We start from the raw sequence: 72,089 nt of genomic DNA, 5'->3' as shown, positions 1-72,089 counted from the left end.
GTATTGTAGTGTATTATGTAGTGTAGTGTATTATTATATATTTTATTTTGATGAAAATGAATAAATTATATAAAATTCATAGAATTTTGGCTTTGAATTTCAATTTGAAGTGGGGATATCATTCATACAAATTTAGGTTGAAAAGTATTTGCAAAAATGTTAATTTTGAATTTGACTCGCATCGAAAATTGTTTGACAAATTATTGAACAGCGATGCATTTCAATTTGAGGATAGCACTTGAGATATTATTGCTAATGTGTTGAATTTCACTGTTGAGGGTAATGTCTGTTTTTTGTTGAGAACGCGATTTTCTCAACAATTTCTCAACTTGAATATTACCCTAATCGTTTGAAAAAATGTTTGAAAAATTGTTGATATTTAGCATTTTTCAAACGTTTGTGTTTATTGGGACGTAACAAATTTTTACCGGATCGAATGAAATTTACTCTTCTAAGAGCGTACGCAAAACAAACATGGTGGTCGGTTTATATAACAGTGGTCCGATATGGTCCATCTGACCTACATCAATAACAACTAATTTTGCTAAGTTTCAAGTCGATAGCTTGTTTTATTCGGAAGTTGGCGTGATTTGGACAGACGGACACCGCTAAATCGACTCAGAATTTTACCACGTGGCGTGCAGAAATGAGTACATAATTATTGTTATTTTTTTCATTTCTAAACGAATAAAATAAGCCGTAATAACGGAACTCAAAATAATATTCTTTTTCTTTTATTCCTTCTTCAATTCTAAATAAAACAATAAAAAACGCAAAACAAAAAGTCAAGAATTAAGAGAGATAAATAAACATAACAACAAATACTCGCATGTACTCATTTTTCACTTTTCTTTACCGGTGTCAGTTGGAACATTTTCTAGTACTTCGTCCATAACCCCTTATTATACCCTCCATCATAGGATGGGGCTATATTAACTTTGTCATTCCGTTTGTAACACATCGAAATATTGCTCTAAGACCCCATAAAGTATATATATTCTGGGTCGTGGTGAAATTCTGAGTCGATCTAAGCATGTCCGTCCGTCCGTCCGTCTGTTGAAATCACGCTAACTTCCGAACGAAACAAGCTATCGACTTGAAACTTCGCACAAGTAGTTGTTATCGATGTAGGTCGGATGGTATTGAAAATGGGCCATATCGGTCCACTTTTACGTACAGCCCCCATATAAAGGGACCCTCAGATTTGGCTTGTGGAGCCTCTAACAGAAGCATATTTCATCCGATCCGGCTGAAATTTGGTATATGGTGTTGGTATATGGTCTCTAACAACCATGCAAAAATTGGTCCACATCGGTCCATAATTATATATAGACCCCATATAAACCGATCCCCAGATTTGGCTTGCGGAGCCTAAAAGGGAAGCAAATTTCATCCGATCCGGCTGAAATTTGGTACATGGTGTTGCTATATGGTCTCTAACAACCGCGCAAAAATTGGTCCACATCGGTCCATAATTATATATAGACCCCATATAAACCGATCCCCAGATTTGGCTTGCGGAGCCTAAAAGGGAAGCAAATTTCATCCGATCCGGCTGAAATTTGGTACATGGTGTTGGTATATGGTCTCTAACAACCATGCAAAAATTGGTCCATATCGGTCCTTAATTATATATAGCCCCCATATAAACCGATCCCCAGATTTGGCTTGCGGAGCCTCAAAGAGAAGAAAATTTCATCCGATCCGGCTGAAATTTGGTACATGATGTTGGTATATGGTCTCTAACAACCATGCAAAAATTGGTCCATATCGGTCCTTAATTATATATAGCCCCCATATAAACCGATCCCCAGATTTGGCTTGTGGAGCCTCTAAGAGAAGCATATTTCATCCGATCCGGCTGAAATTTGGTACATGGTGTTGGTATATGGTCTCTAACAATCATGCAAAGATTGGTCCACATCGGTCCATAATTATATATAGCCCCCATATATACCGATCCCCAGATTTGGCTTGCGGAGCCTCAAAGAGAAGCAAATTTCATCCGATCCGGCTAAAATTTGGTACATGATGTTGGTATATGGTCTCTAACAACCATGCAAAAATTGGTCCACATTGGTCCATAATTATATATAGACACCATATAAACCGATCTCCAGATTTGGCTTGCGAAGCCTCAAAGAGAAGCAAATTGCATCCGATCCGGCTGAAATTTGGTACATGGTATTGGTATATGGTCTCTAACAACCGTGCAAAAATTGGTCGAAATCGGTCCATAATTATATATAGCGCCCATATAAACCGATCCCAAGATTTGGGTTACGGATTCTCAAAGAGAAGCAAATTTCATCCGATCCGCCTGAAATTTGGTACATGATATTGGTATATGGTTTCTAACAACCATGCAAAAATTGGTCCACATCGGTCCATAATTATATATAGCCCCCATATAAACCGATCCCCAGATTTGGCTTGCGGAGCCTCAAAGAGAAGAAAATTTCATCCGATCCGGCTGAAATTTGGTACATGATGTTGGTATATGGTCTCTAACAACCATGCAAAAATTGGTCCATATCGGTCCTTAATTATATATAGCCCCCATATAAACCGATCCCCAGATTTAGCTTGCGGAGCCTCAAAGAGAAGCAAATTTCATCCGATCCGGTTGTAATTTAGAACATGGCGTTAGTATATGATCTTTAACAACCGTGGCAGAATAGGTCCATATCGGTCCATAATTATATATAGCCCCCATATAAAACGTTCTCCAGATTTGACCTTCAGAGCGTCTTGGAGGAGCAAAATTCATCCGATCCGGTTCAAATTAGGAACGTGGTGTTAGTATATGGTCGCTAACAACCATACCAAAATTGGTAAAATTGGTACAAAAATTGGTCCATATCGGTTCATAATCATGGTTGCCACTAGAGCCAAAAATAATCTACCAAAATTTTATTTCTACACGGTTGAAAAAGACTGTTTTTCATATGTTTGGCTATAAACATTATATGTTTGGAACACAAATTTTTAAACACAATATTTTTGAGTGCAAGCATATAATGTTCATAAACTAGCATAACATGTTTGGGACATATATGTTAATATGTTAGAACATATTATGTTTGGGACATAAAATGTTTGTAAATATAATATGCTTGAATGCAAACATATATTAATTTAGAAATAGCCTATAAACATATATGTGTTTAGTAGCTTGGAGCGTTATTTAACAGGGAGCGATATTAAATTAAGTTGGTGGTTGTTGCTTGTTATTACAAAATTAACATTTTATTTTTCCTTGGGCAATTGATCAGCTACTTCTTTGATCCTTACAAACTGTGTGGTCCGCTGTTCGAATCCCCGTCCGGCAAAAGGTAAAATTAAAATAAAAAAAATCATAAAATTGAATAATTTCTTCTACAATGTTTGTATTACAGAAAAAGGTGCTAAGAACTAAAAAATCTCGTGGAAGTGAGAAAGATGTCGGGGAATATACAATTGGGCAGAAACAAAATTTTGAGCATTCAGGTCGAAAACCTATGTTGTTAGCACATATATTACCTGTTTATTTTCATAATTCATTATGATTGTAAATATATAAATAAATAAGTAAAATTTTGAGCACAATATTGTTTGGGAGAATTTTTTTAAGCATATAATATTTTTGGGTGCAAAATGCTTCCAAACATATTATATGTTCACATAATAACATATTGTTTTTTGGAAGACAACATTATTGAATTTGGATGCAAAAATACAAAATGTTTGGAACTTAGACTACCCAAACATATATTGTTTAGACTAATATGCTTTCAAACATATTATATATTGGAAGAGATCAAACATATAAATGTTTGGGCCATACCCAAAAATATATATGCTTGAAGCAAAATATGTTTGGGAGTATATGTTACAGAAGCGATTTTTTTTGTGAGCGTGTATAGAAAATTTTGTCAAAATTTTATTTCTAGAGAAAATTTTGTTAAAACTTTATTCGGTTCATAATAAAATTTTCATCATTGTCAAAATTTTATTTCTATAGAAAATTTTGTCAAAAGTTTATTTCTATAGAAAATTTTGTTAAAATTTTATTTCTGCAGAAATTTTTGTCAAAATTTTCTTTCTATAGAAAATTTTGTCAAAATTTTTATTTCTATAGACAATTTTGTGAAAATTTTATTTCTGTAGAAAATTTTGTCAAAATTTTATGTCTACTTTGTCAAACTGAATTATATACGTATTGGATCGATCTTTTTTGATTTAATATATACCACGTATGGACTTACATACAATTTAGAAGATGGTGTTAGGAGGTTTTAAGATACCTTGCCATCGGCAAGCGTTACCGCAACTTAAGTAATTCGATTCTGGATGGCAGCGTTTAGAAGAAGTTTCTACGCAATCCATGATGGAGGGTACATAAGCTTCGGCCTGGCCGAACTTACGGCCGTATGTACTTGTTTTTTAATACCATATTTAACGTTTGGGCATACTGTCAACCAATTCCTGTATAATTTCATCTGGTATATTCTGCCTCTCAAGCTGTACTCGTTCCCACAGGTCTTCTAATTTTGATGGAGCTGATTTGTGTAGTCCCAGCCTTCTTCCCACGATTGACCATAAATTCTCCATCGGTTTGGGCATACTGTCAACCAATTCCTGTATAATTTCATCTGGTATATTCTGCCTCTCAAGCTGTACTCGTTCCCACAGGTCTTCTAATTTTGATGGAGATGATTTGTATAATCCCAGCCTTCTTCCCACGATTGACCATAAATTCTCCATCGGGTTGAGCGGCTTTGCGCCGCCCAATTCATCACTTGAAATTTTTGCTCACTAAGCCATTTTTGCACTTTTTTTGCACTATGCTTCGGATCACCATCCTGTTGAAATACGACTTCATCTTCAGGATAGGCACTCTTGTCAACAAACTCGAGAAGACGAGTCTGCAAAATGGCGAGGTAGTCTGCCTTCTTCATTATACCATCAATTTTCTGCAATAGCCCAATGTGCCACCAAGTGAAGCAGCCCCCAACCATGATGCTTCCACCGCCATGCTTCACAGTTTGCTTAACATGGTGGCGTTGAATGGTATCACCAGGACGACGCCAGCAGTATTGTTTACCGACCGATTGGAAACAGTTAAATTTTTATTCATTTGACCAGATAACACGTTTCCAGTCATCTGTCGTCCAATTTGTATGCTCTCTTGCAAACTTCATTCGCGCTTTTTGATTATTTTCGGAATGCAGCTGAAACATAACCAATGTTGTGGAGCGCTCGTCTTGCTGACCATTCGCTAACTTGCTTATTTTTGGTCATCATAAGGCGAGCGTCCGCTTCAATCAACAGTTTTCGGCGGCCTCTGGTTTGCTCTTTTGGAGTAGTATTTCGTCTTTTTTGGACGCGAATAACCACAGACTGACTAATATTTAGTTCCTTGGCTATTTTCCGCGATGAAACTATATTGTCTTCCACATTGCGCGATAACTTTTTCATTTTAACTTTTACTTATTATTGCAGTACATTTCGAATAAAGCTTTAACTCTTACCATAGTCCAAGGAAGGTATAGACATCTTAAGTGAATTCACAGCGCTGTAGTTTGTCTGCACACCGTAGAGGGCTCTTTTTCGTCTGTAATTGAGTGATTTTTTAATTTGGCATTGATTTGTTTTCTTTCCTTTGTTCTCTTGATGAAATATTGTAAAAGCATATAAAATTCTATACATCCACACCTTTTTTGTAATGCAAATTGACTGATTTATACGGTAATTCTCGTTTTCCAAAAATAAATTGAGTCACTTGACTGCGCAATTGAGTGGAATGACCGCGCACTGCAAATAAACAAAATCATGATGAATTATCAAAGTATGTTTAATTGGTCTATGCTCTTACTAGCAAACACGTTTCACAAAGTTGTATTACTGATCATAAAGAAAGACAAAAAATACAAAACTAACGGTACATTTTGATTTTATGATGAGTACATCCAAAAGTGCAAAATTTAATAAATGCGAGTTTTTTTTGTTATCTTTATTTATCTCTCGGAATTCTTTATTTTTGATTTGTTGTTTTATTTAGAATTGAAGAAGGAATAAAGGAAAAATAAAATAATTTTGAGATTCTTTATTGCAGCTTTTTATCCGTCTAGAATTGCAAAAAAATAATTATGAACTCATTTCTGCACGCCAGAAATGGGACCTGAGACTGAATTTTTCGATGTGTAACACACGGAATTACAAAGTTAATACACACCCCATCCTATGGTGGTGGGTATAACAAACGGATAAGCTATGTGGGATATTTCACAAAATTACGAAAGATTTTTTTTTTGTTTTTGTAAAACAACTTTGGGTATCCTTGGGGGGTATGATGATAGATATTCGGCACATCTTTTTATGTATTGACAGATTTTAATTTCCAGGTGTCTAGACGCACAAGAGGTCAAATCGGGGATCGGGGATTCCTACCGCCATTGGTGCCTAGATACTCAAAACCCGAATTCGGGGTACAGTTTGTATGGGGGCTATATCAAAACATGGACCGTTATAGACCATTTTCAAACTTGACCTGCTTCCAGACAAAAAAAAAAAAGAATTTGTGCCAAATTTCGGAGAATTAAATTCATATCTAAAAAACATTTTTGGGTATACATTAAAAGTAATTACTTAGGAAGAAGAGTTTGTTTGCTGGGTAGCCTAGATCTCAATTCATTGGAGTTTAAGCTTATTGGACAAATAATATATGGCATATGAATCTCATAACTCTAAAGAAAAAATACTGACTTTATGGCAAGGAGAAAAACTTTGTATAACAGAAATGCGTCCTCTATGCTAAGTAATTCATAAGAAATCTTTGTACTCAAGACAATTTTTCACAGTGGATGAACAATATTGGGTACATTTCATCTATTGGCCACGCTGTCCTTTGCAAAGGAACTATTAATAGATGTTGTTTACTATAAACCAGTTGTAGTCATTTTCTTCTTAACATTTCCGAAAATCCCTCATTAAATATCACCGTATCCGATTGTCTGTAGAAATTGTCGCGCGCCAAGCTGTCTGCACGTGAAGAAAGGAAGAGTTAAATGGACAAAGAAAAGTGAGTATCATGATTTACCAATACACACTCAATTTCTATACAAACAAATGTGAATGTGACATCTGTGAATATTTTTCCTTTTGGTGGCTTTCAACTGATGTAGCTCTGTAGTTCTTTTCAATGGACACTCATATTGCATTGTTGTCATCAACCTCATCATCCTCGCCGTGTACTCTCCGCGAGTATAAATGATCTCTTTTTTGTTAATGTGTTATTTTGTAGTTATTCCTTTGTTTATTTTTGTCCTCGTTTCTTGTTTATTTTGGCAACAAAAGTTGATATTCATGAGACGCGGGTCTCTGTGGCATCCATCATCTCAAAAGTCCCGCTGTGGAAAAAGAAATCCCCACTTAAGAATGTTCATTAAATACCAAACGCTGTGTCGTGTAAGCAGAATTCAATGAGGAAAAGGATGAACATCTTTCACAGATGCTGGTAGAGATGTTGTTCGGGAAATTTCACAGTTTCAGGGGAATTCATAACTTCGAATTTTGAAAAAAGTGTAGTCTCGGTAGTCAATATTAGAGATTTAGAAGGCAAAGTGATTGAAAGTCAAAAAACCAAATCCAAATATATTTCGCTCTGCCAAAAGTATTCAACACTGATATAACCATACCATAATCAAATAATCAATTGCATATCCTTCCTTTAAGCGTAAAATGAACGAAGTAGGAGTGGTGGTTTACTCAATGCAATTATTTTCGTTCGACTCAACCGCAAACGGAGATATGCCGACAAATATTATGAATGGCAGCACACTCAGATAAAAAAATATGATCGCCTTCAAACTTTCTCATAATGTTTGGGTTCAAACTTTCATAATGTCTGGTTGCACAGAAACATGTAAACTATGTTATGGTTTCCCAAGTATATACAGCAGTTTCAATTTCAGGAGGGCTTGAGGACACTTCCCGAAGGTAAATTTAAAGATTTCACCTATGAGGACTATATCAGATTCTGGATTTATAAGAACCATTTTTGTTTGAGTTTTAGAGGAATCATTAACATCTCTTGTAAGTGTGCAAGAAAATTATAAAATAACGTCTTGATTTGAAATCTTAAATCTGTAGAAGTAAAATCTGAAAATTTTACATTGAGTTTCAAGCAATTTTCATGATCTGTGCGCCTTCTACACCCTCAAGAAGTGAAGTCGGTCTATATGGAGGCATTACCAAATGAACCGATAAAAACTTAATCCGATACACGTTTTTGAGAGCCTACGGTTTCTAGAAACCCAAGGAGTTAAATCGGGAGATCGTTCTTATGGGGGCTATACTAAAATATGGACCGATACTCACCGTTTTCGGCATACCTCTTTATGACCCGAAAATACCTCTAGATTTCCAATTTCAGGCAAATAGGATAAAAACTTCGGATTCTGTAAGCCCAAGAAGTAAAATCGGGAGATCGGTCTATATGGGGGCTACACCAAAATATGGACCGATGCTCACAATTTTTAGCACATGTATTTGTGGTCCTACAATACCTCTAGATTTCAAATTTCAGGTAAATTGAATAAAAACTGCGGTTTCTATAAGCCCAAGAAGTAAAATCGGGAGAACGGTCTATATGGGGGCTATACCAAAATATGGACCGATACTCACAATTTTTGGCACACGTATTTGTGGTCCTACAATACCTCTAGATTTTCAATTTCAGGCGAATTGGAGAGAAACTACCGATTCTAGAAGCCCTAGAAATATAATCGAAAGATCGGTCTATATGGGGGCTATACCAAAACATGGACCGATACTCACCATTTTTGACACACCTCTTTGTGGTCCTAAAATACCTCTAGATTTCCAATTTCAGGCAAATTAGATAGAAACTAAGGTTTTTATAAGCCCAAGACCCCACATCGGGAGGTCGGTTTATATGGGGACTATATCAAAACATGGACCGATATAGCCCATCTTCGAACTTGACCTGCCTGCAGACAAAAGACGAGTTTTTGCGAAATTTCAGCACGATTGCTTTATTATTGAAGACTGTAGCGTGATTACAACAGACAGCCAGACAGACGGACAGGGCTATATCGTCTTAGAATTTCTCCCTGATCGAGAATATATATACTTTATATAGTCGGAAATCGGTATTTCGATGTGTTACAAACGGAATGACAAACTTATTATACCCACGTCACCATTCTATGGTGGTGGGTATAAAAATTGAATGGTCATGTACATGATTTTCCCGACCATATAATGGTCTCAAATTCTATCATTTAAATAATAGAACATGTTTGCTGCATTTGTGAACCATTTAAATGCTTATTGCCAACATAACATATATTTTTCTCCGCTCGAAAATTATTTTTACAAAGACAAAATACATGGTTTTCCCGACGGTTACATGCTCTATATAAGCATTAAATGGGCAAATATGTTTTTTCTATGCGTGTACCGAAAACGGGTTTTCAAAAAATTTACAATTTCGGATAAACCGAATACAGTTTGTCAAAAAACGGTTATTTGGACTATGCTACTTATTGAAGACGTAGGAGTTAGGTTAGGTTAGGTTAGGTTAGGTGGCAGGATGTATCAGGCTCACTTAGACTATTCAGTCCATTGCGATACCACATTGGTGAACTTCTCTCTTATTACTGAGTGCTGCCCGATTCCATGTTAAGTTCAATGACAAGGGACCTCCTTTTTATAGCCGAGTCCGAACGGCGTTCCACATTTCAGTGAAACCACATGGAGAAGCTTTGAAACCCTCAGAAATGTCACCAGCATTACTGAGGTGGGATAATCCACCTTTTTTTTTTGGTGTTCGGTCGAAGCAGGAATCGAACCCACGACCTTGTGTATGCAAGGCGGGCATGCTAACCATTGCACCACGGTGGCTCCCAGACGTAGGAGTTCATTTATTTTGTACCGTCAAGCTAAATTGTGTTTGAAAAATTGCAACTGAATCTGGCATTCCTAATTTTAGTGACATTTTAATCAACGACAGATTTCACTGAAACTGTCGAGCAGAGATTTCGAAATGTCCACTGCCAACATATTATGGTTTATTTATTTACGTATTTTTTTTATAGGTATATTGTGTTTTTTGAAACTTCTAAAGTAGGCGCTGAGGCATGAGAAAAAATTTTTTGTTTGGATTTTAAAAACACTTCTTATGACATCAGACAACTTTTGTATAAACATCTGGTATGAGAAATTATTTCATACACACTAATGGGATATTCACCCCATTGATAATTTCCTTCAAGCACTGTGATTTCGAAAGAGTCCGAAAGAACTCCCACAACTTTGAAGTTCGCTGGACTATAGCATAAACATTGATATTAAAGTCCAAAGAACTTTGAATGTTTCAAAGGCACTTTGAATCACACCACACGATTTTTCAATAACGCTACTGTTGAAAATATGATAGTAAATTATTTTTGAAAGGCTAATTGGCATCCATGGCTCGCTTCACTTTGTCCACATTTGTACCACGTTATCTAGCCACGGTGGATAAGAAATTCCCTTCAATAAAGGCCGGTATTACACTGCTTATATTAATGTAATGTGTCGTTGATCAAACGAAACAAATTCGTTAATACAACGAAAATGTCATTATTGTGAAAATATTGATATTAGCAGTGAATGAAAATGTTCCGTAGAAAAAACAAATTGTTATATTAAATTGCGTCCTTTCTGTTAAGCAATGAAACACTGCGTTATATTATCGAAATTTTCATTGTATTAATTACAATTTCGTTATATCAATGACCAAGTATTATTGGCTCAATTTTAATGAAATTTTTTGTGTGAACGAAAAGCTAATACCAGATAGCCGCTGATGTAGGTTCTTGATATTGTAAATGGTATTTTTTAGTGCTTTTGAAACTAACTTTAAGAACTTGCGGAACAATATTTTCTCCTAATGATTTGAATTTATGCTATTCACATTTTAGTTGAATACTCTTCAAGGATCTAACCACAAGGTGGTGTTTCATTAATCAACCACCATCGATATGATTTAGCTCACAACGTGCCATGAGGTATGCCATCAATAGGGAGTGAAACAAGCATTGCCTTTATGCATGAGTGCCAAAAATATCCCGGAGGCCAAAAGATAACTCAATCGTAAATCATGAGTTTTCTTAGTCTTAAAAAAAATGCATTCAGGCATGGCAACATTGATACTCCTTCAGTGATATTTTTCTAACACCATTACCACATCATAACAAACAAAAACCCAAAACGCAACAACCCACAGGATCTATTCACTAAACCAAATACAAGGGATTGGAAAATACAACAAAGGGCCGAATCCTTTTGTTTCGTTTGCAGTTATCATGGCTAAATGGGATTTCAAGTGGATTTCTATGAATGAGAAAAAGTAATAGTCAAGCCAATCTATAGAGGCCAGAAAAACGAACTATGCTGTATTTATTTGGCTTACCCTATATTGAATTGATAGCTATGTTGGAATCGTTTGTTGTGCCCTGATTCTGGGGGGAGTTGAGACGCAATGTTGGCTCCAGTGCAAATAGGCCCAAACGCACAATATTCACTGAATATAAAAGAAAAATCTCTCCACAGCACCCCTTTGTCATTCATTGTAAATAGGGATATTTTTCCCGGCTTTGTTTTTGCAAATTACATTTGCCTATAGCCAATGAAAAATAAAGTGGACTGATTCCTTATTGGGATCATTTCATAAAGGTTTACGATGGCAGTTAGTATTTTTTTACAATGGGCAATTTGCAAATTTTATGACAAATATCTGCTGCAGACCCAATAACCGCAAATAAATGAGTAAATTTATGGACATTTAGATGGTTGATTGAATGCACAATAATTCGGTGATAATACCTACCTCCATAGCGGCATATACAGAATTTTATGATGGATTTATCAGGAATTCGTATTACGGTTTTTTTTTATTGCAGTCCTCATGACTGTCCTCCTTATCATTTGGTTTAGTTAATTTATTAGGATTCTTGAATATTTACTGGCGGCACAAATTCCAATGTGACTAAAAACCATTCTGTTAAGGTTAGTTAAGTTAAACAAGAATAATGCACAGAAAAAGAGTATGTTGTAAAAATCATGCTAAAATGAACTAATATTTATTGCAACAATTTTATTTTGGTTTATTTTATTTTTAAAATTTTGAAAGAAATTTTTCCCAGCCTAACGAGTTTTTCTTTATTCCAAGTATGTCTCAAAAATTTTATGAACTAAATGACAGTAAAATTTCAATGACTTATAAATTAGTTCAATTCTAACTAAAACAGAAGAAGTTTTTCGTACACTTCTCAAAAATAGTAGGAATGAACTACAGCGTTGTTAAAATGGGAATAATCTAGCGCTTAAGATTCTTTCTTTATTTTTAGTTCATTTTTTCTTTTCGAGAAAGATGCATTTCATAAATGGTAATTAAAAATCCAAAAAATGTTGGAAAATTTTCGTCAATTTAAAGAATTTCAAAATTTGGAATACAATTTAGTTCAAATTTCGCACGAGATAGTTAATTTTTCCCATAATGTAGTTTACTTTTTTCTGTGTGGCATGGGTTTGTTTTAGGAAAAAAAACATTTCTATTAAGAATCATTTTTTTTTTAATTTGAGCCATTTCGACACCTCCAAATTTCGGAAATATCTACTTTTCATCTTTGTTTATTTTGGCCTTTCCACTTGAAAACTCAAATTTGAGACTAAATAAGTAAGGAAAGTCTACACCGAAAAGTAAACTGTTTTATAGGAAGAATGAACTATCTCGCGCGAAAATTGAACTGAATTGTACTCCACATTTTGAGATTTCCACTAGGCGTAGTAAAAACCAGGAATATTGAATGCCCTGTTGCACTTTTTAACTGCACTTCACGAAATTACACCCTTTCATACCATAAAAAATGAACTAAAAGTAAAGAAGAAAATCATTGGCGCCAAATCATGACCATTTTAACCATACTGTAGTTCATTCCTACTATTTTTGGGAATCATACGAAAATGTTACTTTGCTTTAGTTCATATTGAACTTCCTTGTACAGTCATTGAACTTTATACCCAAATTTATTTCATAAAATGTTTGAGACATGCTTAAAAAAAGTAAGATTTCTTTTCTAAAATTTCGAAAAAAATAATAAAATTTAACTACTAGCAAATAATTTTTTCCAATAAAAATAAGTTAAATTTAGCGTTAGTTTTACTACGGAAATTTTTTTCTGTGTAAAGTCAGGCGGGGCCGATTGTATTATATTCTTCACCACTTTGTAAATCTAAATTTTCGATATCATCTCCAATCCTTCGAAATTGTTGGGTGCAAAGGTTTATACACCGAAAAAAGTAAACTGTTTTATAGCAAGAATGATCTACCTCGCGCGAAAAATGAACTAGTTTGTACTCCACGTTTTGAGATTTCCACGAAGTGTTGTTAAAACCATGACAATTTAGTACCATGTTGCACTTTTTAACTGTTGTTCTCGAAATTACTCCCACTCATTGAAGAAAAAAATTAACTAAAAGTAAATAAGAAAATCATTGGCGCCAAATCATGTCCATTTTAACCATACAGTAGTTCATTCTTACTATTTTTGGGAATCGTACGAAAATTTTCATTTGTTTTAGTTAAAAATGAACTTACGTGTACGGTCATTGAACTTTATACTCGCGTTTAGTTCATAAAATGTTTGAGACATACTTAAAAAAAACGAAAATTTCATTGGACTGTAGAAAATTTCGCAAAAAATAATAAAATTGAACTACAAACAAATAATTTGTTTGCAATAAAAATAAGCTAAATTTGGCGTTAGTGTATTCGCAAATTTTAATGTGGACCAAATTGGAAAAAAATTTTGACACTTCTACAAAATCTCTATACTTAAAATTTAAACCACTTAATGCCCTGAGACGGAGCATTAAGCAACATTGGAAAATATATAAATCCATTTTTATTCTATTTTGCAAAAATTCATTTATGATTTATCGGAAGATACATATGAGGGAAATTGGCTAGATCTCGCCAAAATAGGTGATGTATTTTTGGATTTTGGAAAATATTTGGCCAAATCGGACGATATTTATGAGAGTTGGAGCTTAACATACTTCAAAGCAACTAATACTTTTTTAATATCATAAAAATATTAAAGCAAAGACGCAATATCCTCAAAATAAATCTTAGCCTATATTTGAAGTTGTTTTTTTATGTTTAATCCAAAGATTCAATATATCAGTTAATTAAAAGATTATTTCTTTCTACTGTGACCAATTTACTGGAATTTGTTGGTCATGTCTTCGAATCATTCTCTCGGAGTCGTCAACTGGATGTGATCTATACGGATTTCAGCAAGGCGTTTGACATGGTGAATCATATGTTGCTACTTTACAAATTGGATGTTTTGGGATTTCCACCTATCCGTCTCCGCTGGATCGATTCCAACTTGCATGGTAGAACTCAGTGAGTTGCATTTAACGATTGCTTATCTAACATACGCTTTTGATTCACACTACCTAACCTCGCAAATTTGCTATAATGTTCCTGGTCGTTTAACAAGGAACTTTGTACTCTTAAAGACCGACTTTTGTAGACATAACTAAGAATTAATTAATCCGCTTAACGTTTTGTGTAGAAACTATAACTCGGTGTATACATTGCTCTCGTTATCTGAATCGATTCCTGCCATAAAGGAAACTATACTTAAGTTGGACAATAAGGTTGCTGAACCAAGGGTTGTTGCCTTCCAATTTTACAGGTAGATTGCTATACATTTGAGTCTGACTGCGGGAGTCCCTATTGTCTTGCGGTGGCCCCTACTGACCTAAAGGCTCAGGGGGCCAATTTTCAAACACACGATGCGCCCATACTCTGACATCTGGAATTTTTAGGCTTGTTTGGCTCAGCGGGGTAATGGGATCTTCTGACCCATCTGTGGATATATGTTGAACCTTTATTGAGTTCAGCGGAGCCCCTACTGGCTCAACGGGGTCCCTACTGACCCATCTCGAATAACTAACTTAGGAGTCCCTTCTGACTCGCTGTGGTCCTTACTATAGGGTCCCTTCTGGCCCACTTGGAATATTATATTTTGTAATGTCCCGGTTGTAAATAAAAAAAAAATAAATAAAAAATGTGTTTCATTGCATTGGAAAAACAGTGAACCCACCAGGAAGAAAACATTTAGTTAATTTTAGAAAATTTTAACTAAACAATATTACAAACGCTGACATCACGACGATATCACAAAAATAAGTAAATATTTTTCGACAAATTCAAGAAAATTTATTAGGCATAATTAATTTTTTTCACTTGTTAAAGAAACTTTTGTAGTTTGAAAGAAAAAATTGGAGTTCAAAATTGCAAGAATGTCTTTTGTGACATACGAAGTTCATGATGGACGAATTTGTAGTAAAGTTTACAAATTTAAAGAAATAATGAACTATTTTGTGAGAAGTACGAATTTAGTAAAACTTTTTACTTCATTTGTGTATAATTTTTTCCCGTTTTTTAGTTCATTTAACTAACGTACACAAAAAATTATTATAGTAAAGGAAACTTGCTCCATATACAATAATTCCATGAACTAAAATAAAGTTAAATTGGCTTTAGTGAAATAGAAAGTTCACTTTGTTTTTTGAGTATACTTTAAGGATAATTTGTTTTACTTCAAAAACATACGACTTTAATGGAGGGATGCAAATTTCAAATATTCGTGTTCAAAATTTAAAGGAAATAATTCTTATCTAAATTTAAAGGAAATAACTCAAATATTATGATAATTAAAATGTCTTTATTTTAAAGAAATGTGCATAATCTTTCAATATTTAGATCTATATTTTTTCAGTGTATGACTACAATATGGGTAAATAATCATTGAAATTGTGTGTAACATGTGGGTAATCTGGCTATATTTGCCCAAATCGGAAGAACTTATATATGCACTGAAAAAAATATTTACGTGATATTAAAGATTACGCAACCTACATTTTAGGATGCGAAATTTACATAATATTAAAGACAAATTTCTTTAAAATAATGACATTTTAATTAAAATAAAGTTTATAATCTTGGCTTCAAAAATTTTTTTCATTAAATTTAGGACATGAATTTTGTAAATTTGCGTTAAAGTCGCATGTCTTTGAACTAAGGCTAATTTTCCTTAAAGTAAAGAAACACATTTTTGATTTAAAGAAATTGTCATTGAAACTTAACTGAAATATTGAAACTTAAGATTTAAGATAAAAACGCTTCAAATATAGGCCAAGATTTATTTTGAGGATTTAGCATCTTTGGTTTAAAGTTTTTTTGGAATTAAGAAAATATTTTTTACTTTGAAGTATCCGTTATGATTTAAAAAATTTTTAAACTGGCATTTGTTTGTACGTGAGTACCTTTATTAATAAACCGCGAAAAGTGAATGGAAATTTGATAAATGAGATCTGTATCGTATTTTTAATTTTATTGGTCCTAGATTTAAAGCCAGATAGGTCGCTAAAAAATTTCTTTATTTTAAAGAAGCTGCATCTTTGGCTCGGAATACCAAAATCCTTAAGGGAAGGTCAAAATCTTTGGATCCAAGTAAACTTTTTTAAATTTGTGCTGATATTTCGTGCCGAGCCATATTTCTCCCCATCGAGCAAACATATATATGGGGGCTTTATTTAAATCTGAACCGATTTGACTAAATTTGTCACACATTACTAAAATGTTATTTTTATTCTCGGTACAAAATTTCAGAATTTTTGAAGTGGCACTTTGGGCACAGGAGCTATATCTAAATCTGAAAATATATATCAAATTCCTAACTAACTTGTGTGAGACACGAAGTTAGTATATCCTTTTGCTCAATTCGTGTAAATTTGTTTCCCCTTTTTTAGTTGATTTAAATTAAATTCAAGGAAAACTTTGTCAAAATATAATAATTCCACGAACTAAAAGAGAATTAAATTGCCTTTTGTGCCATATAGATCTTACTTTTTTTTTTGAGTGTGCGCAAAAATTTCCCGTAAATCGCGAGTATTCTGGCTATACATATAAGGGTGTAAATCGTATATGGGACTGTATCTAATTTTGAATCGATTTCTTCCAAAATAAAAAGGATTGGACTAACTTTGATTACAAAAATGATTACATTGACTGGGCAATATTGACAAAGACACCATGTGCCTATCTTGTCTCATTCTGGGTGTTGCAAATGTTATGTGTTAATACCCTGTTCCACAGTGTGGTTCAGCTTTTTCAATAGGCTTAATAAATTTGATTCTCAACCCCTACCCTCAAAAAACTGGAAGAAATTGAATTAAAAAGTGGTTATAAATTTGATGCAGAATCTAACCTTTTGAACATTCTTAAAAACTGATTTTAAAATTTTCAAAAATTAATCAAGATATTTTAATTTTAGTTTGGAAATATGACTGACTGAGTGATATCAATTTTTGTAATTTGTTGCATGGAGTAATGGAATGGCAATATTAATATACAAAAACAATTTCCTCTTGCAAAAAGCTATATATTGAAATATCCTAAGACTTCTTAATGTTGTTAGTAGCAATTCCATGGGGACAAAGGGGAATTCGCGAAACTCTTCCAGCTATTTCTCTATGAATGAAATGCCACAAAGTTAATACTAACAAGCCACATAGAAGAGAAGACACAAATATACATTCCTTTAGCCAGTCATGTATCCATCCAGTCTTGGATGGTTAAATGTGCATCATAAACAAAATTGCGCAAAAAATGTGGTAAATGAATATTTTTGGAATAACGTGAATATTGGCATAAAACGAGGCTTTAGGCCTCTACTACTGCCAGGCATTAGGACTTAGAATTGTTGCTTTGTCATGATGTTTTTTTAAGCCATAAGGAAAAGAAAAAAAAAACCAGCATCCAGCCACAAAATAACCGACAGACAATCATTGTCAACATCGGAAGAACACAAGGGAGAAAGTGGAGGAATATGATTGCGAGCTTTTTTACTAGGATATATAGTAGACAACGATTTATTGCCTTTGAAGTCGATGATACATGAGTATCGTCTGTGCGTGTGTGTGCGTCTGTGCTAACATAGAGAAGATACAAAACTCAAAATTTAATTTTGCCAAAAGAGGAAAAAATGTTGCCAAGAGTATATCTCCAGGTTTCTAATACACCACATAGGCGGCTCTTGCCATCCAATTCCATTATTTGAGAATGTTTGCCTCAAAATCTATTGAGGGATATGAATTTATGTGGTTTTTGGTGATATTTCTTTTTCTCCTCATCAGCCGTATGTGGTGGCATATCCTTGTAAAAATGTCAATTTCGATGTGCAAAACTTTTTCGAGGTTTTAATGAATGAACTCTGTCATCTATCAATGACTTAAAACTCAAACACAATTTCGAAGCTATGTTTCCATCAGAGTACAGTGGACATGCACACAATTTTTTAATTGAAATGTCTTCAATCACAGAAATGATAGTATCAATTAAAAAATTAATTGAAGGTCAATTAAAACATTAATTGGTCCAATTAAAAAATTAATTGATACTATTAATTTTTGTGATTGATTTTTGTTTAAATTAAAAAAACTGTTGATTCAATTAAATTTTTAATTGAATATTTTTTAAAACTCAATTTAAATTTTAATTGGAAAAATTTTCGTGAATTTTTTTTTCTGTGTGGGCATGCGACGGTTTTTGAAAATATATCAGTTTATTATAATTACAGGGTGGCTGATGTATAATGATATGAGAGCCTCGGAGGTGCAATGTCCGCATACAAATGGTTCAATCCCAGTTTCGACGAGGCAATAGCAAATTCTTAGCGGTAGATTAATGCTGGTGACATTTCTGACTGTTGTGAATATGAAACGCCGTTCGGACTCGGCTATGAAAGGGAGGTTCCTTGTCATTGAGCTGCTCATGTAATCTGGCAGCAATAACAAGAGAGAAGTTCATCACTTCTATTGAGTTCCGGAGATTTTGGTAGTTACTGTACGGTTTAAATGAAGCGAGTGACCTCCTTTTTAAGCCATTATTGATGGGTGCGTGCTGAGTCCTGTTGTCCATGGTCTGTGGCCGAAATGTTTGTGTTGCCAGGGCTTCAATACAGTTTTTATGACATTTTCAGGATTATGTTCGGCACTTATTTCGACCCCACGCTCTATGAAAGTAAGCGGGGAGCCACCGTCGGCTGTTACGATACAAATTTTAGGAGAAATTGCCTTTTTCGTACAAACGAAGCAACTCCTTGGGCCAAGCCCTTTTGTCAATATGTGTTGCATCCGTTCTCGCGAAATGTTCAGCCTATTTCCAAGTTTTCTTCCACTGTGGCGTGGAGTTCTCTCAAATCTGGCCTTCACTTTTCGAAACATATCTGGTGTTGTTACCGTTTTTGCCCACGTTTTGGACGCGATGCAACACTGCCATTATAACGGCAACGAGCAATAGTTCGAGAAACCAAAGATTTATTTATATTTAAATGCTGAAGGGCTCTAAGGATAATTACTTGTCAAAGCAATAAAGTAATTACACTACCACGCTTGAATGCCATCAGAAATAACTTTATTTTTGAGTGTAATAAATCAAAATGCCTTTGGAAGCTTCTAAAAAGTAAAATGAACTGTCACTAGAATAAACATGTCAACTATCAGACGAATGGATTAGTAATGATAGCAACCTGAAGTTGGTTGCAATACACATTAGCCACACTGTTTATAAATCATATGCTTCTCCATACAACGTATCTGAGAATGAAATCCATTCAATCATCTGCAGCAAAAGTAAGCTTGGCGTTTCAAAAAACCCAAAATATTTGCCCACTGTCTTACTTGAAAATTGAAAATCCTATCAGCACCCAAAACCAACCGCAAAACTAGAAGCGGAACGAAAACTTTCAATGTTACCACAACTTAAGTTGTTACTATTCCTCTAATCGTCATCGTCGTCTTCGTCATCGCCATTGACGTTAATTCCTCAAAACTTTACAAAACATTTGCTGTGTGATATTAGGTGATTCCTTCATGATTAATTCTATGTGATATCAACTGTTCTCAGTTCATATCCCGAATGCGAATGTAGGTGGAGAATGGTGATGATGGCTAAAGATTAGGTAGGTAGTGAAGATTTTCGAATGAAATTCTTCAAAAACTTAATCACTTTGATAAGAGGAGGACGAGGGGTCCGTTTAAGCTACCCAGCAAAGCAGTACTCCACCAATGGCAAGGGGAGATGGAAGGGGAACTTTTAAAAACAAATATTTAGACTCGTTTCATTTTTCGTTTGCTATTTTTGGTTTTGTTTACATAAGTTGGTTTACTCGGTTTGAGGTTCAGCAATGGTATGGAGGATGGTTGGATGGATGGATGGATGTTTGATTGTCGGTGGTCTTTGTCATCCGGGATTGACTGATACTGCCACCAAATCATTGAATGTTTCAGTAGAGATCTGATGAAGTGTCATGCCTTTTGGTAGAGGGAACGTATCATGGTATCGCTGTATTCATCTCAGTATTCCAATGAAACTTTGATGCTGTTCTCCCTTGTGCCTTACGTGCAGTTAGTTATTGGGTGACACTTAAATAAACACAAAATGCCAATAACCGTTCGTTGAGTCACTTTTCCCTGAAATGAAAAGTGGGGCGAAAAATGAAGAATTTTCATTATTTGGTTGATGTTGGTTTTAATGAAGATTTTTGTTGTTGAGTCTTTTCTTTGATTCTCTGTATGTGATTATTTGTTTCTCTATATATGGCTGAAATCTTTTCCAATAACATGGAAAACTTTTCGGTTTTCTTTGATATATTTTCTAGAAAATATAAACAATGCGAATGTTGTAGGTTGATTAGTATTTTGGTAAAATAGTAAAATAAGATAAATTCTGAGCTTCATGTTTAATATTTGTTTCTGTAAAATAGCTCTGTTATTGTAGTCATAAATACAGTGAAAACTGTCAAAGTCTCCGTGTTTGAGAGGTTTCACTGTGCGCTTGAGTGTATTAACATTCCATAGTAAAAATGACCGTACACATAAGTTCAATATGAAGTAAAGCAAAAATTAATTTTCGTATAATTCCCAAAAATAGTAAGAATGAGCTACAGTAGGGTTAAAATGGTAATGATTTGACGCCAATGATTTTGTTCTTTACTTTTAGTTAATTTTTTGTTCTATGTTCTATGTTTGTTCTCACTTCCACGAGGTATTTTAGTTCTTAGCACCTTTTTCTGTAATACAAACAAAGTAGAATAAATTATACGATTTTATAAATTTTTTAAATTTTACCTTTCGCCTGGACGGAGAATCGAACCGCAGACCATGCAATTTGTAAACCAATACACTATCCACTGAGCTATGCAGCTGTTATTGTCATCAATAGACAATTATAAGTTATATTTATAAAGCATGGCTTGCGGCGCCGACGAGCCGATTAAACAAAATTTATTTAACAGAAACCTACATTTAGTTGGGCACCGTGGAGCAGTGGTTGCTACGTCCGTATTGCATGCCAAGGGTCGTGGGTTCGATCTCTGCTTCGACCGAACACCAAACAGTTTTCTTTTTTTTTACATATATTCCATATATGTTCGGAAGATTCCCAAAAAAAAGTTCAACATTAACAGGTTGGCTGATAAGTCCCCGGTCTAACAAAGAAAAACACATATTTTTTTGTCAAAATTCGTTTTTATTATTCAACATAATTCCCTTCAAGAGCGATACAACGATTATAACGACCTTCCAATTTTTTGATACCATTTTAGTAGTACTCCTTCGGTTTTGCCTCAAAATAGGCCTCAGTTTCGGCGATCACCTCTTCATTGCAGCCAAATTTTTTCCCTGCGAGCATCCTTTTGAGGTCTGAGAACAGGAAAAAGTCGCTGGGGGCCAGATCTCGAGAATACGGTGGGCAATTCGAAGCCCACTTCATGAATTTTTGCCATCGTTGTCAATGACTTGTGGCACGGTGCGTTGTCTTGGTGGAACAACACTTTTTTTCTTCTTCATATGGGGCCGTTTTGCCGCGATTTCGACCTTCAAACGCTCCAATAAAGCCATGTAATAGTCACTGTTGATGGTTTTTCCCTTCTCAAGATAATCGATAAAAATTTTTACATGCACATCCAAAAAACAGAGGCCATTACTTTGTCAGCGGACTTTTGAGTCTTTCCACGCTTCGGAGACCGTTCACCGGTCGCTGTCCACTCAGTCGACTGTCGATTGGACTCAGGAGTGTAGTGATAGAGCCATGTTTCGTCCATTGTCACATATCGACGGAAAAACTCGAGTGTATTACGAGTTAACAGCTGCAAACATCAACACGTTGTTGTTTTTGGTCAAATGTGAGCTCGCGCGGCACCCATTTTGCATAGAGCTTCCGCATATCCAAATATTGATGAATGATATGACCAACACGTTCCTTTGATATCTTTAAGGACTCTGCTATCTCGATCAACTTCATTTTACGGTCATTCAAAATATTGATGTTTTCATCGGTAACCACTTCTTTGGGGCGTCCACTGCGTTCACCGTCCTCCGTGCTCATTTCACCACGCTTGAATTTTGCATACCAATCAATTATTGTTGATTGCTCTGGGGTAGAGTCCGGAAACTCATTATCAAGCCAAGTTTTTGCTTCCACCGTATTTTTCTCTTCAGAAAACAGTATTTTATCAAAACACGAAATTCCTTTTTTTCCATTTTTTTCACAATAACAAAAGTTGCTTCACAAAAGACGCTCTATCTCACAAACTAATTGACTTACAGACGTCAAATTTTGACACGAATCATTTGAAGGTTGGCACATATAAAAATAATATGCATTTAATACTAGCGATGCCATCTATGTGTCAGACCGGGGACTTATCAGCCATCCTGTTACATCCCAGCAAAAAAATTTGGAAGTTCATCCAAAGGCACAACTTTAAAAGCACTTCCAGAAGATGCACTCCCAATGATGTTCTTTATTTTAACTTCCCAGCAAGTTGTTTTAATAAAATTTTTTTATAACATGGTTTTTTCATACTTTAATTTTAACTTTTTTTGTTTGGTACAAATGGTACAAATCATTTAAATTTTGTCGACAAAAATGCTAAATCCAATCTGGAAAAATTGTGAATTTTTGAAAATATTTGAGATCAGACGTTTCCGACAAGCGTTAGAATCAATTAAAAATTATAAAAATTATTTATTTGACAAAATATCACAGAATTTTTTAATTTTCAACCAAAATATTGAATTCGGTTCACACCTAAAGAAGTGATGCAAATTCAGTGCACCGGATGTTGAAATGGAGCACTTCCGTTCGATGACAAGCCCATGTTAAATTCATCGCTTCTGCGTCAATTTTGCACCACTTCCGGATCCAAAAAGAAAATTTTCATAACTTTTTTGGCGACGCTTTTTTTTGCTGGGATACTACTTATTAAATTTTTACTTTGAACTGTAAAATGTGTCTTATTAAAGACTTAAAGGCAGAAAAGAACAGTGCTTTGATATAAACGAAATGGACTGTGTTGTTGGTTAAAAAATTTTTATTTTTTTTTTCAAAAAATAAAAATTTTTGTAACAAACGATTTTTTTTGGTGATAAAAGTTTAAAATTTCCGAAGGAATTCAAAAAACTCTAACAGCAGAAAAACATTTTCGGTACACGTTTTACAAACGTTTCTTTTCTTTGCGTGTATGTTATTGATGTAAGGCAAAATTCCCTTAAAGTAAAGCAAACTATTTTTGATTTTTGAAGAGATAATCTTTAAATTAACTAAAATAGTGAATCTTTGAATTAAAGATAAAAAGCTAATAATTATTTTAAGAATTTTCGACCTTTAGCTGAGTACTATGTTCAGTTTTCAAGCTGGAAACCAGCTTGTTAGTAACCGTGAACTTTTTTTAATGAATTAATTTTGAAATATAAAATTATGTGCAATCAATTCCTTGGATCTTTTCAATCCATTATTTGACAAGACTTGATCAAAATATAACCGTCTTCATAAATATATTTGTGTTTATACCCTTCACCACTACTGTGGTACAGGGTATAATAAGTTTGTGCATTTGTATGTAACGCCAAGAAATAGTGGTCATAGACCCATCTTTTAGTATACCGATCTGCTTAGAATTAAATTCTGAGTCGATTTAGCCATTTAGGGCCGTTTCTTGGGACAGAGACAACCGCTATTGGTTTTGGAAAAAATCGGTTCAGATTTAGATATAGCTGCCATATATATTTATCCCCGATGTGGTCATAGTTAGCGTGTTTATTAACAGATTTTCTTGAAATACCGTACATCCAAATATTTTATGAATCTCGAAAATCTTGCCAAATATCAGCCAAATCGGTTCAGATTTAGATATAGCTCCCATATATCTTTCGTCCGATTTAGACTCATATGACCACAGAGGCCAAAGTTTACTACCGATCTTCGTGAAATTTTGCACAGAGGGTAGAATTGCCATTCTACCAATGCTTGGTAAATTTGATTGAAATCGGTTCAAATTTAGATATAGCTCCCATATATATCTTTCGTCCGATTTACACTCATACGACCACAGATGCCAATTTTTAACTCCGATTTAGTTGAAATTTTGCACAGTGAGTAAGTAGAATTAGCATTGTAGCTATGTGTGCGAAATTTGGTTGAAATCGGTTCAGATTTAGATATAGCTCCCATATATAGCTTTTGCCCGATATACACTCATTTGACCACAGAGGCCAATTTTTAACTCCGATTTAGTTGAAATTTTGCACAGGGAGTAGAATTAGCATTGTAGCTATGCGCGCCAAATTTGGGTGAAATCGGTTCAGATTTAGATATAGCTTCCATATATATGTTTTTCTGATTTCGACAAAAATGGTCAAAATACCAACATTTTCCTTGTAAAATCGCCACTGCTTAGTCGAAAAGTTGTAAAAATGACTCTAATTTTCCTAAATTTCTAATACATATATATCGAGCGATAAATCATAAATAAACTTTTGCGAAGTTTCCTTAAAATTGCTTCCTTAAAATTGCTTCCTTAAAATTGCTTCATATTTATACCCTGCGCCACACTGTGGAACAGGGTAGTATAAGTTAGTGCATATGTTTGTAACACCCAGAAGGAGACGAGATAGACACATGGTGTCTTTGGCAATAATGCTCAGGGTGGGTCCCTGAGTCGATATAACCATAACCGTCTGTCCGTCCGTCTGTCTGTGAACACATTTTTGTGATCAAAGTCTAGGTCGCAATTTAAGTCCAATCGCCTTCAAATTTGGCACATGTTCCTAATTTGGGTCAGAATAGAACCCTATTGATTTTGGAAGAAATCGGTTCAGATTTAGATATAGCTCCCATATATATCTTTCGCCCGATATGGACTTATATGGTCCCAGAGACCAGATTTTTGGCCGAATTTGGTTGAAATTTTGCACTAGGAGTACAATTAGTAGTGTAGTCAAGTGTGCAAAATTTGATTGAAATCGGTTCAGATTTAGATATAGCTCCCATATATATCTTTCGCCCGATATGGACTAATATGGTCCTAAAATCCAGAGTTTTGGCCCAATGTGGTTGAAATTTTGCACAGGGAGTAGATTTGGCATTGTAGCTATGCGTGCCAAATTTAGTTGTAATCGATTCAGATTTAGATATAGCTGCAATATATATCTTTCGCCCGATATGGACTAATATGGTCCTAGAAGCCAGAGTTTTGGCCCAATTTGTTTGAAATTTTGCATTAAGAGTACAATTAATAGTGCAGTTAAGTGTGCAAAATTTGATTGAAATCGGTTCAGATTTAGATATAGCTCCCATATATAGCTTTCGCCCGATTTACACTCATATGACCACTGAGGCTAATTTTTTGCTCCGATTTAGTTGAAATTTTGCACAGGGAGTGGAATTAACATTGTAGCTATGCATGCCAAATTTGGTTGAAATCGGTTCAGATTTAAATATATCTCCCATATATAGCTTTCGCCCGATTTACACTCGTATGACCACAGAGGCCAATTTTTAACTCCACTTTAGTTAAAATTTTGCACAGGGAGTAGAATTAGCATTGTTGCTATGCGTGCCAAATTTGGTTGAAATCGGTTCAGATTTAGATATAGCTCCCATATATATGTTTTTCTGATTTCGACAAAAATGGCCAAAATACCAACATATTCCTTGTAAAATCGCCACTGCTTAGTCGAAAAGTTGTAAAAATGATTCTAATTTTCCTAAACTTCTAATACATATATATCGAGCGATAAATCATAAATAAACTTTTGCGAAGTTTCCATAAAATTGCTTCAGATTTAAATGTTTCCCATATTTTTTTTACTAGCATTGTGTTCCAACCTAGTGCATTAGCCGACTTAAATTTTGAGTCTATAGATTTTGTAGAAGTCTATCAAATTCTGTCCAGATCGAGTGATATTTAAATGTATGTATTTGGGACAAACCTTTATATATAGCACCCAACACATTTGACGGATGTGATATGGTATCGAAAATTTAGATCTACAAAGTGGTGCAGGGTATAATATAGTCGGCCCCGCCCGACTTTAGACTTTCCTTACTTGTTATTCAGAAATTTATGAAAAACACAAATGTTTTTATATTTTCCGACGCAAACGGCAGTACATTTGAGAGACACGTCGACGCAAACTTTATGATATTGTTGGCAGAGTCCTCTGGTGCTTCAATTTTGCTATGACAAGACTGCATCTTCTTCTCAATTATCATTCATATCGGCCCTTACAATTTAACCACCCTTTTGTTTCTAATATTTAGTTATTTTAGTCTGGTTTATTAAATACTTCGTTACAAAGGATGGTGGGACATTTAATAATTTAATTTGAATGCAATATTTAGTTTTCTCTATTATTGTAGTTTTCCATAGTTCCATGTTTAAATTTTTTCACATTATCTGAGGTATCACCTTTAAGTAAATAATTTAAAGCATTGAGAGCTTGGGCACGTACAATTGGCTCTATATCGTTCAAATAATGCTCAGTTATACAATTTAGGGTACATATGGCGAGCTTGCTGCCCTGACATACAGGTTCCCCAAACTCACCGAGAATAATATTGATAAATTGGCATAATCGAAATCGTATATCTGAACGTGGTGAAGTTGTCTGAAAGTCAATACAAACATATATATTTTCATAATTGATCAAATAAAACAAACTTACACCCATTATTCACCTCTACAAAAAAAAATATATAACTAATATGTTTTAATTTTAATTCAATAAAAAAAAAAATTAAAAATTAATTTATTCATTTAATTGAATGTTTACTTGGCGTTGGTGATTGATACTTTCATTTCTGCAAAAGAGCAATTTCAATTAAAAATTAATTGAATCAAATAATTTCGTAACTTAATCCATTTTTTTTCGGAACTTTCGTCTCCCTATAGTACAAATAGTCCGGTATGAAACTCTTGCGAAAAATAGGTTTTATGTCGATAATACAGTAATAATACATAATAAAGCAACCACGCTGATAATGCATTTATAATGGTTAGTTGTAAATGGATTATCAGGAAGAAAAATATAAATAATATCGCAAATATCACGCTATATATTTCGTATGGTTACCAAAAATTATTCTAGGGGTGAATTCTGGGCTTAAATTAAAAACAATGCATTTTAAGTATCATACCTGCAAGAGCCATTGGAATACTATGGGCTCCATAAAAGGGTTTACGTCCATTTGCTCGTAAGATGCTATAAATTTTGCCAAGAACAAAAGGACTGTTAAAGCATATTCGTTGTCTTTGGGAGCCTCCAAAGCTGACTTCAATGCACCAATTATAGCGTAAATGAAAACGCCATGATCCATCTGTAATGCAATGGCAAAAGATCTATAAAATAAATCTAGAAAAAAGTTTGTAACTTCATTACCTTTTTGTAAATTTTGTCCAGATCTTTGAGATATTTTCTATGATATTTTTGGTTCCGTTGGGCCTTGGAACAAATTGCGTATATTGCTTTAACTTGACAATTATCCATATTTCTTTGCTTTGAATTCCCAACGAGTTTAAAATTCCGAAACTGATGTCACTTTCTCATAACGACAAACAGAAAAAAAATCAAAGCTTGCTTTGTTAAAAAAGCAATTCGGCAAAGCATTCTGTAGCAGAAAACAAGTAAGGAAAGTCTAATGTCGGGCGGGGCCGACTATATTATACCCTGCACCTCTTTGTAGATCTAAATTTTCGATACCATATCATATCCGTCAAATGTGTTGGGGGCTATATATAAAGGTTTGTCCCAAATATATACATTTAAGTATCACTCGATTTGGACAGAATTTGATAGACTTTTACAAAATCTATAGACTCACAATTTAAGTCGGCTAATGCACTAGGGTGGAACACAATGTTAGTAACAAAATATGGGAAACATTTAAATCTGAAGCAATTTTCAGGAATCTTCGCAAAAGTTTATTTATGATTTATCGTTCGATATATATGTATTAGAAGTTTAGGAAAATTAGAGTCGTTTTTACAACTTTTCGACTAAGCAGTGGCGATTTTACAAGGAAAATTTTGGTATTTTGACCCTTTTGTCGAAATCAGAAAAACATATATATGGGAGCTCTATCTAAATCTGAACCGATTTTAACCAAATTTGGCACGCATAGCAACAATGCTAATTCTACTCCCTCTGCAAAATTTCAACTAAATCGGAGTTAAAAATTGGCCTCCGTGGTCATATGAGTATAAATCGGGCGAATGCTATATATGGGAGATATATCTAAATCTGAACCGATTTCAACCAAATTTGGCACGCATAGCTACAATGCTAATTCTACTCCCTGTGCAAAATTTCAACCAAATTGGGGTAAAACTCTGGCTTCTGGGACCGTATTAGTCCATATCGGGCGAAAGATATATATGGGATTAAATCGGAGCAAACAATTGGCCTCTGTGCACACAAAAAAATTTTTTCTGATTCAATCACCAAATTAATTGATTTTTTAATTGAAATGTCTTCAATCACGAAAATGATAGTATCAATCACAGTTTTAATTGGGCATAGAAAAAATTCTTGATTAAAGAATTAATTGATTTTTTCAGCAAATTTCAATTAATTTTTTAATTGATTCAATTAAAAATTTAATTGATGTTGATTGCAAAACTCAATTAATTTATTAATTAAAAAAGGTAACTATTTTTAATTACTTTCTGAATTGACTTAGAGTTTTTATTTGGATTAACAAATCATTGTTTGAAATACATTTTTAATTAAAAATTAAAAAAAATAAGCACTTTTTTTAACTGAATAAGTCTTCCGAATTTGATTAAAAAGTTAATTGTATCAATTAATTTTTTAATTAAAAATTTTAAAATTTTCAATCACTGGCTTAATTAACTTAATGTTTCTATCATGATTAAAAAGTTAATTGTATCAATTAATTTATTAATAGAAAACATTTTCAACTTCAATTAACTTTTTAATTGGAAATATTTTGGTGACATTTTTTTCTGTGTGGTCATATGAGTGTAAATCGGCAGAAAGCTATATATTGGAGCTATATCTAAATCTGAACCGATTTCAATAAAATTTGGCACACTTGACTATAGTAGTAATTGTTCTTCTTGTGCAAAATTTTAAGTAAATTAGGGTAAAACTATGGCTTCTGGGGCCATATAAGTCCATATCGGGCGAAATATATATATGGGAGCTATATCTAAATCTGAACCGATTTCCAAAATCAATAGGGATCTGTTCTGACCCAAAACATATACTTGTGCCAAATTTGAAGTCGATTGGATTAAAACTGCGACCTAGACTTTGATTACAAAAATGTGTTCACGGACAGACGGACATCGCTATATCGAGCACACCCTGAGCATTTTCGCCAAAGACACCATGTGTCTATCTCGTCTCCTTCTGGGTGTTGCAAACATATGCACTAACTTATAATACCCTGTTCCACAGTGTAGCGCAGGGTATAAAAATATTGTCTTGAGACTTCATGTCCTCCAAATACGAATACGAATTTTGCTTAGAATACACTCTGAAAAAAATCGCTTCTGTAACATATACCCCAAACACATGTTTCTTCAAGCATATATATTTTCAGGATTGGTCCAAACAAAATATTATTTGTATTATTCAAACATATTATGTTTCACCCTAGGGCATACACTGGTAGTAAAAAATTTTAATGAAATTTTTTTGTGTAGATATATTTTTAAGGCGCCAATTGGTTACTTCTATTATTTTACTTGCAGCATACTCTCTAGGTCTCTCTTTCTAAACACATATATGTTTATAGGCTATTTCCAAATTAATATATGTTTGCATCTAAGCATATTATATTTAAAAACATTATAGGTTATGTTAGGTTAGGTTAGGTGACAGCCCGATGTATCAGGCTCACTTAGACTATTCACATTGTGATACCACATTGGTGAACTTCTCTCTTATCACTGAGTGCTGCCCGATTCCATGTTAAGCTCAATGACAAGGAACCTCCTTTTTATAGCCGAGTCCGAACGGCGTTCCACATTGTAGTGAAACCACTTAGAGAAGTTTTGAGACCCTCAGAAATGTCACCAGCATTACTGAGGTGGGATAATCCACCGCTGAAAAACTTTTTGGTGTTCGGTCGAAGCAGGAATCGAACCCACGACTATGCAAGGCGGGCAAGCTAACCATTGCACCACGGTGGCTCCCTACAAACATTTTATGTCCCAAACATAATATGTTCTAACATATTAACATATATGTCCCCAACATGTTATGCTAGTTTATGGACATTATATGCTTGCACTTAAAAATACTGTGTAAAAAAAATTGAGTTCCAAACATTGAATTTTTACACTCAAACATATGAAAAACAGTCTTTTTCGTCCGTGTAGAACACGCATTTTTCTGATTCTTTTCCTTGTCCAAAAGTCGATAAAATTTTCATTGAAGGTGTAAAGTCGCTTTGTCTTTATAATTATGTAATTCGACTTAAACATGAAAGAAAGTATATTTGACCAAGGTAAATACGGTTTTAATAATTATGAAAAATACCTCAAATCAGTCAAAAAACGTTTAAAAATAGAAGATTTTTTTCAACCCTATATTTTATCGGCATAAACATTGAAATATATCATACTTTATACTTGTGGTCGATTTGGGAATTCAAGTTGTCGTTAATATGACTTTTAAGGTTTCTGATAGCACATGGAGATAATAGCTGAAAAAAAAAACGAATACATTAAACGTTGTTGCGTTGAATTAAGTACGCAAAACTCAAAATTTAAAAGGGAATTGTAGCATAAATTTGTCTTTACTCCACTTCTTTAGCTCGAAATCAATACCAAAATCATTAGTGTAAAGACGAAATTTTTAGAACCGAGCATAATTTTCGTTTTCAGTGAAAGAGACTTTATTATTAATTTAACTTAAAATTAGTCGCAATATTTTATAAAACAAGTATATACAGCAGTAAGTTCGGCCGGGCCGAATCTTAAATACCCAGAACCATGAACCAAATATTAGGTTTTCCTTTGAAATTTCAGGAGGGCTTGAGGACTTAAGGACACTTCCCGAAGATAAATTTAAAGATTTCACCTATGAGGACTATATCAAATTCTGGATTTATAAGAACTGTTTTTGTTTGAGTTTTAGAGGAATAATTAACATCTCTTGAACGATACGGACCATTTTCGGCACACCTTTTGATGATCCTCAAGTACCTCTAGATTTTCAAATTTCAGGCAAATTGGATAAAAACTACGGTTTCTATTAGCCCAGGACCCCAAATCGGGAGGTCGGTCTATATGGGGACCATACCAAAACATGGAGCGATGCTCACCATTTTTGGCACACCTCTTTACGGTTCTAAGGTACCTCTCGATTTCCAATTTCAGGTAAATTGGATAAAAACTGCGGTTTCTATAAGCCCAAGAAGTAAAATCGGAAGATGGGTCTATATGGGGCTATACCAAAACATGGACCGATACTCACCATTTTTGGCACACCTCTTTATGGTCATAAAATACCACTAGATTTCAAATTTCAGGCAAATTGGATAAAAACTACGATTTCTATAAGCCCAAGACCCCAAATCGGGAGGTCGGTTTATATGGGGACTATATCAAAACCTGGACCGATATAGCCCATCTTAGAACTTGACCTGCCTGCAGACAAAAGGCGAGTTTGTGCAACATTTCAACACGATTGCTTCATTATTGAAGACTGTAGCGGGATTACAACAGACCGACAGACGGACATCGTTATATCGTCTTAGAATTTCTCCCTGATCAAGAATATATATACTTTATATAGTTGGAAATCGATATTTCGATGTGTTACAAACGGAATGACAAACTTATTATACCCCCGTCACTATTCTATGGTGGTGCGTGTAGAAATAAGAAAGGTACTGGGAAGAGGGCCGATATCGGTTATTATATCATGTAAAAAATAGAAGGATATCTCGATGAGATTTAAATCCAGTTTTAATATGGAAATTTCAAAATTTTTTGAATATCACTCACTTTTTTAAAATTTTGTAAACTGTTTAAAAAATCTTTTGTAAGCATTTGCGGATACAGAGATACTTTAATGGTTTCCTAACAACAAACAGAAATTGTACAAATCTCTCGAACTATTAGATATTGACACTGGGATACTGGTGTCGACTGTGATGGTCTTCTGGTTACATTCCTCTCATTTTACATTAATGTTCATATAGCACACATAGTATAGCACCTAGGTATCCTTCGATTATATTCGGGCTTTCTCTTACATATTCTGACTATGTCTACTACAGCATTTAACTGCTGTTTTTATGTGCTGCTGCAGACAAATATTTGCTTTCCGACAATAGTCATAAATACCAAAAGTTACATGCTCAGCATACTCGGAACACTTATGGCCAGTTGCTTGGTTGAATTGCTGGTTGGTTTTTCGCCTGACTTGCTTTTTAGGAGGTATGGTTCCCTAGGCGACTATGGACCACAATGATTCGAATCCAAGGAGTCATAATATTGCAACAACAACAGCAACACCCATGGTCATAAGGGCAAAAATATACTGAAAAAAAAAAAAAAAAAAACAGAAAGAAAGATAGATAGAAAGAAAAGTACAAAGGATAAATTGAAAAGAAAATCCCCCCTGGTTCAGTGAAACTAGAAAAAATATTTGCCCGCAAAGAAGACAAACTATATATATATACAAATAAAGGACAATAAACAAAATTCCCTTTAGCGTGGTCGAAATATAGATGCCGTTTATTAAATGCAGTTTATCCAAGTAGCTAAAGTTTTCAATTCAAATGGACAAATAAAAGAACTTATAGTAGATATTTGATTTAGGTCATTCATGTCACTACTTCAATGAATTGATTTGCTTTAAATTTAAGGCCATTTATTTGGATGTTATCTCATCTGCGTTTTGCCAAAAAAATCCACTCCGGATTAGGGTGGGCTTAGAATATAGAAGCACAGTCTGCTCGACGTAATCATTGAGTACACTCTAAATGGTAACATCGTTTCGTTTCATAGAAGACGTCTGTATCCTGTGAATGCAAAGGTGATAGATATGTGTGCTCCGTCATTGTTTCTCCGGGTTGTCATGTTACACTTTTACATCTCGTTCTGATCTGCTCTGGATATTTCATAAACCAGCTCACATTCCTTTGACCGGTTCGCAATAGTGATCGTTTGTTTTGTTCTCGTGCCGAATCTTTTGATGTGGCTATGGTGTCTGGGTCTATCAATTTTACTTCCAAATCCCCCTAATCACCGTCTATCCTGTATACTAAACGTACACTGTTGCTGAATCTATTCCACAGTTAACCGCAATATCCTCATCCGATTATTTCGCCTTGTTATGATTCAGTTTGGACATGTATATCAGAGTCCGACTAGTATTACAATTTAGCCATGGTAATTTCGATATACTGAAAGAAAAATATCATTTTGTGAGAAAAACAATCAATCATCGAAGTTGAAATTGGCCCCATTATTTTGTGTTATTTTGTAGTTGATGTTGTTACCGAAATACCCACATATGTCACAATCGAGTGAACTAAACTTAAGGTGGAATTACGTACCATGCGCTTATGCGTGCGTACATTATATTCGAATGTGTTGACGAAAACGATCAATTGAGCTATACAACATGCGTGGGAACATTAATATATTTGCTGATTGCATTCCTCTCTTCTGCGCTTTATATTATGTTTTTTTTTATTCCACGCACTTTTTAAAGTATAGAACTATGAACTTATGTTTTCTGAACTTCCTCAATAAGTTCTTGTCCCTATTTAAGATTGTTTTTCGAAAGAAAAGTTTGGAATTTTTACCTAACGATGTCGGAAGTATGGTTCCAAAAGTAGAATTGTTGCAAGCTGAATGACATGGTTAGTATAAATTTTAGTATCCAAAAACTCTATGCATGTCTATACAAAACACATTCTCCGACAATCAGCCAGTCATCGAAAAGCAAAAACTCCGTCAGGATATACAAACATTAATATTTGAAGTATGTATGTATGTACTATGTACATATGCTTACATTTGGAACGGATATAGTATGGGGGGCAATGATAGTTTTTTTTTTCTGTTTTTGCCTTTGGTACCATTCGGAAGCTTCGAATAGGAGGAGTGCAAACTTTGCACAAAAAGGATGTTAGCATATGCAAGGAAAAACTCTTTGAAAATGTACACAATGTGGTGAAAAAAACTGTTGGCCATTGGTGACACTGTGAGAAATTCGAATATGGACATTGTAGCTAAGAAAGCCACATTACTCTTCCCAAACCCACTTTAACTGGATTTCAACTGTCATTTACCATATAAGAAGAAAAATGTGGAATTTGAGTTTAATGTGTAGAGCCTATTAAAAAATCATGTAAGAATATTCGATCGAACCACGCAGAGAATCCAATTTGTATGATGCCATAGGTCCATGCAACTGATTTCATGTATGATGGTGGAAAATTTGCTTTCGTATTCTCGCCTACTGTTCCAGACATTCTTTCAGTGGTATTGTGATGCTCTACGTTGTTATCTTCTGCCCCAATTAATTAGTGCTGCTTGGTTCTATAGCTGAGTCATATAACGTGTTGAATTACTTAGGGCGTTTTCGTTTCGAAAAAAAAAAACAAAATATTACCTACTTTGTCCCACATTGTATTTTCGCCCAAATGGTAGTGCCATTCCAAAGTTATTGTTAATTCACAATATTGTGAGGAATATTGAAGTCAAAAGCTATGACAGTGTCTTTCATATTTTGCATTCAGTTTCGGGTGCGTTGCATCTTTTCACCGAATTGAAATCGCCCTTACAGAAGTATTAAGTACTAAAAATGCCATCAGTATTAGTAAGAGGGGATAAACCACCACTGAAAACTTTTTCAATGGACGATCAAAACAACGATCGAACCCATTGTATCCGTTTCCTTGTATGTTCCTGTAGCCATACACCCACATTAGGTGAATCGCTTTTGCCGTCGTAAATGCTAATTTTCGAATTGAAGAAAACAGAGGATATGGTCGCGGGTAGGGTTGAGTTGTAAAAACTTAAAAATTGAGATTTTTGGTAGACTCGAAACCCGGTTTTTGAACATAGATTAATCGGTTTTCTCTATTACAATAAAATGTCCTTAGAAAGTAAGGGTAAAATCAAAAAATTTTATTCTCGGATACACCGACAACTGTTTAAAAACCCGGTTGCGTGAACACTCTGATTGCGGGTGGTTCACTATCTGAGTATACAACAATGCCAACAATTTGTAGAAAATTACATCTTAGTGAAAATATTAGCAAAAAATTTAATTTTATAATTTTTATCATATTTTCATTCACAACAATAATTAGTAGATCGTTGCACGATATTAAGAATCAAGGAATAAAATTTTTTTTTCTCTATGTGTAGAGTCTATATTCTTATGGCCAGGGCAATGATACCAAAGTGTTGAATAACGTAAAACATGACGATTTAGCAAAAATACAAAAGAAAAACAATGCAGTTTTTTTTCTTTAAAAATTTTCTGGAAACAAAAATCAAGGAAAAGGGACAAAGAAAGAAAAAAAATCAAAAACAAAATTCACATTTTAGAGGAAAAAATTGCTAAATATTCATCTCTCGCTTAGTTAGGAGAAATGGTCAAAATCATTGTTGGAAAGATTTTTGCTTTTTTTCCCCGGGTTTATTGTTAATGGTTCGACTGTGCAGTACTACCAGTGGTGGTCCTTTTGCAGCATGAAAAAGATTTCCGTTGTCAAAACCAAACAATAACAAAAGCATGCAAATGGGCATGAGAACTGGAAACGGAAATCACTAAAACAACTAACATTGTAATAAAAATGGCGCCTTAGCCATGAATACGGAATGCTAGCGAAACCAAAACCACTGCTCACAAAGTGAAATAAAAATAATAGAAAAAAACAAGTGACTGAAAATGGAAACCCAAACTAAAATGGAAGCAATAACAGAACATGGAATATATGAGAAAAAAAAACAAATTCTACCAATAGAGGTTTCTGGTGGGAATAGCCACAAAGTGGTACTACCATATAGCTGCGAATGTACTACAATCAAAGCCATATTTTTATCATCCCACAGATTACTCTTTGTCTTGTTGGCTGTCAATGCCATGGATATGAACCAAAGTTACCTACTCAAATGCGGGGAAGTAAAAAGTCTCTATGACAATAATTTATTTTTTATTTTCTATATGAAAATCGAGATGAATGTCATATAGTCCGAATACTCTTTGGATTCAACGTTAAAAACAAAACATTGAATACAAGTAGATTGTCTGTTTAAATTATTGTATATTGTTATGGGAACCGATAACAGCAAAATAATTTCGCACTACTTCATTTGGTTTAGGATTTGGGGACAAATGAAAGATGTAGAATTTTGAAGATCTTCGATTAAAGTTTAAACTTGGTAATACTTTGTGATAGCTACCCTATATGTGCATTTTTTTTTGGTACATTTTTTAATAAATTTACCCACATAGGGTTTACAATATTTCAATCCACATTTTTTGATTTCATTTATCTTTCAAGTTTGAAAGTCATTGTGTTACTTAAATATTCCAATGATTTTCAAACAATTATAAACACATCGTAACAAATTTTCTGTACGATCTGATAAGATCTTAAAAGAATAAAAAACCTTGAATATTCTCATGAGAAAATTTAACAAAACATTTAGGGTGGAAAATGCTTTGTTCTAATTAGCTTAGTTTGCTACCTAAACTGAGGCGAGTCTTATTTATCCTTAAGGGTTGGTTTCGGATGCTATTATAGATGGCGCTTTTAAAATCCTATGATATTATAGAGAATAGCGCTGGTAGCGCAAGAATTCTAATGAGACTGTTTCCACTGGCACTGCATTTAAAAACAACTGGAAAATCTACTATTAGTATCTCTGAAGTTCTTAGAAGAATTAGCCATTGGAAAAAAATGTTAATAGATATCCCATAAATATTTGGTGATTTGGGATAATTTGATGTTATAATAAAAATGAAGAGCATTCCAATCTAATACGCGATTTTTTTTTGTATTAAATTGACAACTTTAATATAAACAAAAAGAGGTAAAAAAATGATTTTTCCTCATTATTGGAAATGAGAGATATACAAACAATAAAACAATTTCCATGTTTTTGTTCCATCGTCCGTCCAATCCCTGCTTCGAGTTTTCCTTAAAGAAAAGAAAATTATTCTTGACTAAAATAAATTGCCCTTAAATGAAGTGATATATTGAGTCTTTATATTTAAGATAAAAAATATTAAAAAAGGCTAAGACTTATTTTAAGAATTTTCGATCTTTGGTTTATAGTTTTGCTTTTTTTTGGAATTAAGAAAACTTTTTTTGTCTTGATGTTTTTTTTATAATTTGGATTTTTAAACCGGCAAATATTTTTTTGAAATAATGAACTTTTAATTGAGATTGTTAATCTTTACCACAATTTTTTTTCTTATTAAATTTAGGACACGAAACTCTGAAAAAAAAAAAATAATTTACTTTGAAGTATCTTTTTTAATTTGGATTTTAAGCAGACATTTATTTTTACATGAAAATGTTTCTTAATAAAGGGTGGTTAAATTGTAAGGGCCGATGTTGAATGTGAAGCACACCTAAACGCCAAGTTTTTTTCCTAATTTTATTTGACATTTCTCTATTTCAGACTTACTCAATTTGAACCATGGAGAGATACACAATCCAACAACGTGTTAAATGGTTCCAAGAAATGGCAACAATGGATGATCAATTTTCGAAGAAAATCATCTTCAGTGATGAGGCACATTTTCACCTCAGTGGATTCGTCAATAAACAGAACTGCCTCATTTGGGCGAATGAGAATCCAAGAGTGATTGTCGAAAAACCAATGCACCCACAAAGAGTGACTGTTTGGTGCGGTTTATGGGCTGGCGGCATCATCAGGCCAAAATGAGGCCGGTCAGGTCAACGAACTTTTTATGGCCCGAATTGGAAGCAGCGGTGCCAACTCTGACGATTTTTCGTCATTTTGACGATTTTTGATGGTAAATTTTGCCTTTGACGATTTTTTAAAATGATCGACACAAGTGTTTCTTTTTAAAGTTTTTTATGACGATTTGACGATTTTTCAAAGTGATGTAGTTATAAGTTGACGAATTTCATAAGGTGTAATGTAAACAAGCTTTTTTATTCTCAAAATATGACAATTTATATGTAGCTTGCTTCCAACCGTCTCCAATGTAGAAAGAAATTTCAAAGCAATCAATATAAATAAACCTAAAATGCGGAATTCCTTTGAAACTTAAACATTGTAAGGTATTCTTTTGTCTTGGCTTAGTTAAATTCACTTTATTCATTACCGTAATAGAAATAATAAAAATTATACACGAGCCAGTAATAAGGATTTAAATTCGCTTGGAGACTAGGACATTTTTCTGTCAAGAAAATTTTGTTAAACAATGTAGTATATGCCCTGCCAGCATTTCAAAGTTCCATTTCATCCTCATCGCTACCACAGACTCGTAAATGTCACCACAACCATCGCGAACTGTGATGGGGAAAGCATATCAAAAAGTACAAAATGTACATGAAAGTATTTTGCCATCACTACTGTTAGAAGAGCCATTTTATTTTTTGTGAAACGCCAAGCGCAACCAGCTTGTTATATTTTATTTAAATAAAAACGAAAATAAAGTTCTGAAAACATAGATATTACGCTTAAAATTGTGAAAGGTATATGGTGAACAATTTTCGACTTTCCAAATAGAATAAAGTGATCGTTTTTCAAATATTTTTCCAGGCACGCTGTCTCCATCGAAAATAAACAAACTGGCTGATAGACGCTGCAATATGTAACTTGCTACTTATAACTCAACATCATTCTTTTATTAATGCAAAAAATTATGTTAAATGTGATGAGATAAACCCAAAAATGTTATATTTATAAGAAATTATAAATGTTTAATCAAATCAATAAACATCTACACAATCGTGTTTTACTTGACCACAATGATTCTTCTACAATTACCTTCAAATGCACTTTTTCTGATAGTTTGCAGGGGTTCTTATTGGCGTCCTTCGAAATTGATCTAAATAGGCACCTAATAATTGCACTGATGAGAAACTTTTTCGTAGTAACTTGGCGTGGTACAACTTCTCAATAGTGACGGCGCTTTTCCGACGAGTTTTTGATGTCGTATATGATTGTTTTCGACGTAGTGGGGATTCTCAGAAGCGCCCTCAAATTAAAAAAATGTTGGCAGGGTGTAGTTACAATCAGAAATATTACTTTTAATTAATTAAAAATTTAATTTAATTAATCTTCGTTTAAAAAACTGAAAACTAGATGACTTAATTAGAGGGTTAAACGAAATTATTAATGTTTTTTAATAAAACTTTTAATTTGTTCCTTTTTCAGCTATTTTATGGGTGACGATTTTTTGACGAATTTTTTGGGACAAATTGACGATTTTGACGAAAAATATTTTAAAAATTGACGATTTTCAGCCCAAAACAGTTGGCACCACTGATTGGAAGACATGGATGTGGACGATATGTGGTTTCAGCAGGACGGTGTCACTTGCCACACAGCTAACGAAACAATGGCTCTTTTGCGCAACAAATTCAATGGCCGTGTTGGCACACGTAATTGCAATGTCAATTTGCCGGCAAGATCATGTGATTTGACACCGTTGGACTTTTTTCTTTGGGGTTATTTGAAAGAAAAAGTGTACGTAGATAAGCCAGCAACAATTCAAGAGCTAAAGGATGAGATAATTCGGCACATTAACGGCATAGAACCTCCATTATGCCTCAGAGTCATCGAAAATTTGGACCATCGGATGAAGGTGTGCCACCAAGGTCGCGGCGCCCATTTGGCCGATATTTGGTTTCATACATAATTGAGTAATACCAATATATCATAATAAAATAAAATTACAATAATTTGCTAAATAGTTTGTGTTTTATTCAAAAAAAAAAAAAAAAGAGAGACATTTCGATAAATTAGCTCTGTATTCTAATTTTTATACAGCCTACACTGAAAAAAGTATTGTCGTGAGGTCAAAGATTTCATGTGTTTAAAATACGAATGCAAATTTTGCTTAGCATAGATGACGCATTTCTCTAATATAAAGTTTTTTTCCTTGTCCAAAAGTCGATAAACTTTTCAATGAGTGGTTTCATTTCAAAATGGGTATCTTAACATGAAAGAAAAAATGTTTGAGCTTTGATGTTGAGTCAACTTGACTTTAATAATTCAGAAAAAAATTTTAAATTTAATGAAATTGTCTTTAAATTTGTTGTCTTTTTGCATCTTGACTACAAAGTAAAAAATCGTTCAAATATAAGACATGTTTTTCAACACTTTATTTTCAAGGCGTTTTTTACTTAAAACGTATCATAATTTCTACTGGTAGTCGAGTCTTAATTTGAAAAATAAAGTTGTCGTTAACTCGTTTTTAAACGACTTTGATAGCATATGAAGAAAATACAAAAGCTGAAAAGGCGAAAAATTAAAATTTGCTTCCTAGAAGCAAGTACACAAAACCCAAATTTAAAAGAGAATTGTGTCTTAAAAGTATCCTTACTTGTATTCTCCGCTTCTTTGGCTCGGAATCAATACCAAAATTTTTAAAGTAAAGACAAAATCTTTGGAATCGGACATGCTTTTTTTTCAGTGTAGGTTTAAAGTTAGAGAGCTTCTTAAAGTAGTTTTTAAGAAGCGCATCCTTGGCACAGAATCCATTATCCATTCTTTAGGCCCTTAAAATGCAATGCATTTTCTTTTAATAAATTAGATTAAAACATGGTAAGATTTAAGACATTTTTATCTTCCTTAGCGATTTTATGTGATATTGGGTACTCATGTATCCAAAAGAGTTTGTCACTGGACAGAAATATTTATTATCATTAATTTATGAATGCTAGTTTTCCTACCTTATAAGGAAATTTATTACTGAAAAAATTATGCAATTCAATTGTGGTATTATTTACTTCTATTTTATTTTAAATAAGTGATGTTTACAAAAAAATATAAAAAAATTTGTACTGGCTCCCAGGACCAAACAGGTCCTTATGCGACTCAGCTCATAAAAACTCTTATATTTCATTTATTAATGTATATCCTCAACTAAAGGACAAAATCCTTGGATCCATGTCCTCAAAAAGTATAGAAGTCACACTATATGACTTTATGAAAATCTCCGTTCAAGTGAAACAAACTACAAATTCACACAATTCGAAATAGCTGGGAAGCCCTGGTTGCAACTATGGCAACATGTTTCATTTAAATGTGTGCACATATCTCATCTCATCATCTATCTCAAATCAAATACTAAAGAAGTGTGTCATTGTGACTGTAAGTCAAAGTTCTTGAAAAAAAAACTAAATTTAGCTTTTGATGAAACTGATGCCAATCAGCCAACAACAAGTAAACAAGGACAAAAACAAGAGCTTATCCTTGTGAAAATCTAAATTTCACAGCCAATGAAATGGAAAACGCCCTTGAGTCCAATTTCAGCACTTTAAAATTTTTATGTGACCATTTTATAGGGTATTACACCTTTTTTGGGAAACAGTACTAAGCCACTTCAGTGCACAATAAAGCTCTCACAAAAATGGATCAATGTTCGTTCACGTGCCGCTAGGAGATAAGACGAAGCGTCCCTTAAGTGAGCTAAGCAATCGAAATGAAATCAAACAATCACCCAGCTAAACGGGTTCATGGTTCAAATGAAATCATTACGTCAACAGTGTAAGGACGACATCAAAGGACCTGCTCACAGAACAACAACAAAAACACAGTCTTAACTTTGATTGGGTAAGCGAGCGAACAACTCAACAAAGTTCGCCAACAATTTCTATAAGCTATTGTTGCTGTTGTTTTTGTTTGTTGCCTTTTGCTTGTTTACAAACAACGCTCACACACACGCACGCGACCACTTAGCATTAAACAATTGCCAATCGACAATACCTTCACTAAAGATATCCTTGTTTTTTTTTTGTGTTTGTATATGGGGTGGCACACTAAGGTCCTGCCTTGTTACCATTTATGCTATAGTGGCCTTTTTTTATTGCCTTTGTTTGGCCCTTCAACGGCGTCATCATCATCAGTTTTTTTGCGATTCTAATCTCTGCACTACAAAATGTTACAAAAGTATTTAACAATTAAGTTGTGACACACTCCAGTTTGTCGTTCACATGGTGTCTCCGGTCCAGGGTCTTTATCTTAGTGGCCCACGGTGATTTGTATCTTCATTTTTCTCATATGTGTTTAATGTTGTTATTAAACACATCATTCATGGATGGGGGGTTTACCTTATACCTTCTCATTTAGAGTTTTGATGGGCTGTTAGTCATCAGCGATTTAATCGTGTAGTTTATCATTTTCATATTTGAATGTAAAAGACCAGAGTAGTATAGTGAATGTGCCAGAGGCAGGTGATGTTGTATACACAGTAAAAATATTGCCAAATTGATTGAAGTTGAAAACGTAGTGAATTAAAAAAATTAACTGACACAAATATTTTTTTTATCAATTTAAAAAATGAAGACAGTTATAACAAGTAAGGAAAGTCTAAAGTCGGGCGGGACCGACTATATTATACCCTGCACCATCCTGCCAACATTTTGTGAATTTGACGGCACTTCTTAGAATCCCCACCACGTCGAAAACAATCGTATACGACGTCCAAAACTCTTCGGAAAAGCGCTGCCAATATTGAGAAGTTGTACCACGCCAAGTTACTACAAAAAAGTTTCGCATGAGTGCAATTATTAGGTGCATTTTTAGATAAATTTAGAACGACGCCCATAATAGCTCTTTTAAACAATCAGAAAAAGTGAACTTTAAGATAGTTGTAAAAGATTTATTGTGGTCAAGTAAACAACGATTGTTTAGATGTTTATTTTTTTTTATTAAACATTTATAAATTCTCATAAATATAACATTTATACGGCTATCACTTCACATTTAACATATATACAATAATAAAAGAATGATGTTGAGTTACAAGTAGCAAGTTACATTTTGGAGCGTCTATCAGCCAGTGCTTTTATTCCCAATGGAGGCAGCGTGTCTGGAAAAATATTTGAAAAACTATCACTTTATTCCATTTGGAAAGTCAAAAATTGTTCACCAATATACCTTTCACAATTTTAAGCGAAATAACTATGTTTTCAGAACGTCATTATCGTTTTATTTAAATAAATTATAAGAAGCTAGTTGTGCTTGGTGTTTCACAAAATATAAAATGGCTCTTGTAACAATAGTGATGGCAAAATACTATCACAGTTGGCGATTGTTGCAGTGTCACTTACGAGTCTGTGGTAGCGATGAGGATGAAATGGAACTTTGAAATGCTGGCAGGGTAAAGATACTAAAAATTGTACTCCTCGTTTTCAAGGAAATCAGGGTAAAACTCTGGCTTCTGGGGCCATATAAGTCCATATCGGGCGAGAGTTATGTAAGGGAGCTATATCTAAATTTGAACCGATTTCTTCTAAAATAATGTAATAATCAATAGGGTTCTATTCTGACACAAAACAGAAACTTTTGCCAAATTTAAAGTCGATTGGACGGAAACTAAGACCTGGACTTTGATTACAAAAATGTGTTAACAGACAGACGGACATGGCTACATCGACTCAGGGACCGATCCTGTGCAATATTGCCAAAGACATCGTGTGTCTATCTTGTCTCCTTCTGGGTGTTGCAAACATATGCACTTAACTTAACTATAAAACCCTGTTTCACAGTGTGGCGCAGGGTATAAAAATGATTGAACAATTTTATGTTTTCAATTAAAATATTAGTTATTCCAATTATGGTAATTAAATAAAAAATCCAATTAACGACAATGATAGAAGCAATTACTTAATTAATAGTATTGCAAATGGACCATATCGAACCACTTTTAGGTATAGCCCTTATATCCACCAATCTATATACTTGGTTTGCGGAGCCTCTTGCAGGAACAAAACTTCATTCGATCCGTATGAAATTTGGTATGTGGTGTATTTATGTGCTCTCTAACAACCCTGCAAATATTGGCCCATATCGGTGCTTTACTATATGAAGCCCCCATATAAACCCATCCCCAGATTTCATATCTGGATCTTCCTGGAGTGCATATATCATCCGATCCGGTTGAAACTTGGTACTACGTCATGTCAATATAGCACTTCTACTAATCATGCACAAATTGGCCCATATCCGTTTAGAAATATGTACAGCCCCATACAAACCGACCTCTAAATTTGACTTCTGAAGTCTCATGGAGGAACAAATTCCAAGCAATTAGTTGGCTTATATAGGTATTTAATCTGACTTTTTTGTCTAACATAGACTTCATATACACTAACTTACAATTTAGAAAACAATGTGAAGAAGTTTTAAGATACCTTGTTCGCAATCCATGGTGGAGGGTACATAAATGTTTTAAATTAATTCCCTGATTGGGCAATTTCAACAACTAATTGGATCAATCATGATTGAATGAGAATTTGTTTTCTGTATAATACCTGTTTTCAGTACTGGACTTAAGACCTATGGAGATTCAGATCAAAAGTGTGGCCGTCATGGTGGACGAACCATCGAATGATAATAGAGGAGATAAGACAAAGACTGGAGAACTACTCAAGGAGAATAGGACGACAGTCAGGGGAATCTTGGGAATAATGACCGGCCACCTAGAATTGAGAGCACATCTGTGCCGAATAGGAACAGTACAGGATGGTGCATGTAGGGCGTTTTGAGACCTTGGAACACTACTTTTGTAGCTGCCCTGCCTTTAGTAGGTGAAGAGGTAACATTATATTTTAGAGACATTCTTGCTGGAAATATAGCATAATTTTTACATATAGTCAAGTTGAATTTGGAAATGTAAGTTTTCGTTAACACGTTTTTAATGCACTTTGATAGCACATGAAAAAAAACTACAATTTATTTCCTAGAATCAAGTACACAAAGCTCAAATTTAAAAGAGAATCGTGTCTTAAATGTGCCTTTACTTCGATTGTCCGCTTTTTTGTTTTCAGTGTAGCTTATCACCGCTTCTGCTACAGTATTCTCATGAATCCTGTTCAAACCTGTCTGGTACGCTGCCTGATATAGAGACTCTCTTTTGTAACGCTAGATCTTGCGCACTAAGAGGTGAAGATCAACCCTTACAATCATGCAAGGTTTGACTCCATTTCGTCTGTCTGTTGTAATCGCGCTACAACCTTCAAGAACAAAGATACATCTTTTTTTGTCTGCAAGCAGATGAAGTTCAAAGTTGAGCTATATCGGTCCCTATTTGGTTATAGCTGCTTTATAAATCGACCCCTCATTTTGTTTTCTTGAGCATCTAGAATCCTCAATTTTGTCCGATTGGTTTGAAATTAAAAGTCTCGAGTCCACAAAACGTGAATTTGGCATGTATAGGTCCCAGAGGATAAAAACGCCGACTCGTGATGCCGCAGATTATTTTGTAGCAATCGACGCCTCCGCCGATTGTGTCGGTTCATCTCGACTCAAATGTAGTTGCCACATAATCACAATATACTTTTGTGAAATTTTTAGTCGTACACTAAAACCCATTCAATACTGTGTTACTATAATAATTGATCTTTTTTTCATTTTCTCTGTTTTCAAAACAATGACATATTTCGGTTCTTTTTACAAAGATAATTCTTTCAGTGTGGACTGCCATGTAATCTTTTATTTTTTTTTTTAATTTTCAGATTCATTTCTGGATAGATTATTCGTTCTGAAATTCGAAAGTTAATAAAAGTTTTCAGTATTCTCTCAAACAAACAATCTGTTCCGATCCACTGAAATTGTATTTAGGGTTAATCATTCAATTGGAAAACGAGTTCCACTTCCACAAAAACAGTCTTCAAAACAATTTACCAAAGCTATGTAAGGATCAAATGGCCTACTAGGCATTGCAACAAATTTGGTATTGAGAAAAGTTTTTGGCCTTTGAAGTCCTTGGATTTATTTGCGTTGTTGTTTGGTTTTCTACTACATTCAAGCATATTATCGATATATAAATTACAGTAAAGCTAACTTTTCAAGCTACACAGGACAAACAGTAATCAAAATTTTAAACATTATTCTTTATTGCTTTAAATTGTGGTTTCCGGTGCATGCCATCATCAAGGATAACCACCCATGTACCACAGCAATGCCCTGTCCCTCTGAGAGACATGACAAGGAGGAGTTAACATCAAACAAGTAAATAATTTTCATCCTTAAGCAGTACTACAGCCATACTCTTCATCAAACAACCCGAATGGGAAACCACAAAAAAGTATATGGAAGATGGAAAGCCAACCTCAGATCGTCTCTATCACTCAGTCCACAAAAAGTGAAATTCACATGTAATTCTCGATGGTGCCTCTTTGCCAATGCCTTACTGGGAAGATAACACCAAGAACACCGAACTTAAGAACTAAAAGCCAAAGACGAAGACAGAAAGTCTTTATTTAACTTTTGCAGCCACTTGAAAAGTTGTTTCCATTTTTATTTTTATTTGTTTTTGTGTTGCTGTTGCTGCGACTTAAAAAAAAAATTAAAACAAAAGCCATTGAGTCTTCTTCTCCGGCGTCCCTTCTCCTATCTGGCTGCTCCGATATCTGTGTGGTGAATGAATCAACGAATGATTCCCTTGGCCTGGGATTATGTAAAGTTATGTTTGTCTTGATGTTCTTGGGCTCTCCCCGGCCCTCTTGACAAGGCCTGTTGTGGTATTCCAAACAGTGGGGTATATCAAAATGCTCATCGTGTATGTTGATGATGATGATGATTGGAAGCCCTTAACAAAGTTCATGTGTGTGGTTTTTAAGAGTTTTGTTTCACACTTCCGTTTCCGTTTTACTGCCAATGCACCACAAAACGGAGAAGAAAAAAATGAGCAAAATCAAATACAACAGCAGGAGAAAAACTAAACAAGAAAGTTTTCCCCAAACTTATACACACAGTGCAAATTTTTCTTTTCCTCTACATTGATGTAGCTGACAGGAAGGAGGGTGAAGAAATTTGCATTGCTTTTGGCTTTTGCCATTTGAGGTAGGCCAAGGGTATTGAAATGTTACCCCTACCATTGATATTTCAGTTGAACATGAAACGGAAATTCTTAACAAATTTTTCTGTTTATGTCAAAAGTTTGTTTCTTGTAGTTGGGTAAATAGGCAAAATTTTATAGAGATAATGGTGCAAAGCAATATGAGATTTTCAATGATTTTAATTTTTCAAGAGCATTCGCAATTGATTATGAATTTCTTTTAATTTTTTTTTGTCAAGTTTTATGATCAAATCATCCCTAACTATGTAACGTTACAATGAACATGTCTCCAAAAGTAACTCATTTAGAGTGAATCCCAATTATGTTGGGTTAGATAATCACTTACTCTATTCTAATCATTGAAGAAATGTTTTCTTGTAATTGAATGCTGACCGGAATACCATACTTGCAGCTCAGGAACTCACCGTGTGTCCGCCTGAAATTCTTAGCAAATCGGTAAAGATATGTATGTTGAAAATTAAAAAAAAAAAAAACAAGAACTACAAATAATTTCCTTGAATATCTCAATATTTAGTTTTTTATTTATAGCTTTATTTTCGATACTAAATGCGCTATAGCTACTGGATGGCATCCTCCCTGTACAACTAAGTCAAACTTATTTCTGACATAACAAAAAAGTATATAAATAAAAAGTGTAAGTTCGCCGGTCCATTAAATAGCCACCACACTGAAAAAAGCATGCTAGGTTCCAAAGATTTTGTTTTTACACTAATGATTTTGATATTGATGCCAAGCCAAAGAAGAACAAATTTAAGGCTTAATTATCTTTTAAATTTGAGTTTTGCGTATTTGATTATAGGAAACAAATTTTAATTCATTCGTTTCTTCAGCTTTCCCTTCATGTGCTGCCAAATTGCTTTAAAAACTTATTAACGACAACTTAAATTTGCAGATTCAGACTCGACTTCAAGTACACGAGAAAAAATTCTTTCCTCCCAAACGAAATTTTAGACAAACAAAGTTCGTTTCTCATTTGCTTTTCGCTGTAAGGAAGTGTATTTTGAAGAAAAGTATATAATTTTTGTGACAAACGTTTATTCTTTTCCAGGATGTAAAAACAATTTCATAAAGACTAGCTCAAAAAAAAAAAAAAACATTATTTTCTTGCTAATTGCATTGTTCCTCACATCTTTCTCACATCCACGAGGTTTTTTAGTTCTTAACACCTTTTCCTGTAATAGCAAGAAATTATACGATTTCATCAATTTTTAAAATTTGTTTACCTTTCGCCTGGACGGAGAATGGAACCGCGGACCATGCACTTTGTAAGCCAACATACTAACCATTGAGCTATGTACCTGTTATGGTCATCAATAGATAAATATTCATATAAGTTATATTTATATAGCATAGCTTGCGGCGCCCACGAACCGAATAAACAAAGTTTATTTAACAGAAACAAACATTTAGTTTGGGACCGTGGAGCAGTGGTTGCTATGTCCGACTTGCATGCCTGCTTCGACCAAAGTTTTTTTTTTTTTGTTTTTTTTTACATTTATTCCAGATATGTTCGGAAGATTCCGAAAAAATGTTCAACATTACGTTGTAGTATACATATTAAATTTTGAACTGTAAAATATGTCTTATTAAAGACCTAAAGTCAGAAAAGAACAGTGTTTGATATAAACGAAATGGACTGTGTTGTTGTTTCAAAACTAAATTTTTTTATTGAAAAAAATAAAAATTTTGTAACAAACGAATTTTTTTGGTGATAAAAGTTTAAAATTTTCGAAGCAATTCAAAAAACTCTAACAAAAGAAAAACGTTTTCGGTACACGTTTTCCAAACGTTTTTTTTCTTCGCGTGTAGAAATTATGCTGTGTTTCAAGTAAGAATGACTTTAAAATAAAGTATCATACAATATATCAATATATCGTATCCTGTGCTTTCTAGCCAAGATACAAAAAGTCAACAAACATAAAGACGATTTCAGTAATTTAAAGAATTTTGAATTCAAGTTGACCCAAACCTTTCGTTCATGTTAGGATGCCCAATTTTAAGTGAAATCACTTAACTATAATGACAAAACGACTTCATTGAAAAGCTTATCGACTTTTGAACAAGGAAAAAACTTTATATCAAAGAAATGCGTCTTCTATGCCAAGCAAACTTTGAATTCGTATTTTAAGGACATGAAATCTTGGCCTCACGACAATATTTTTTTCAGTGCACCATGGATCAAATATAAAGTCACATTTGAGTATGCCTCGTGGCGCTACACCTGGTAATAGATCGGTTCAGATTCTGGATTTAAAAGAACTCTTTTTGTTCGAGAAAATTTGCATAATTGGTCTTCTACCCCTCTAGACGTTAAATCGAGAGGATGGGGCATATGATAATATATAATCGTATTTCAAACCAAAACATGGGGATTGACTTATATGGGGGCTATACGAAAACCGATAACAAAACGAGTCTGATTGAAATTACAGGTCGAAAGTTTACCCAAGGCTATAGCGTGAAAACAACGGAAGACAGACGGACTTCCTTAGGTTAAGTATAATAGCAGTCTGTTATTAGTTTTAGGCTCATTTCTATATTAGCTCAATGACAGACTCGCCTCATTTTCATAGGCGAGTCTGAATGGCGATTCTTATTGCTTGGTGTTCGGTTCGGTTTTGGTCTAAGTCGAATCTTTGGCTCGGAACTACCCCTTTCACTACCGAAATAACCTTAATATTAAAAACTTTACTTTTACTTCTCTTTGTAGTTGTACTAATACGATGTAGAACAAAAATTGTAATTTGGAGGACCTACAATAATTACATCAAGATCTATATGAGTTTGTTCTGAAAACTAGATTCTTGAATTGAGACCAAATGGCTATTTGGTCTATAATATCTTTCGAAGTGTGAGAAAAAATACAAAAAAGAACCCGCAAAAGTATCAGCTATAGTTTTTGTATGAATGTCCATTTACTAGAGACATACAGTAGAGAAATGTTCTCAAAATTTCATATTTTTCGTTTATTGTTAAAGGAGTTTAAAAAAAATGCATTTTAGTGAGCACCAATATAGAGAATATATAGCTTATTTCGATCACAGCCTCTACTTTAAAATATCATCGAGCAATAAATCGAAACCAACTGGGGAAATAGAGTTTGGTGTCGTTTTCAAATGCCCTCGTAAGTGGACATCGGTAGTCAAAGGGTTAATAACAGGCACAAATGTTCTCCTAAGTGGACATCGATGGCCAAAGGGTTAATATCGAAATCTTTAAATGGACGCAAACATTTTCACAACTATTCCAACTTTTTCATGATTGGAGATGAGTAATTGAATATTCCATCGTTATCTTGTTGATGATACTTTCAATGTGAAGGTTATTTAATACACTTTCAGCTATATGACCCTTGCGCCGAGAGTATTCCAGTTCATGCTAATAAAATCAATCCAATATCGCCAGCTTTCATATGTAACCTTGTATGATTTGTCTCTTCTTACCACAAATGTTTCATCAAACATGCTACGAGCATAACCAAGCATAGGAGTTACCTTAAATCTTTCCCATGCTCTTTGTCCTGCCCTTTAGAGGTGAAATTGTTGACACTAATAGACACCTTAGAAATTAATTACCATCAATGAACCGCAAAAAGTACAACAACCACTAAAGACTGTGATGAAAGAAGGACACCGACTCTAGCCTAAATGACTCTATTGTGGGTGGGTTGATACCCAATGGCAACGGCCTTCTTTTAAATACCGACCAACGTCCAATAACCTGAGCCAAAGAGTGAAACTATTAACAGGCACAACGAGGACACAACGAAGCATATGTCCCGCAACAAGGAGTTCGGTTGAATGCTTGGCTTACTGGTGGGTTATAAAAAGGAGTCACGTGTCAAATAAAATGTCAACCAAACAATTGAGTTATTTATTGAAACTATAAAGCGTGAACATTGGCAACCAACAGTAAAACGGTACGGCGGTCGGCCGGTTGTACGGTGGCAACAGGATCATATACAACAACAACAACAAAATAGCAGAACATTCATTCACTCATTTGCTGGCTCGCATATTCACATCAACACCAAGACAGTATGAATGTATTCATTGACTCACTCCCTGATACCAAGAAAAAGTACCCAGTTATGTGTAGGGAAATTAAGGAAGGAAGAACAAATGGCTCTGACAAAGCAGGCGGGTGGTTAGCTTCTTGATCGTCTCTTCCTATTTAAGTTAAGCCCTGATGGTTTATCTGCCTATGATGGAACACATTAATAAACGTGAATACTGACACTATCCCTTTTGTGTGTTTTTTGGGGGGTTCCAAGGAAGCTGTGTCATACCGAAAATACCGAAATTGGGGAGACTAGAATAGCAGCCCATAGAGATTTCAACAAGTAATATTCAACCCATTTGGCTTCATAGATAAATCCATACAATGAGGTGTTATATTCAAAAGAGTACAGTGGTTTCAATGCAAGCAAATGCGTACACCCAAAGAAAAAATACTTTCCTAAGGAACGAAATTTTAGACAAACGAAATTTTCCTTTGACATAAAGTATTTTGATTGAAAGCAAATAAACCCGAATTCATGACAAACGTTGTAACCATGCTCTCTAATGTGTTTTATTTGCTTCTAAAGAAAATTTTTTAGCGTCAAAAGAAATCTTCGTTTGTCTAAAAGTTCGTTCCTCAGAAAAGAAAACTCTTCTTTCAGTGTACTAATTCACAATATTTGTCATATGAATTTTATTTCATTAAACGACACGAGTCCTTGGAATTAAACTCCCTCCATTAAAATTGTCGAAGGTGGGCAAATCTATCTTAAAGTAAAGAGAAACATTTTTGGTTTAAAGAAATATACTTTAAATTATGTGTCATACTGAATTTTCGGATTGATGATAAAGAACTTAAGTACTTATTTTGAAGGTGTTGCGTATGTGGTTTGAGATTTTCTTTGTAGTTTAAGAAAACATTTTGTACTTTAAAGTATCCGGATTTTTAAACTGACATTTGTTTGTACGTAAATAGTTTTATTATTATACTGCGAAAAAGGGAAGGAAAATTCTATACATGAGATCTGTATCCTAGATTTAATTTTTATTAATCCTAGATTAATGAAGCCGCATCTTTGGCTCGGAATCAATACCAAACTCCTTAAGGGAAGTTCAAAATCTTTGGATCCAGGTAATTTTTTTGCGATGTCCTACAAGAGAAAACTACTGTATTTCAAGAAAGCTCTTTTTCTAGTTTGAAGTAGATGATATAATTTTCATTTCTAAACTGATTTTTTTTGTATCTGAATATCATTTTAATTTCATAGAGCCTAGGTTAAAAGCTAGATATCTTCCTAGATGACGTTTTTATTTTGAAGAATCCGCTTCTTTAGCTCAGAATAAGTAGCAAAATTCATAAGGGTAGGTCCACATTTTTGGATCCAAGAATTTTTTTGGCGAACTTGAAGCCGGATAACTTCCTAAAAATGAATTTCTTTTAAAGAGGACGTTTATCTGGCTCAGAATCAATACCAAAATATTCAAGGGACGATCAAAATCGTTCACAGTAATCTTTTGTGACTATATACTAAAAAAAGGAATGTCTCGATTTACTATTAAATGCTCCACATTTTGGAATAATTGACGTTTTTGAGTTTAGAAACAAAAGGAAGACGAACGGGCAAAATCAGAAAAATATGGTCTAGGTTGCAGCAGCTTGCAACTTAATTCGACCATTTTAGCGAGCGGTGAAGTATCAGCCGATATCATGGTGAATGGTTTTTGTTTGATTGTTCCTTGGACTTCGGTGCCTACATCGGGACCTCATGCTGCGTCGATTGCCTCAAAACGACGCAGAACCTCCCTGTTATTGGGCTGAAAGACCATTCGTTGTCTGGAGTATGCAAATACCGCACTGCTAGTTTTCTCATGACTAAAATATCGTTCAGTATGTGAGCCAAGTGATCTTTTTCATAAGCCTACACCCAAAGAAAAATATTTTAGTCTTCTTTTAAAGTATAAACCCGAGTTTATAATAAGTAATTAGAATCTTTAATCATTTTTGGTTGCTGTTAAAGAAAATTTTTTAGTGAAGAAGACTTTGCTTGTCTAAAATTTCGTTTCTCAGAAAAGAAAACTGTTCTTTCAGTGTGTACAGCTAAAAGTTCAGGGATTTTGTTCCGAGCTCTTATGTTAGTTGTTTTGTTTTGAGAAATATTCCTTCTTTTTTCCGCATTCAAATTATGTTGGAAGCAGAGAGTTTCAAACTGTAGACGAAAAGTTTTATAGTCTTTGCAATGATGTCGATGTTAGATAAAAAGGTGGACAAGTTAGCTACATACTTAAGCCACTTTACTTCTTGAGCGTTTTATACAGATGAGTCTACATAAAAATAGGAACCGATCTGAAACTGTTGCGTACCAAATTTCAACCGGATTGGAAGAAATAACAGGTTGGCTGATAAGTCCCCGGTCTAATAAAGTAAAACACATTTTTTTGTTAAAATTCGTTTTTATTATTCAACATAGTTCTCTTCAAGAGCGATACAACGATTATAACGACCTTCCAATTTTTTGATACCATTTTGGTAGTACTCCTTCCGTTTTGCCTCAAAATAGGCCTCAGTTTCGGCGATCACCTCTTCATTGCAGCCAAATTTTTTCCCTGCGAGCATCCTTTTGAGATCTGAGAACATGAAAAAGTTGCTGGGTGCCCGATCTGGAGAATACGGTGGGTGGGGAAGTAATTCGAAGCCCAATTCATGAATTTTTGCCATCGTTCTCAGTGATTTGTGGCACGGTGCGTTGTCTTGGTGGAACAACACTTTTTTCTTCTTCATATGGGGCCGTTTTGCCGCGATTTCGAACTTCAAACGCTCCAATAACGCCATATAATAGTCACTGTTGATGGTTTTTCCCTTCACAAGATAATCGATAAAAATTATTCCATGCGCATCCCAAAAAACAGAGGCCATTACTTTGCCAGCGGACTTTTGAGTCTTTCCACGTTTCGGAGACGGTTCACCGGTCGCTGTCCACTCAGCCGACTGTCGATTGGACTCAGGAGTGTAGTGATGGAGCCATGTTTCATCCATTGTCACATATCGATGGAAAAACTCGGCTGTATTACGAGTTAACAGCTGCAAACACCGCTCAGAATCATCAACACGTTATTGTTTTTGGTCAAATGTGAGCTCGCGCGGCACCCATTTTGCACAGAGCTTCCGCATATCCAAATATTGATGAATGATATGACCAACACGTTCCTTTGATATCTTTAAGGCCTCTGCTATCTCGATCAATTTCATTTTACGGTCAATCAAAATCATTTTGTGGAGTTTTTTGATGTTTTCGTCGGTAACCAACTCTTTCAGGCGTCCACTGCGTTCACCGTCCTCCGTGCTCACTTCACCACGCTTGAATTTTGCATACCAATCAATTATTGTTGATTTCCCTGGGGCAGAGTCCGGAAACTCATTATCAAGCCAAGTTTTTGCTTCCACCGTATTTTTTCCCTTCAGAAAACAGTATTTTATCAAAACACGAAATTCCTTTTTTCCAATTTTTTTTTCACAATAACAAAAGTTGCTTCATAAAAGACGCTCTATCTCAAAAACTAATTGACTTACAGACGTCAAATTTTGACACGAATCATTTTAAGGTTGGTACTATATAAAAATAATATGTATTTAGTACTAGCGACGCCATCTATGTGTCAGACCGGGTACTTATCAGCCAACCTGTTACGCTCCTCCAGAAGTCTTCAAAAGTCAAATCTGGGGCTATATCTTAAAGTGGTCCGACAATTTGCAATACTATCCGACCAACATTACCAATAACTACTTCTACCAATAGATTGTTTCGTTCGGATTTCAACACCGGGCTGAATCGCGTCCAGTATTTCGACACGTTAAAACTGCATCTTATGGTGAAGGTTATAAAAAATTATAACAGCGTATTACTCTAAGGAACACCTGATCAGAAGAGTCATAGTACTCTGTATCCAAACATTCTATAGTTTTACTCCATAAACTCCAACCAATATTGGTTTTTTATCTTTCAAAAATAGGTATACAGTCTGGCTAAAATTTGGATTATAACCGCTTTCAAGAATTTTCTGCGGGGAGGCTATGTACTTATCGCATCATCCTTGTATGTATTTATGACCATTAAACACAAAATTTCACAGGACATAGTGTGCTTATTACCCGTTTCATACTGAGGGCAAACAGTTTTAAAGTCTCTGCTACAAGTTTCCAACGTTCTGCTGATATTTTCTTTCTGGTAAATAGAAGATGGGAAATGAGCAAATATCTTTCAACTGTTGATCCAGGAAAATGCAAATTGAGAAATTAACAGCAGTGATTTTCAAACCACTCATTAACCCTCTAATGCCCAATCCCGCCTTTAGGCGGTCTACTATAAAACAGGACGCTTATAGTGAACACACAATTAAAGACAACAAAAATGCGTAAAATAAGAGCAAAACTTAGTCAAAACTCTACAAGAGACTTTGCAGAATACACTGAATTTTACCGTATAGAATTTGCTTGTTTCGTTCTCTGGCTTTTGTGTCGTAAACCTAGATTATTTTATCAGATAGCAGAAAAATGGTACATTAGAGGGTTAACATGAGAATAAAAAAAAATAGTTCTCATACATAAATATTTATTCTGAGTGTTTCAAAACAGAATAAATATTGCATAGTATGTGATAGGTTTGTAAATATAGGTTCGTGTGTTTTATGAAATATTTCCATATAATATTGATTTCTGAGTAATTAATGATGAAAGAAACGAACGTTTATTCCGTTCAGTAATATCTTCTTATTCGTATTTTAATTAACCAAATAAACAGTACACAGAAAAGATATCAACAATAATAATCCATTAATTTTTTAATCAACACAAAATTCACAAAAATTAGTAAAATATTTTAAATTTTTAATTGGATTAATTAATTCTTTAATTGGCGTCGGTGATTGATATTATCAATTCCATGATTGAAGCAGTTTCAATTAAGAATTAATATCTTAACACGATTTCAAGCCAAAAATATTTTAGTTTCCACTGTACTTGGAAGCGATGTATGATGCTTCCTTTTTACAGATTTCACGCAGTTATTTCCTTCCTTTTCATATTTTGTCGTTTGGGTTAAAATAAACAAAGGAGCACGTGCTCCTTAGCATACATACCCACACTAACTTATTTGCCCACATACACACACACAGAGCCATTCACTTTCAATCCTTGCCCAGGCTACAGGCACAATTCATTCTGTGGCAAAAGGTGGTATTATTGTCGACCAAGGTGGTCCAAGTGTGGCATGGCATTGTTTGCAGCCACTGCTGTCAATGGTCGTTGGTGGGGTTGTTACAAAACATTCCATTTCTATCTCTAAGGCAAGGATGCGTCAAGGGATTAATGTTACTTTACTTGTATTTTGTAACAAACACACACACACACACGACCACGACAACAACGAATTGAAATGTAAGCTAGAATGCCTAAGGAAGGAGCTGGGCAAAAAAAAGCAAAAATCATTTAGTATTTGCCCCCTGGATTAGCTTGAAATGACATGCGTCCGCAAATATAAACAAGCCCACACAATGAATCCATAATACTCTCCTGTGCTTTGGCAACATCCTCATCTCCGCTTTATACGCGGTTAAGACCAATGAAATGTATTTCAAAGTGATATTGAATAGACTTTTGATGGCATATCCCTGCTCCTCCCCCTCCTCTTGCTGGTGGTGGTGATGGTCACAGAGAAATATGTTTGCTTAGACCGTGGCCTAAAGATACTTGCCTAAGCCAAGAGTAAATATTTCCACAAAATAGAGTCTTTAGTTTGATCCCACAAAAAAAAATACAATAATGACGTTTGCCATGATACCATCCTTTCATAAAGCGTGAGAATCTTTTTTTCCTGCCCACCAGCAAATGACATAGGTATTGATAATATTCGGAATACTCATATGAATAGGCCTGCCTAAGCTCCTGTGTTATTTAAGTACCCGGGGGATATTGAATCTTAACGAAATTCGAGTTCTAAACACTTGGTCATGCAACATGCGCCACAGAAAATTTGCACAACAAATGAAAATGAATTTTTTGGGATTTTGCGATTTGGTTTTTTGCGTGGTATTTTTTTGTTGTCACAAATGACCCTATGAGCTTTTGACACAGATGATTGAAGTGGTTGTCGCATATCCATATAAGCAAGCATAAATGAATAAAATTTGAAGAGGACCGTTCAAATGGGTAGAGAGTGTCAGTAACACAAAAGATGAGAATGCCATTTTTACAAGTACCACTGCAGCATAGATTACACGAGCCTTAATATACAGGAAATACTCCCATAAACTCATTCATATTTATGAGGACTCGGTTTTTATTTATTTTATATGAGTGTTATTGGAATTGATTAGAAATTCATTTTATAAAATACAAGTGGATTTTGTTGTAATGCGATATTTCTAATAAACTTTTAATAAAATTGAGAGCGTTTGCAATTTCAAATAACCAAATGCATATTTCGATACAGTGGTGTTGGTTGGAAGTCATTTAAAGGTGTTGTCAACCTTTTTTAATTTGGTTGATTTCGTTTAAACATATAATATAGACTGAAAAAACAGTGAAGCCGCCAGGAAGAAAAATTTTGGTTAATTTTAGAAAATTGTAAATATTTTTAGAAAAATTTTACTAAAAAGTATTACAAACGTTGACATCACGCTGATATCACAAAAATACGTAAATATTTTTCGACAAATTCAAGAAAATGTATTAGATATAATTAATTTTTTTTTATTTGTTAAATAAAATTTTGTAGTTTTAAAGAAAAAAAAAATGAGTTTAAAATTGCAAGAATGTCTTTAGTGCCATACGAAGTTCACGATGGACGCATTTGTAGTAAAATGTACAAATTTAAAGAAATAATGAACCATTTTGTGAGAAGTACTAATTTAGTAAATATTTATGCTTCATTTACGTACAATTTTTATACCCTGCGCCACACTGTGGAACAAGGTATTGTATGTTAGTGCATATGTTTGGAACACCCAGAAGGTGTCTTTGGCAAAGATGCTCAGGGTGGGCTCCTGAGTCGATATAGCCATGTCCGTCTGTCCGTGAACACATTTTTGTAATCAAAGTCTAGGTCGAAGTTTTAGTCCAATCGACTTCAAATTTGGCACAAGTATGTGTTTTGGCTCAGTATAGAACCCTATTGATTTTGAAATCGGTTCAGATTTAGATATAGCTCCCATATATATATTTCGCTCGATATGTACTAATACGGTCCCAGAAGCCAGAGTTTTAACCTAATTTGCTTAAAATTTTGCACAATCAGAACAATTAGTACTATAGACAAGTGTGCCAAATTTTATTGAAATCGGTTCGGATTTAGTTATAGCTCCCATATATATCTTTCGCCCGATATGGACTAATACGGTCTCAGAAGCCAGTTTTTTTACCACAATTCGGTTGAAATTTTGCGCTAGAAGTACAATTAGTAGCGTAGTCAAGTGTGCCAAATTTTATTGAAATCTTTTAGTCCGATTCAATTGAAATTTTGCACAGGGAGTAGAATTAGCATTGTAGCTATGCGTGCCAAATTTAGTTGAAATTGGTTCAGATTTAGATATATCTCCCATATATTGCTTTCGCCCGATTGGCCACAGAGGCCAATTTTTTACTCTGATTTAGTTGAACATTTGCACAGGGAGTAGAATTAGCAATGTAGCTATCTGTGCCAAATTTGGTTGAAATCGGTTCAGATTTAGATATAGCTCCCATATATATGTTTTTCTGATTTCAACAAAAATGGTCAAAATACCAAGACTCTACTTTTCCTAAACTTCTAATACATGTATATCGAGCCATAAATCATAAATAAACTTTTGCGAAGTTTCCTTAAAATTGCTTCAGATTTAAATGTTTCCCATAATTTTTTACTAACGTTGTGTTCCATCCTAGTGCATTAGCCGACTTAAATTTTGAGTCTATAGATTTTGTAGAAGTCGATCAAATTCTGTCCAGATCGAGTGATATTTAAATGTATGTATTTGGGACAAACCTTTATATATAGCCCCCAACACATTTGACGGATGTGATATGGTATCGAAAATTTAGATATACAAAATGGTGCAGGGTATAATATAGTCGGCCCGCCCGACTTTAGACTTTCCTTACTTGTTTTCTCTTCATTTTTTGTCTAAAAGTGTATGTTGGGACTAAAATCAAAAAGCTTCCAGTCGCTATCTGACAGTTTCCAACCGCAAATGCTCAATGTGCAATAAAGATCAAGACGAATACCTTTTGATGGCTTTATGCCCTGTATTAAGAGAATTCCAACTCAGATACTTAGACCAAACCTAACTAGGCCTGACTTAATACAAATTCTGAATGGAGACATGCATATAATTTCTTAAATTCAAAATTTTTAAAACAATATTTTTGTAATTTTTAAATTAATAATGACGACAATATGCCATTGTCATAAATACTTTTAATTTATTATTAATTGATATTGTAATATTTGTATGAATGAATTTATAAAATAATTAAATTACTACTAATTACTAAAAAAGCTGAGTAGGCAATGCAAATATTGTAAAAGACATCAACATAACACACAAACACAAAAAATCTTTATTAAATTAGTACATTTGAAATGTCTTAAATTACGAAAATTATACTATCTTATTGATAGTTTTAATTGTGTTTAAAAAAATATTTGATTTGAAAATTTCGATTAAATTTTTAATTGATTCAATTATTATGTTATTAATCAAATGCGATAGGGAAGTGTTTGCTGGTTTGACTGTGACAACGAATTCTATTTTATTCCTGTCTAACATTTGCCTAGTGCAAACAAAAAAAGAAAATTGGTGAAATTTAAAATGTACTGGAAGATGTGCCATTTTAATCCAATTTATCAACATTTTTAAATCTTGTTCTTCTTACACCTGAAACTATTGTGAAGGACTAATATTGATCAATATGTTGCTATACATCAAGAAAAAGCCCTGCCCAGTTCCACAGATTTTGTCTTTACTTTAATGAATTCGGTATTGAGTTGAAGCCAAAAGCGATGAAGTACACTGAGAATACATTCATGGCGCAACTGATTTTTAAGTTCAAGTTTTGCCTACTTGATACTGGAAACTATATAAAGCACTTTCACAAATGTCCTTCCAAAGTTGTTCTTTATTTTAACTGCACAGGAAGTTCATTTCAGTCACTTTTTATAATTAGCTTTTTTCGTTTTTTTTTAATGGGTATTTTAAATTTATTGTTTCAAGTAGGTCAAAAACACATTAAGAATTAATAAAATAGTGCTAATTATTTAAATTTTGCCTAAACAAATGCTATCCTTTCTAGAAAAATTGCGAATTTTTTAAAATATTTAATGTCAAACGTTCAAGACAAGCGTTATAATGCATTAAAAATAATAAAAAATATAAACATTATTTATTTGACAAAATATTACAGAATTTTTTAATTTACAACCAAAACATTGAATTCGGATCACACCTAAAGAAGTGATGAAAATTCAGTGCATCGGCTGTTGAAATGGTGGACATCCGTCGTATGACAAGCCCATGTTATAGCTTCTGCTTCAATTTTGCACCACTTCCGGGTCCAAAGAGAACATTTGCACTACTTTTTTGGCGACGCTGTTTTGCGATATTTTGTCAAATAAATAGTTTTTATAATTTTTTTTTATAATTTTTAATGAATTCTAACGCTTGTCGAAAACGTTTGACCTCAAATATTTTGACACAATATTTTCAGACTGGTTTTAGCAGTTTTTTCGACAAAATTTAAATGATTTGTACCATTTTATGAATTCTTACTCTGTTTTTAACCTATTTGAAACAAAAAAGTTAAAACCACCCATTAAAAGTATGAAAAAAACATGTTATAAAATATTGAATTAAAAGAACTTCCTGGGTAGTTAAAATAAATATCATCATTGGGGGTGCATCTTCTGGAAGTGTTTTTAAAGTTGTGCTTTCGGAAGAACTTCCGAAATTTTTTGCTGGGTAGTTTAGAGTTCATTAGCACTTGAAGCGCAGTGCGACAGCAATAACATCAGTAATAAAGCAAAACCAATTTCAGAATATGTGAGCAATTTTAAAACAAACGCCTATTTCACAAAATTCTTTCGAGTCTTTTGCCATTTAGAAAACCCCATTTTAATGAAAATATTTTCGCTAGGCAAGAGATTAGTATCCTTCCTGTCAGTGGTTACCACCGCAAAAGGCACCTTACAAATTGAGCCAATTAACACCTCCCATAATGAGTTGAGAGATACTGATGGCGAAGAAATTCTTCAAAATTGTTTCGTTACAAATAAAAGCAGACAAATATTTTAAATATTTGTATTAAAAAGGGATTAGTAAGCCTTTTTATGAACAAAAAGCAAAACAATAGAGTTTTAAAAATAAATATTTTACCATGTTAACAAAAAAAGGAAACCGTGCCAATGAGTCCACAAATAAATACTGAGTTATGTGTGACCTTTTGCAATGGCAAAATTCAACTCAAATTACACCGTCGTTAGTACAAATGAAAGACTTTTTTTGGTTTTCGCTACATTCGTCTTTTTTTTTGTTTGGGTTTAAAATGTAAAGTGCGTTAAACCGCACTCAATTAAGCCTTGATGTACTCGTAGGTTTGTGTTTTTTTCTATTCACTTAACAAATGAAAAATACCATGCCATGCAAATGCCGTACATGAATTCCATGAACGAAATAAGTGACCAGTATTATTAACAAACATATATGGCCGAAGGTTCGGCCAAGTCGAATCCTATGTATGCTCCACCATGGATTACGTACAAAATTTTACTAAAGACTGACAATCGAATTACTGGAGTTCTAGTAACAATTTACGATGACAAGGTATCTAAGGACTTCTAAATGGTAAATTAGTCCATTGTAATTAGACAGCATATACTGATATCGTACACCGAATTTTAATCCAAGCTGAAGAAGTAGTCAGGTTGAAGAATCGGTTTGTATGGGCGGTTACATATAACTATCGACCGATATGGACCAATTTCTGCATGGTTGTTACAAGGCATATAATGACTCTAGATATAAAATCCGGATATCGGTTTAAATATATGTGGATGATGGAGTGAAATTGCTGATTCCTCTTCTTGGCACCTTTATAGGATTGAGTTAATAGTTTTGAATTATCATTTCACGTTTCCAATAGGAAATGAAGCTTGAAAAATCTCACCACACAAAAACAAGTGAAGAGTTTTATGGGAAGCATGAAATACTTCAAACGAATATTTAACTAAATTTTATTGCATTTAAATTGATAAAAATTTACTGAAAATTTTGGAATTTTAAGCGAAATTCATTCTTCTCGTAAAAGCTAAAATTAACGAAAAAATCCATGGCCCCAAATCATTACCATTTTAACCACGCTGTAGATAATTCTTACTATTTTTGAGACGTGTACGAAAAATGTCTGCTTTATTTAGCATTGAACTATACAAATAGGTCACTGAAATTTGCACCCAAGTTTAGTTCATAAAATTTTTGGGACATACTTGGAATAAAGAAAATTTCGTTGGGATGGTGGGCTTAAAAAAAAATAAAATAAACTCATATAAAAACTATATTTTCTTTATTGATTCAAAATAAACAATTAAATAGAAAAACATCTGGACCTGATATGGACCATTTCCAATACCATCCAACGTACATCAATAACAACTACTGGTGCCAAGCGGCCGAACTAAGTCTGCCCAAGACGGACAGACAACGCTAGATCGAATCAGAATTACCAAAGTAAGTATACTTCCCGTTCTACGGTGAAGGTTAAAAAACCAATTTAGGTTAGGTTAAGTATAGTGAGATCCCGATGTTTCAATTCGACTATTCAGTGCATTGTGATACCACAGTGGGTCTGCCCGATTCCATGTTTAGCTCAATGACAAGGAACCTACTTTCATAGCCGAGTCAGCAGAGCATTTCACATTTCAATGATACCACACAGAGAAGATTTGAACCATCCACACAGAAATGTTGCCACCACTACTGAGAAGGGATAATCCACCGCTGAAAAATTTTTGGTGTTCGGTCGAAGCCGGGTTTGAACTGACGAACCTTTCTATGCAAGGCGGGTATGCTGACCATTACACCACAGTGGATTCTTATTGAAATAAAGATACCACTACTACTACTACAGTGGATTCTTATTGAAATCCAATTAGAATCCAATAAGCTCTGATCGTTTATTCATTCATTTATATAAAAAAAAAACATTTTTCGTTCGATATAGAAATATCTTGCTGGAAAACTTTATTGAGCATTTGATTGGATGGTGTGGCGAATCTCCCCCTTAGATAGTTAGCATCAAAAACTGTTTGAAAGAATTTCAGTTTCTCTTATGCACACATATAAGTGAGTCATTCAATAGTCTGCTTGCAATTTTATGGCGTACAAAAATGTCAGTTTTTCTGTGAAGAACAATCGTAACCGTAACACTTTTCTGAAGCAGTACTCGACGCTGCATCGTTTTGTGAGAGTGGCTGACATATGGATCCACTTCTATACACGATAGGTCAAGGTCAAGTGTTCGTCCGTAAAGGTGATACTGTTCGATAATTTCGTCCACTTAAACTCTTTTGTCGATCAGTGATATATTTTGCTCAGTTAGATCAGTAATTCAATTAAGATCAGTGGCCTGTTCCATATCCTTCCATCCATTCCATCATTCAGATTTGCTTTGTTTTGCATATTCATCGCGTTCATTTCAGTGACCCGTTGAATTGAACTACTCAGTTCAAAAAGGACTACACTTTTTGAATGCTTTCACATGAATTACGCCGAACTTTTGGATCGATCGGCCGCTAAATTGTAAGTTGTCAAATTTGTCAATGATATCCAGTGTGATTTCAATCAAATGATGACGCTATCGCCACCATGGAGACCCATTTGACAGGCATCGAAAAACTCATATTTCTGATGAGAGAAAACGTACAAAGCAACGGAATAAAAATCGAGAGCTATTTCATTCATACCGATCCTTCAGATCAATGCGTTTGATTTGTTTTTATTGTTACTACCGGAAGTGAGAATGCGTTAGGACAAATACAACTTTGTGCTTCTGTAGATATTTAGAAAAAATCATGTTTATGCAAAAGATGAGAAGACTCTAATAAAATTAGGTATCTTTTGAGAATTGATCAAATATTTCGTATGAACCCATGCTCCATAATTTAAATGTTCGGAATCAATATAGGAATGTACATCCGATTCGTTACACTGAAAGAACAGTTTTCTTTTGTGAGGAACGAAATTTTAGACAAGCAAACTTTTCTTTTAACACTAAAGAATTTTCTTTTTAAGGCAACTAAAAAGAATTAGAGACAGCTGTTGAATCGCATATCATAAATTTGAGATTGTTTGGCCAAAAAGCAAATACGTTATAAGAAAGTGGAATTTCGTTTGTCTAAAATTACGTTCATGAGGATAGTATTTTTCTTTGGGTTTAGGAATATGGATCATTGATTCGTTAAAAATATGGAGCTTTCTCAATATGCTCCTTATGCTCGTTGAGTTACAAACGTAAAGACAAAACTTATGTACCACCCATAATTTCCTAAAAGTTATATATCTCGGCATATGTTCATGGATACATGGCAATGCATAGGCTCAGACCCCAATAATGTCATGAATCCTTTTCGTTTAAAAATTTTAACTTACATAACGGATCACCTAACATAGCCCCGAGCTACCATTCCTCATATTATTTATACTATATACACACATTCATACGATATGTATGTACATACACACAAGCTTATATCCAAAAAATTGCCTCTCTAATGGCGGTTGTTTCTCTATGCAATTCTCTTGCTTAAGTACACTCATACCTTTCATAGGAATTTTTCGTTATTAATACCCGAAAAGGTCATAGGACCATACGAACAAACGATTGTCGTTTCCTTTTCGTTTCATTTCATAAGCCTAAAGTATCCATTTGCCAACAAATTGTCCTTGTTTGCCATTTTTGTTGCTGTTACTTTTTTTTGGTATTTTTCCTTAACCCGTCAAACCATTGTGGACCTTAATTAGAAGTCATTTTCATTGGAATGAACGGACCAAACTAATCTCATTGTACCTTGGTGAGGTTTTGGCATTGCCTCATTGACCAAAATGGGGTCTTATTTTGGGAGTCATGTATGTTGAGGCAGCAGTTTTTCTCGATGTCTCAGCCGGTGATATTTGTTACATTTGTCATGGTCAGTTATTTTATTACCAACCTAACTAATAATACTTCCGTTCATGCCCAGCTTTGCTGTTTTATGTTTTATATTGTGGTTAGAAAGGGTCGGTATGGGGAGTGACAATATTCCGAGAATGATTTTTTCTCTTAAAGATAAGAAAAGGAAAATGCTGCCAAATTTGGGTAAATAAGTCGCTGAAGTGATGTACATAGAAAATAAAAATGTATCTGATCCTTTGTTTTTTTAAGTTTTGGATTTTTTATACCCTGTGCCACAATGTGGAACAGGGTATTATAAGTTAGTGCATATGTTTGCAACACCCACACCCATAGAAAAAATCGTGAACGGCGTGGTCATTTTGAAACGATCCGTTCATGAAAGTGACACACATGTGTTGTCAAACTGAGAACAGATGGGGACAATCTGACAACGTAAAAATGACACCATAAGTTTTCAAAACAACAACCAGCGTTCATGATCTGAAAACGTAATGGTTACGAATTTATAAACAAAATTAAAAAAAGATTTCCCCTACCGTGACTCGAACCTGTGTTGCCTGCACGATACACGTTAACAGTCGCCTTAGCACAATGCACCAACGGCGGAGTTGACATAACAACGTCTAACGATTATTTTAAGACCAAAGAAAAACGAATGCCGTTCATGAATTCGTGAACGCCCGTGGACGAAATCGTGAACATTCCGTTTTGATTTTTTGTGAACGTTTCCGTTTCATTGTGACAACGTCCGTTCACGATTGTGAAACGCAATTTTTTCTATTAGTGCAGAAGGAGACGGGACAGACACATGGTGTCTTTGGCAAAAATGATCAGGGTGGGCTCTTGAGTCGATATAGCCATGTCCGTCTGTCCAAATTTGGCACAAGTATGTGTTTTGGCTCAGAATAGAACCCTATTGATTTTGGAAGAAATCGGTTCAGATTTGGATATAGCTCCCATATATATATTTCGCCCGATATGGACTTATATGGCCCCAGAAGCCAGAGTTTTACCCTAATTTGCTTAAAATTTTGCACAAGAAGAACAATTAGTACTGTCGTCAAGTGTGCCAAATTTTATTGAAATCGGTTCAGATTTAGATATAGCTCCCATATATATCTTTCGCCCGATATGGACTAATACGGTCCCAGAAGCCAGAGTTTTACCCCAATTTGGTTGAAATTTTGCACTAGGAGTACAATTAATAGTGTAGTCAAGTGTGCCAAATTTTATTGAAATCGGTTCAGATTTAGATATAGCTCCCATATATAGCTTTAGGCCGATTTACACAAATATGACCACAGAGGCCAATTTTTTGCTCCGATTTAGTTGAAATTTTGCACAGAGAGTAAAATTAGCATTGTAGCTATGCGTGCCAAATTTGGTTGAAATCGGTTCAGATTTATAAAGGGTGATTTGTTAAGAGCTTGATAACTTTAAAAAAAACAAAAACGCATAAAATTTGCAAAATCTCATCGGTTCTTTATTTGAAACGTTAGATTGGTCCATGACATTTACTTTTTGAAGATAATTTCATTTAAATGTTGACCGCGGCTGCGTCTTAGGTGGTCCATTCGGAAAGTCCAATTTTGGGCAACTTTTTCGAGCATTTCGGCCGGAATAGCCCGAATTTCTTCGGAAATGTTGTCTTCCAAAGCTGGAATAGTTGCTGGCTTATTTCTGTAGACTTTAGACTTGACGTAGCCCCACAAAAAATAGTCTAAAGGCGTCAAATCGCATGATCTTGGTGGCCAACTTACCGGTCCATTTCTTGAGATGAATTGTTCTCCGAAGTTTTCCCTCAAAATGGCCATAGAATCGCGAGCTGTGTGGCATGTAGCGCCATCTTGTTGAAACCACATGTCAACCAAGTTCAGTTCTTCCATTTTTGGCAACAAAAAGTTTGTTAGCATCGAACGATAGCGATCGCCATTCACCGTAACGTTGCGTCCAACAGCATCTTTGAAAAAATACGGTCCAATGATTCCACCAGCGTACAAACCACACCAAACAGTGCATTTTTCGGGATGCATGGGCAGTTCTTGAACGGCTTCTGGTTGCTCTTCACTCCAAATGCGGCAATTTTGCTTATTTACGTAGCCATTCAACCAGAAATGAGCCTCATCGCTGAACAAAATTTGTCGATAAAAAAGCGGATTTTCTGCCAACTTTTCTAGGGCCCATTCACTGAAAATTCGACGTTGTGGCTCGTTAGTAAGTCTATTCATGATGAAATGTCAAAGCATACTGAGCATCTTTCTCTTTGACACCATGTCTGAAATCCCACGTGATCTGTCAAATACTAATGCATGAAAATCCTAACCTCAAAAGAATCACCCTTTATGTAGCTCCCATATATAGCTTTAGGCCGATTTACACAAATATGACCACAGAGGCCAATTTTTTGCTCCGATTTAGTTGAAATTTTGCACAGAGAGTAAAATTAGCATTGTAGCTATGCGTGCCAAATTTGGTTGAAATCGGTTCAGATTTATATATAGCTCCCATATATAGCTTTAGGCCGATTTACACTAATATGACCACAGAGGCCAATTTTTAACTCCGATTTAGTTGAAATTTTGCACAGGGAGTAGAATTAGCATTGTTGCTATGCGTGCCAAATTTTGTTGAAATCGGTTCAGATTGAGATATAGCTCCCATATATATGTTTTTCCGATTTCGACAAAAATGGCCAAAATACCAACATTTTTCTTTTAAAATCGCCACTGCTTAGTCGAAAAGTTGTAAAAATGACTCTACTTTTCCTAAATTTCTAATACATATATATCGAGCGATAAATCATAAATAAACTTTTGCGAAGTTTCCTTAAAATTTCTTCCGATTTAAATGTTTCCCACATTTTTTTACTAACATTGTGTTCCACCCTAGTGCATTAGCCGACTTAAATTTTAAGTCTATAGATTTTGTAGAAGTCTATCGAATTCTGTCCAGAACGAGTGATATTTAAATGTATGTATTTGGGACAAACCTTTATATATAGCCCTCAACACATTTGACGAATGTGATATGGTATCGAAAATTTAGATCTACAAAGTGATGCAGGGTATAATATAGTCGGCCCCGCCCGACTTTAGACTTGCCTTACTTGTTTTTTTTTTAAGTTTTGGATTTTTTTATTTAGAGTTCTATTTAGATTTCAACAGACAGGGCAGTTGATTAACATATTGCGACGTCATGTCTTATGTCTGTAAATCTGAAAATAGTATAGAATAAATTTTAATCTGAACAGAAGTGATTGATTCAAATTTTACTATTACCAAATTTTACTAAAAGCGGGCAATATATAACGGCAATGTTTCCATATTTGTGGAATCGGGCTTTGATCGAATACTAAATGGACACCGCGTTTTCTCTCCACCTAACAAACGCAACCGTTGGTCTATGTGGAAGCAGTGTCTACGTGACGATATTTAAGCGCAGGTTGATGCATTGATCTAAAAATATAGAATCGGCCGGCATTTATTGATAAAAGAGAAGCTTCTATCTTGGCCAAATTCATGCGCTTAAATTGACACGCTGTTTTGAAAAAAAAATCATAACCTTCTAGAACTCTGGATTCTTGATTGAATGACATTCGAAATACAAAAAGTCATCATCCCCTAAAGGAGGACCCTATGGTCACGATGTCATACCGTGTGTAACATATTGCTCCAACTATTGGTCTATTATTTAGGTTACTCCTGCTTCCGTTTTGGCTCTGATCTTTCTTTGGTTTTGGCAATTGTAGCATTTTGTTAGTTTTCCATATTCGTAAGTGTTCCAAGTGGGCTTGTTCTTGTTATTATCCTTGAAGAATTTACGTCAACTGTTCACTGACACAGTGTTGGCAAGAAGTCAGTCATTCACTAACTTACTTACACACACAGACACACTAACAATAGAAACCTGGTAGTGGCATAAATATATTTGATAATGTTGGTTTACAGATGGTTTGTTGAATATTTCAACAAAAAGATGCAAGGACTGGCGGGCGGACGGAAGGACAGACAGACGTACGTACGGATGGATAGATGGATGTACATAGGGTCTTATGTATATTTGCATAATTTATGCCATTTAATGTTGTTGTTACTTTCTTACTGCCTTCATTTCGTGTCAAATATATTCGGCCACCATGTCTTCATACTTCCATGGAGAAGAATCTAGTGGCCTTTCTCTCATACTCCATGCCCATATTACATCCTTCTCCATCACAGTCTTTTGTGTTCTTGTGCTTGTCGAAGTTTTATGCTAATCATTTTTTTTCCTTTGGTTTGGAGCAGAAAAAGTGTCATTGTGGTTAATGGTTGCAAAAGGTGTCACATGTGGTATGATGAAGATGGCTGGTTAGTTGCTTGAATTTCTGGTGATTGTGGATTGCTCCAGGTTGAGTTGAGGATTGTTACTCTTGTGTTAGGTTCCCTTTGGTTGGTATCCTTTTGATCGGGTCAAACTCATTGAGATTAAATGTTCGTATCACACACCCACACACACATATACCTCAATGCGAATGTATGTCAATATTAGTTTGTTTCTATGCGGCAGTGTATATATGTGTGTGTAAAGGACATTGTTTTACATAAATGTTTTGTATGCATGAAATTGGCCAATACTGCAACATATGGGCAAAGTATTTTAAATAGTTTGAGGTTTTATGCGAAAGTGTAGTCGTTTTTGTGTGGAATATAAAATCCAACGCAGTTAAAGAGCTGTGAAATACAGAAATTTAATCTTGAAATTAAGAGTAAAAATATTTATAAGAAGTCAAACATCAATTTTAATCACAAATTATCCGCAAGGGGTTGAATTATCACTCAAACAAAAATAGAAAGTTATATGTTTTTAAGCTGGGAGCAATCGTAGTACAATGGTTGGCATGCCCGCTTTGCATATAAAAGGCCTGGGTTTAATGCCAGTTCCCATCAAACAGTAAAAAGTTTTGTGGACTATCCCCACTCAGCAATGATGGTGACATTTTTATACCCTTCACCACTACTGTGGTACAGGGTATAATAAGTTTGTGCATTTGTATGTAACGCCAAGAAGGAGTAATCATAGACCAACCTTTTAGTATACGGATCGGCTTAGAATTGAATTCTGAGTCGATTTAGCGATGTCCGTCTGTCTGTCTGTCCGTCTGTCTGTCTGTTGATGTATTTTTGTGTGCAAAGTACAGCTCGCAGTTTTAGTCCGATTGTCCTAAAATTTTGTATAGAGTCCTATTTTGGCTCAAAGACGATCCCTATTGATTTTGGTTCAGATTTAGATATAGCTGTCATATATATTTTTCACCGATCTGGTCATAATTGGCGTGTATATCAACCGATCTTCCTCAAATTCCGTACATCCGAATATCTTATGGGTCTCGAAAAACTTGCAAAATATCAGCCAAATCGGTTCAGATTTGGATATATCTCCCATATATAGCTTTCGCCCGATTTACACTCATATGACCACAGAGGCCAATTTTTAACTCCGATTTTGTTGAAATTTTGCAGAGAGAGTAGAATTAGCATTGTTACTATGCGTGCCAAATTTGGTTGAAATCGCTTCAGATTTGGATATATCTCCCATATATAGCTTTCGCCCGATTTACACTCATATGACCACAGAGGCCAATTTTTAACTCCGATTTAGTTGAAATTTTGCACAGGGAGTAGAATTAGCATTGTAGCTATGCGTGCCAAATTTGGTTGAAATCGGTTCAGATTTAGATATAGCTCCCATATATAGCTTTCGCCCGATTTACACTCATATGACCACAGAGGCCAATTTTTAACTCCGATTTAGTTGAAATTTTGCACAGGGAGTAGAATTAGCATTGTTGCTATGCGTGCCAAATTTGGTTGAAATCGGTTCAGATTTAGATATAGCTCCCATATATAGCTTTCGCCCGATTTACACTCATATGACCACAGAGGCCAATTTTTAACTCCGATTTAGTTGAAATTTTGCACAGGGAGGAGAATAAGCATTGTTGCTATGCGTGCCAAATTTGGTTGAAATCGGTTCAGATTTAGATATAGCTCCCATATATATGTTTTTCTGATTTCGACAAAAATGGTCAAAATACCAACATTTTCCTTGTAAAATCGCCACTGCGAAAGGTTGTAAAAATGACTCTTATTTTCCTAAACTTCTAATACATATATATCGAGCGATAAATCATAAATAAACTTTTTCGAAGTTTCCTTAAAATTGCTTCAGATTTAAACGTTTCCCATATTTTTTACTAACATTGTGTTCCACCCTAGTGCATTAGCCGACTTAAATTTTGAGTCTATAGATTTTGTAGAAGTCTATCAAATTCTGTCTAGATCGAGTGATATTTAAATGTATGTATTTGGGACAGACCTTTATATATAGCCCCCACCACATTTGAGGGATGTGATATGGTATCGAAA

General features: G+C 34.5%; 1 protein-coding gene and 1 long non-coding RNA gene across 2 annotated transcripts; one reads left to right on the top strand and one right to left on the bottom strand.

The window, feature by feature from the left end:
* Positions 1 to 26,729: 26,729 nt before the first annotated feature.
* On the bottom strand, positions 26,730 to 28,034 carry LOC142234510 (condensin complex subunit 3-like). The gene is made up of 3 exons (XM_075305671.1): positions 27,853 to 28,034; positions 27,611 to 27,790; positions 26,730 to 27,081 (listed from the first exon to the last, which is right to left on the bottom strand). Exons 1-3 carry the CDS (start codon positions 27,958 to 27,960, stop codon positions 26,812 to 26,814), a joined length of 558 nt encoding a protein of 185 aa, XP_075161786.1. The 5' UTR covers positions 27,961 to 28,034; the 3' UTR covers positions 26,730 to 26,811.
* Positions 28,035 to 38,966: 10,932 nt separating this feature from the next.
* LOC142232854 (uncharacterized) lies at positions 38,967 to 39,428 on the top strand. The gene is made up of 2 exons (XR_012721226.1): positions 38,967 to 39,151; positions 39,219 to 39,428. It is a non-coding gene; the product is annotated as an uncharacterized LOC142232854 (long non-coding RNA).
* The last annotated feature ends 32,661 nt before the right edge of the window (positions 39,429 to 72,089 follow it).

The sequence above is a fragment of the Haematobia irritans genome, chromosome 4 (assembly GCF_050003625.1).
Source record: "Haematobia irritans isolate KBUSLIRL chromosome 4, ASM5000362v1, whole genome shotgun sequence".
Classification (NCBI taxonomy): Eukaryota; Metazoa; Arthropoda; class Insecta; order Diptera; family Muscidae; genus Haematobia; species Haematobia irritans.
Note: the sequence above shows the minus strand (reverse complement) of the source record. Positions and strands in the feature narration are given on the sequence as shown.

Excerpts from the sequence above, each read along its gene's own strand:
- LOC142234510 (XM_075305671.1), bottom strand. The coding sequence starts at position 27,960 with ATGGATAATTGTCAAGTTAAAGCAATATACGCAATTTGTTCCAAGGCC. Across the intron at positions 27,791-27,852 it reads TGGACAAAATTTACAAAAAG|ATGGATCATGGCGTTTTCAT; the intron begins GTAATGAAGTTA and ends ATTGCATTACAG. Across the intron at positions 27,082-27,610 it reads TATTCCAATGGCTCTTGCAG|ACAACTTCACCACGTTCAGA; the intron begins GTATGATACTTA and ends ATTGACTTTCAG.